This window comes from Primulina tabacum, chromosome 8 (genome assembly GCF_025594145.1).
Source record: "Primulina tabacum isolate GXHZ01 chromosome 8, ASM2559414v2, whole genome shotgun sequence".
NCBI classification, from domain to species: Eukaryota; Viridiplantae; Streptophyta; class Magnoliopsida; order Lamiales; family Gesneriaceae; genus Primulina; species Primulina tabacum.
Genome location: NC_134557.1, coordinates 37,218,498 through 37,290,586, shown reverse-complemented (window position 1 = coordinate 37,290,586; position 72,089 = coordinate 37,218,498). Strand labels below are relative to the sequence as shown.

The following is a 72,089-nucleotide window of genomic DNA, read 5'->3' as shown; positions in this document are numbered from 1 at the left end:
TCTTAAATTCTATCTCAAAACTCCAACTCCGGTCCGGCCTCACTGAAATAACTGAAATGCTAAAAATCAAACTACTGAACTGAAATAATAAAATAATTAACTTCAAAGAAATGCATTTAAAATAATCATGCAATGAAGTCAATTAAATTTAAAAATCTAGAATTATGCATGGTTTATACGTAAACTGATTTACGGGTTCTACAGTTTATAGATTGAAGGATAGTCGGAGTGAACTATGTAGATACTGGAGGATATCCAGGAACTGTGGTGCTGGATTTTTGCACTAGTGACCTGATGTCTTGTCACTTTATGAATTATGGTACCATAATAGCTATCAGATGAATATCGAAATAGCTTTAGTTGAGGTATTGTACAGTGAGAACTGCGAATTTTCTTCGTATGGAGATGATACTGCGGTGGTGCCTGAGATTGGATTTGATAGGATCAGAGATCTGATAAAGAAAATGAAACTGATTCAGAAGCAAATGAATATAGCTCGGAAATTGATATGAAATAAGCCAACGTCGGATGATGACTGTTGGTATGGAAGGCCGAAGATTGAATATATTCTTGAATAGGATTAACAGATGATGATATTGATTTGCTATCGAGTTGTTGATTGGTATATACGGATGTTGTATAGCCAATAGTTGTGATTGATTCTATCACAAGTTATTTTGAATAGAATTTTGATATTATACTTTTTAAATGACTCATTTAGTCGGGGATCAGAATCAGTAAAAGAAAGATAATTCAGAATGAAGACTATTCTGTTGTTGAAAGTGTAATAGAGTAGTTAGAATATCGAAGAAACTATTGGGAAGACAGAATCCGAGATGAGACAGAGATTTCAGAATTGTTTCATTGAGGTGAGCTTTCTGTTGGTTTCTGTACCTAAGATTTCGAGGATGAAATCGTATCTTAGGGGGGGAGAAATGTAATGCCCGAGAATTCGATTATGGTAATCTGATATGACTTATTGATGATGAATTAATATGATTATAGACGGACCACGCCGAGACCGGATTGGGCAAAGCATATGATTTAGGTGATATTCGGACAGAATGTCTGGCGTCCGAGGGGTAGAAAATGACCGCCCGAGCGCCAGTGTTTAACCTGATGAGCATTTGGGCAGAAAGTATGGCGCCCGAGCAGTAATCTTTAACCGCCCGAGCGCCAATGTTCAACAATTAGACTTCTTGGACAGAACACGCCGCGCCCGAGCGGTATTATGCGACCGCCCGAGCGCCGCTTGATAAACATGAAGAGCAGGCCACTTGTCTTGACCTCGCAAATTGATATATAAAAGTGATTCCTTCATTTCCTCCGGCAAGAAATCGAGGAGAAGCTTCAGAGAATTCTTAAGAAAAATCCTTACGTCTTTATATTTTGATCCGTCCGTCTGATTTTGAATCCGACTTCAGTACTGTGTTCCTATCGACGCAGGCTTCTACAGGACGTAAGTTTTGTTACGTTTAGATATGATTTGAAATTATGATATTGTCAGAATTGAATAGGAATCATATATGGTGTTTCTGATACAGTAGACATCGTATAATTGAAGTCAGATTAAAGAACAGACTATTTCTGTAATTGTTATGATTTTCGGAATCGATTTGACTGAGATTCGATATCAGATTTGTATTGTTATTGAAATTATGAGTTGCACCGATATTGATTATGAGTTCTGGTATTATATCTGTGGTGTTGGAATTGACGGGGTTATCGAGACTGTATTGTTATGCCGTCGAAACATCAGTTAATTGATATTGATCAGACTCGGTATTGGTTGAGATGGCATTGTGATATCATATATCGATTGGCATTGATCAGATTATGTTTTGATTTGAGTATTAATCGGAACAGGTTTTGAACTGAGTCATGTACTGATATTGTATCTATTCGATTATCATTATCAGATTTGGGTATGGATAGAGTTGAAATTGGGACTTCGTCTTCGTCAGACCGAGAAGATAAAGGTATAAATTAATGTTGAGTTGGGATTGCACAACTCGAGTGAGGTTTGGCTCGAGTTTCCCTAAATCACATACTTTACCTTATTGTATTGATTTGATTGATGTACTTGTTCTCTTGATTTATAGACAGCAGGTATTAGACGAGTAATCTTGTGACAGAAGGGCCTGATAGTGGTGGGATCGCCACGGGCACATTGCACGATGTCACAAGATCGTGTATTGGCGATAGTGCCAAAGTCTTTCACCGGATGATTGGCTATCGATGTGGATAGAAATGTGGCTTCTTCTATTACTGGTGATCGGTACTGTATCGATGTGGATAGAATCGTAACTCTTCTATTACTGATGATCGATATCATATCGATGTGGATAGAATCGGAGTTTCTTCTATTACTGGTGATCGATACTATATCGATGTGGATAGAATCAGAGCTTCTTCTATTACTGGTGATCGATACCCTATCGACGTGGATAGAGCTAGAGTCTTTTCTATTACTGTTGGTCGATATGGGAATGCCAACTTCTGGAAACCGGGATCCCTAGACTAGGATTGAGTCTAGTCTTAAATGTGAAGTCATGAGTCTAATTGACAGTTTATATCGAGTTATGTTGATTATGTTCCTGAATAGGGTACATGATGAATTATGTTCCTGATGATGGTACATGTTTAGAATAGGATTTAATCTTGATATGGATTTATATTCTGATTTGAATACATGTTAGACATATCTGTTATATGCTTTTATATTGTTTTTATGATTGCATGTATACATGATTTATACTGAGAATGTAATTCTCACCGGAGTTATCCGGCTGTTGTCTTGTTTGTATGTGTGCTTGGCAACAGGTGGGATAGGATCAGGGTCAAGGAAAGAACGAGGCTAGACTAGATAGCGTGGAGATCTGGGCTTCGAAGCAACTTAGGATTCAGCAATGATTTATAGTTGAACCTAGTTGAATTCTTGTAGATAATACAAGATTTGTATGTTTATGTTTAATACGTAATTTGAATTGAATTACATTACGTTTCCGCTTTGTATTTTTTTAAAAAAAAGTTAGACCCTGCTTATTATAATTGTTTGAATTATTCCTAAAGACGATTAAGGAATGAATTAGCGTCCGGGTCCCCACAACATAAATACACACATTTATATATTTATAATTTAACTTAAACATTTACATTTTTTTAAATACCCACATTTAAATATTGACAAAACTTATGTGAATGGTATCACAGATCGTATTTTGTGAGACATATATTTTATTTGGGTCATCCATGAAAAAATATTACTTTTTATGCTAAGAATATTACTTTTCATTGTGAATATCGGTAGGATTGATCCGTCTCACAGATAGAGGGGTGTGTTAATTGTCCCACATCGGTTTGATAAATGACATTGGAGTTGTATATATGGCATTGGACAATCCTCCCCCCTTGAGCTAACTTTTGGGATTGAGTTAGGTCCAAGTTTCAATCTTAACTATATATATATATATATATATATGTGTATGTATGTATGTATATCCAATCGGATAAACTCCTGCATCAGTCACGAATTTTTTAAATTTAGATACAATATATATTTTCACTATTACACATACCAACAAAAGTAATAAATATGCCGGCTGCCGACGAACTTTTAGTTTATGTATAAAAAATAATATTTATATATATATTATGGAAACCATTATAATTAATTAAATAAATATTATGATTAATCATTCTATTTTCCGAGATATTTCAAGAAATCATTATTATGTTATTATTTGAAACATCGAAGAAGCAGATTCATTTGCATTATTAGTTTCATAAATGAGTTACTAGTTAATAGTCATCTTCTTGACTTCTCACATGGTTTTCACTAATCGAGATATAGTTGTATTTCATCGATTCTCATAACTCAATACATCACTATAATTCTATTAATCAACACAAACACAAAGATTTATGTTATTCATTCAATATAGGCTACGTCAACGGAGCTATTGCAAATCTTTATTATATGAAGAAAATATTACAAGTGTATACAACACTCAATCTCTCACAATCACAACCACGAGTATAACCGAGAAAATATTTTCTCAAATTCACACAAGAATAACAATCAAATTTTTTTTTCTTCTCGCTTGAGTTGTTCTCTTGAACTTGGGATGCTTAGAAAGCTATCATTAGATATCTAGCAAATGAGCAATGAGCTGTATATAGTAAACTCTTCAAATGTGAAAGTCAGATATTAATTCAAACTTTGCTAGCACCATTTGGATGGTAGTGCGGACGTTCGCATTGGACGGCAATGTGAATATAGGCACAATTTTCTTGATTACAATTTTGGTCAAAAAACACATGTCCAAATCTTAACAATTCTGACATATTGGCATAGCTATTAATTCATATTTAGTCTTGACGAGCTGATGCTTCAAGATCTTTTTTGAATATATGATTTGGAAGGAAAATATAAAAGTGAAGATTCTTGTAGATACTATTAGGTTATGTTATATTAAATATTTATGTTGTTTCTCAGTTCTAATGGTTAAGGTTGAGGTCCTGAGACTTGTTGATCTTAGATTCGAGTCACGCTGATTGTGAATGGTTTTCCTAATTTATTTAGGTAGAGTTAGTTATTTCTTCGGATTTTTTCCCCAAGATAAGCAAGTCTCGAGTCCACACTAAAATCCCGTCAATAATACAGACAATTACATTATATCTTTGTAGTCGGAACAATATCATAATTATACTCTAAAACAAAGATTCAATAATTGTGATTTATCTTTCATGTTATATTTTTTTAGGATATGTTTCATAAAAGACAGTATCACATATATTTATCCGTGGGACATGTCAACTCAGTTCATACTTAAAATAAAAGAATAATATTTTTGACAAAAATAGTATCTTCCATTGGTCAGGGCGAATTGAATATTCATATCATAAAATTGAACCGTGAGACGGTCAAACGAGAACTTTTGTCATGATTTGAACGAATGACACACGAAATATCAAATCTTCTTCAAAATATGGTCAGAAAAATCTTCTTCTAAATAATATTATTTCATAGGGGTCTCTCATTAATCTGTAAGAAATATATAACTATGGAACATCACTATAATTAAAAATATTGCAACCAAATTACTGAATTATGAGCCCATTAGTCAAATACTTGATTACTCATGTTTCATCCTAGCATAATAGCATTTAAAATTTAAAATAGGATGGCATTAAATATGCATAATTTATATCAGACATTAAATATGATAACATATATACATAATATATTTTTTTAAATAAAAGACACTAATATATATGAGTAATCCCTTAGCCACAAATTAAAACATGTGACATGCATGATTGGTGACAAATTGTACGTCTGCTTGCTGTCAAGTAATTAATTTTATAAATGATATGAATTTAATTTAATTTGTTTTTTTATATATAAAATATGTTGAAGACCTAAGGAGGCAAATTTTTATGACAAAAATTTATGTGAGACGGTCTCACGAGTCGTATTTTGTGAGACATGTATCTTATTTGGGTCATCCATTAAAAATATTACTTTTTATGCTAAGAGTATTACTTTTTAATTTGAATATCAGTAGGATTGACCTGTCTCACAGATAAAGATTCGTGAGACCGTCTCACAAGAGACATACTCAACTTTTATTTACTACTACCCACCACCCCACATACGTCGCACGTGTGCAAAAAAGGAAACATTGTTCAATTATTTTTTCAAATTTTGGTTTTTTAACATTTAATGTTAATTTTTTATTATGACATCATATAAATTAGCAATTTTTGATCACGTTAGTATTTTCAATTTCGTTCAATATTTTCACGATTAAAACTTAGTATTATGATTGATAAGACGATTTACAAATTCAAAATCGTAAAGAGAAATTTAAAAAATATTTCATTGAGATATACTAGTTACAGATCAGACACAATACAATAAATTATATTTTAATGATTTTTTTATTACATGAAGATGTTGTATTTTTTTTATAATGGGAGAGATGCATTTTTTATAGATAAAAAATTAGAGCATAACACCAAAAATAATTACTCCGGCCTCTCGTGTTTTATATATAGATCATATATTTAAAATTCATTTGAATTTAGTTCATAAAAACAAGATAAGAAATTTGATTTCATATTTTAAAAAAAAAAAATCATATATTAAAACCCATTAATCCAATACATCCTAAGTGTTTAGGACATTGACAAATCCATAAATTTCATTTCAATTTTGATTTTAAGTTATTTTGTCACAACCGAAAAAATGTGTTTCAATTCAATATGGAAATATTTGATGTGTATATATATATATATATATTTATATGTATGTATATATATATATATATAGAGTTCAGTCTGGTGTGCCAAATAATCCTTGCTAATTTTCTATGGACTTAGCAGAACTTCTAAAGGGTGTGAGCCAAGTAGAATGGTAATACGAATATGCATGTACGAACAAAGTTAGAGGGTGTCCGAAGAATTTCCAACTTAGTCCTTCAAAACTTAAGAGTGTGAGATAAAACTAGTAATGGTGATAGCAGTGAGTCAATGTGTGAAATTATGAAAAATACATGATATTTATATAGTTGAAATGAGTTGAATAGCTTGCAGAAGAAGAACTTTTAGTGAGACAATATTGTGAAACACTAGATTCGTAACACAATTTGTACCTATTTATACTTATCTTTTTCGGCAAATAATGAATTTTGAATATCATGATATTGTTGGTGTTTATCTTTTATATAGGAGATTTGAAAAGAGAATTTGAATTAATGAGACTTTGTATTCCGCCACGTTTATTTGGTTGAGCTCCGCTCGGACGATCATGGTCCGAGCTCGGTTGCTACGGTACTTCCATCACGCTTGACCTTGGTCGGGTCGGATGATATCAGATATGGACTTATCAGCTTTGTAGATGAGCACGGATCATGATCGGTTCAGATCAGATCTTGGTCGGGTCGGATTGTATGAGATATCAGATTTTATGAATGAATTTGAAAGGATTCCGAAAAATTAGAATCCATGCAACTTCTAAAATAATGGATTCAAGTCTATGTTAGTTTGCAAGCATTAGTTGGGTGATCGAATCTGTCCAAACGAAAAACGGTAGATGTCGCCATTAATAATCAGAATCGTGTTGACGTTTTCGTATTAAAACGACAAGATGAGCATCCAAATAATTGAGGAGTTTGATTTTGAGAACTCAATTGGTCACCATACTTCGTCTTTTATGATTTAAAGTCTAAAAACTTGACCCTCTTAAAGTTGTTGCAGCTTGATACATTTGACTTTTTTCTTCCCAAAAAAAAAATAAAAAAATTTTCAACCTCACATATTTATTTATTTGTTATTTATTAAGAAATATTATTTTTTTAGTTCTATACATTTTTATTTTTGTGATTTTTTTGGTCAGTTCACAATTGCAATCTACTATTTAATATTTTTTGGTGTACCCTCAGTCATTTCAAGATTTTCGTTAACATTCGATGAAAAATGACTAAAATTGAAAAAAAATATAAATTTAAAAACTAAAATGATAAATTGTCAACATGACAAAAATAAAAAACATACAAGTTGTGTATGACCAAAAATGCTATTAATATTTTTGTTGTTATATACAAGTTTTCTATTAATAACAAGGCAAAAATTTATGTGAGACGGTCTCACGGGTCGTATTTTCTGAGACGTAGTCTCTATTTGGGTCATCCATGAAAAAATATTACTTTTTATGCTAAAAATATTACTTTTTATTGTGAATATCGGTAGGATTGACCCGTCTCATAGATAAAGATTCGTGAGACCGTCTCACAAGAAACCTACTCTAATAAAAAAGTGCGAGTGCGTGTGAGATATAAAAATGGAGGATAAATAAAGTTATTTATATATATAATTGGATTTGACAATTTTAATAGAATTTTTTTACAAAACTACCGCCTCAGATTAGGAGAAAGCATTGCATATTTTTGCAATTTTATTTTGTGTTTAGTTAATATTGATGTAAAAAAAAAATATTTGGTATTTATATAATTCAATATAGTAGTTTTTTGTGTTTTAATTTTTCAATTCGAATATATTTTGTTTATTTTATATTCTTTGTTTTTTAAGGTGAGAGATATATGTTAATTTGAGGATAGTTCGCTGGTTTCTAGATTTCTTATTAAAGTTTATAACATTATATTATATTTATTTTTGTACTTAATTGTTTTATTTTTATTTCCTTAAAAAATTATAAGTTTTTTTTATTTGATTAAAAAATTATAAGTTTTTTTTTATTTGAGGGATATTTTAGAATTTTTTTTTTTTGTGAAATCAAAATCCTACATTTTTTTTGGCAAAGGAAATCCTATATTTATATATAGATAGATATAGATACATATAACAAGTTTCAATTTAATTAGGAATTAATTCATAATAAAATTGGGACACCCACATTAAATGTAGCGATTGATTTTGTTGACCAAAATGAAAGGTCTAAATTTAAAAATGGCACAATAAATTATTAACACGTGTGACATAGACATGTTGTGTTAAAGATAAAATTTGAACTCAAAATTTTAATGATTATAAACTAAATTGATCCGACTTAAGCTAAATTAATAAATTCAGATAACTCAAAAAGTCTATTGAACTAAAGTGACTAGACTATCGCTTAAAGATCATCAATCTAAATCAAACACATGCTAATCAACTACGCTGTACAAGATGAGATAGACATACATACATGATGTCTAAGTAAAGTGATTTGACGACATTATCAGAATACAACTAATAGTTATTTATGTGAAAGATCTGGTTGTTATCAACAAGGACATAATAAAAGATAAGTTGGTTATGTCTTTTACCTAGTGTCCAAGAAGTTTAAATTGGACATTATTATTTTTGGAAACACGACAATGACACGTAGCGTTTTCTACATAATTGTCGTGCGTCCAGTACATATGTGAGTATTGCCTCTATTTATTAACGTTAGGGGCCAATACTTATAAAAGAGGATGCATCAGAATTGAATTAAAAAATGGTTATTTTGATTATCATCAAGCATTTTCAAAATACTCAGCATCTTCCAAACATATTTACTATAAGCTGACTTGCTCACGCAAAAAGTTCTATCAGATCTATTAAGGACCATCTCGTGCACATTTTATTCTTGCTTATCATTTGTAAACATAAACTTAACTCTTTAGTGATAATCATTGTAACTGTTAGAACCATGTTTCTGAACAGATTGAGTTAAGAGATATTTACTAGGAGTTTTAGCTCAATAGGATTTATGAACCGAACTGAAGTGAGTTTGTACAAGAGTTGTACCAAGAAAATCTTTTAGTAAAATCTTTCTAGAAACAAAAGAAATGGAGACATAAAAGCTTAGCCTACAAACTTTCATAAACAAATTTTTTCCCTATTTTATTATCAGTCAACTTACGCATTTTATCTGTTATTACTTACCCTACTCTTCTGTTTAACTAAACTGATCTGTTGTACTTGTGTATATCTTATTCACTTAGTGTTTTGAGACATTTCCGCACTTAGTATTTTAGTAGATCATTTTAATCAGTTTAATTGGAATATTAATTTAAGGTGTTAACATAGTTTATCAGAGATGTTTATTCTGATATCTGAATATTTGATGTACTTTGATGGCTTCATTCAACAAAATCCTTTGTTTTCAAAAGAATAATGACGAATGAAAAATCAAATTACAGACACATCTATCAGCTCAAGAAGATGACATGTGATATGTCATAAGAGATAAACCAATGCAGATCTTAAAAACTAATACTCTTTAAGCCATTTCAGATAGGGCTGCACAAATGGTTGAGAAACTCATAATGGAATGGGCTGCTGAAGTTAAGAAGAAAACTAATATAATGTAGCAAAATATATAATTTTTATAAAGCATTAGATAAAAATATATTTTGTAAAATTAAAACATGCCCAACTGCTAAAGAAATGTAGGAAAAACTAACCAAACTTTGTGAAGGAAATTACTAGAATAAGGAGAACAAGCTGATGGTGGCCATTCAAAAGTTCGAAAATATTAAAATGAAGGCTGGAGAGAAAATGAATGAGTTTGATGAAAGACTCAGCAACATAGCGATCAAGCTAACTGCTTTTGGAAAGGAGTACAACAATAGAAGATTGCACTTAAAGTGATGAAAGTTTACCAAGAATGGAACGTCAAGACTATAGTCATTCATGAATCCAAAGATCTGAGAAAAATTGGACTGCACGATTTGTTTACTGATCTAAAATTTTATGTGTTCGAACTACGAACAAGAAATGAGGAAGAACCATCGATCTCACAACCAACAAAAGCTCTTGTAACAAAAAAAGAGTCTCTATCAAAACCTGCTGAACAACTAAGCAACGATGTCATGTCCTTCTTCATGAAAAAGTTCGGGAAATTCTCGAGGAAGAATCATAGCATTTTTCAAAAATTTAATAAAAAATAACTATGAGAAAGACTCAAACTCTTCTGATCAAGCTTATTTTAATTGAGGCACAACATGTCGTTTCCTTGATGACTGCACCGGATCAAAGAAGGATGAGAAAAATTCATACGAAAAGACAAGATTCAGGGATGACAAGAAGTCCTTCAGAAACAAAGAGAACAGAAAGTGCTAATAGCACATGAGAGATATAGTAAGTGGGCTGAGTCAGACTCGTAGAGCACTAGCTCAGATGATGCTTCCAGTGAAAATGACAAAGAAAAAAGTCAAGAGCTTAATGGAAGATGATGATCAGGAATCCAACATTGATGACATATTTGATTTTACTTTTGATGAATTTACATGAGATGATTTAGTCACACACTCAATGAGACGATTAAGGAATACAAAAGATTTTTGCAGACATTTGAGGAGATCAAAGCAGAAAACAAAGGTCTGTAAAACAAGTTTGAAAGCTCAAGTTGTGGACAACTTGGTGAGCTAAATAGTCTTGAGAACAAAATTACGATGCTCATGACTGAAAATAAAAATATGTTATCTGAATTCCAAGTTATAATGATTGATAATCAAAGATATAACAATTTGGTCAACACATGGATAAAATCTTATGTTTAACTTGGAAAGATGCACAAAGGTAAAAAACAAGCTGGTGACATATTAGGCTCATGCTTTGACAATAATGACTTGCTTTTCTGAAAAAAATAATAAGTTGATCCAGCACAATATATGAACATTTAGAGCCAGAAATTCATAATAGCCAATATGTTTATTAGAAGAACAAATGGATACATCGTGGGCATGGATATGTAGAACTTGAGAGTTCCAAGTCATGATGGCTAAAAATAGAGTAAGTAAGAATGGTTATGGTTCCCATTCTAAATCGAGCGAGTCTGATACAAGTCATATAAAAAAATCTATGGGGGGTCAAACGTAACAATTACTAAAATTGCAAAATAGTTCAAAAGAAATATATGTTAACCGATCAGAAAGAAAGACCTAAACAAAGTTTTGATAAACACACTCCACACAACACTTGTAAGACATCATCTCAATCACACATCTTATTGGAGACACACAATATATAATATGTTTGGATAATTCATGTGTGGTTCCTAAAAAGACTAATTTTTTTTGGACCCAAATAAATGTGGTACCAAAGTCATTTTTAATCTGTGAATGCAGATAAAATAGCTCGAGCTATTAAAGAAATCGACATGGTATTTGGACAGTGAATGTTCAAGGCATATGACAAGAAATGTTAGACTATTATCTGAAATCATTAATGGTCAAGGTCCAAAGATCACTTTTAAAGATAATTCGAAAGGTAAAACTGTGGAAAAAATAAGATTATCCATGATAATATTGCTATAAATGATTTGCTTTTAGTTGAAAATTTATGTTATAATTTAATTAGAATAAGTGAGTTATGTGATAATGAGAATATTGTAGAATTTCGTAGACACTCTTGCATTGTTAAAAATCCAAATGGTAAAACTATGCTGATTGGAAATAAGACTTTTAATACATATAAAATAAATTGATCTTTTGAACAACCATCTGATCCAATATTTTTTATTGTTATTAATGCCGACAAAAATTGGTTGTAATATAAAAGATTAAATCATTTGAATTTCAAGACCATCACTAATTTGAGCAAGAACAGCTTAGCAGCTAGACTACCGAGATTGACTTTTCGAAGGACAAGATCTATTCAGCATGTCATATGGATGCAAATTAGATCGATTTTCAAGAACAAAGAATGTATTGCCTCAACCTGATGTCCAGAATTGCTCCATATGAGCTTGTTTGGTATTGTTCATGTTATGAGTTTAGCTGGAATGAAGTACACCTTAGTGATTATCGATGATTTCTCAAAATTTACGTGGGTTATATTTTTGAGTTCCAATGACCAGACCAATATTCAACTTATCAAGATCATAAAGAGTACATAATGAGAAAACCTTGGTAGTTGACATGATCAAAAGCGATTGAGGAACTGAGTTACCAACATGTCACTTGTAACTTACCTGGAAGATAATGTAATCAAGCATAAGTTCTCAGCTGTCAGATCATCTCAACATAATAGCGTTGCTGAGAGACGGGACATAACACTTAAGTAAGCAATTCGAACTATGTTAGCAGACTCTGGGATCTCACAAATTTTTTGGGCCAAAACTGTATATGCTTCCTGTTACACTCAAAATAGATCGATGATCAACAAAATGCATGAAGAAAACCTTATCAAATCTGGAATGAAAATCAACCTAAAATATCATACTTTCGGTTATTTGGTTATAAGTTCTTTATTCATGATAATAATAAAAATCAATTAACTCTTTTGGTGTAAAATCAGATACTGGAATATTTTTAGGATACTCATCTGTTAGTAAAGCCTATCGTGTGTTTAATACTAGAACTCTAGTTGTTGAAGAATCAGTTCATATAATATTTGATGAATCTCCTGTTGTTCCTAATGCACACGATTCACATTTAACGATCTTACATATGAAATGAAAAACACTAATCTTCAGTCTGAAAATGATGATGGGATTCAGATTAGAAGAATAGATAACTTGCATTATGAACCAGACATTTCTATCAACCAAGATGATGAGAACATTGAGTTGATACCATAAGATCGAGGTGAACGAAATCATATCATATCAAATTCAAATCCAAACTGTGCTTGTTTCAGACAAGCTTATTCGATCCGAGAACAAGATCATCCTACAGTAGATCCATATCCTCTTGGACCATGTTATCGGTGGAATAAGAATCATTAATCTGAGCTGGTCATAGGTAATCCTTCTACTCCATTAAAAAACAGATGGTCGACGAATTTTTGCATGATGCTTTCATTTCTCATATTGATCCTAAGAAAATTGAGGAAGCCTTGGCTGATTCTAATTGGATAAATGCAATGAAAGATGAATTAAATCAATCTGATAGAAACAAAGTTTGGCATTTAGTTATTAGACCATTAGATCAGTCTATTATAGGTACCAGACGAGTTTATAGAAATAAACTTGATGAAAATAGTAATGTCATCAGAAACAAGGCCAGGTTAGTAGCACAATGATTCTGAAAAGAAGAAGGAATAGATTTGATGAAACTTTTGCTCATGTAGCAAGATTAAAAGCTATCGGAATGTTTCTTGCCTTTGCTGCTTTTAAAGAATTTAAGGTATATAAGATGGATGTTAAATCTGCATTTCTAAATGTTCTACTTAATTAGGAAGTCTATATAGAACAACCTCCTGGAACTGTGAACAAAAATGTATTGCATATTGAACCACGAATATTCTTTGAATCAGTTGGCGCCACAAATCAACCTTACAAAACAACAAAATATCTCTCAAAATTGCAGTTATATCAATATAATTCGTCAATAATTTTCAAATATTCAGAATGAGATAGCTGGCTGTGAACGGATCAAATGTCCACTTCACTGGATCTCGAATTATTCAGACTAAGATGAATGTTCAGTTCACTAATGTTCTCCAAATTTTGAAAGAAAATATTAGTCAAGTATCTGAATTCAAAGCAATATATCGCAGATCCAATGTTGATTTACTATGCAGAATCGAGAACAAGAAGTTGTGCTGACATGTCACATTGAAACACTTGGCAAAACATTTTGAAGTTGTTGAGTACCTTAAAGTAGGGAAACATTATGTCAAAAAGGGAGAAAGACCCAAATAATCAGAAAAAACTAAGACCTACACAAGAAATCACATGGTTGAAGTTCTGGTGGTAGTAATCACAACGGCTCAAGTGGTAGATACAGACCTAGTCACTCATCTCATGATCCTTTCAACAGAAGATAAAATATAAAATTTTATTCTTATCTTTGTTTGTTCTGTTATTAATCATTACCGCACATTATCGTTTTTATATATAAAAAGTTCAGTTTCTGCTAAAGTTCAATTTTTATTAATGCTTGAATAACATCGTAATTTTGATATCACCAAGAAGAGAAAATGTTAAGATAAAATCTGAACATAAGTTTTAGTGATTATAAACTAAATTGATAAATGCGAATCACTAAAGATGCATATTGAAATAAACTACCAAAACTATCGCTGAAAGATCATCAAGCCAAATCAAACACGTGCTGATCAACTATGCCGACACAAGATGTGATGGACAGTCAGACTATATCGTCTAAGTAAACTGATTTGATGACTTTCTCTGGAAAAAAACTAATTGTTATATTTGTGAAAATTTGATTGTTATCAGCAAGGACAAAATAAATATACATTGGTTAACTTTTCAGCTAGTGTTCAAGAGATTTAAATTGGTTGTTACTATTTTCGAAAACACGATAAGAACACGTGGCGCCTTCTACATAATTGTTGGGCATCTAGTACTTCTGTGAGTAATGTTTCTATTTATTAATGTTGGAGACCAACACCTAAAAAATGAGGTGCATCAAAATTGAATAAGATCACTATTACATTGATCATCTTCAAGCATTCTCAAAATATTCAGTATCTCTCAAACAGATTTATTATAAGCTGACTTGTACACACAAAAATTTATATCAGATCGATTAAGGATCATTTTGTGCACATATTGTTCTCACTTATCATTTGTGTACACAAACTTAACTGTTTAGTGAGAATTATTGTAACTGTCTGAATTCTGTTTCTGAAAAGATTGAGTTAAGAGATACTTAATAGGAGTTTCAGCTCACTAAGGTTGCTGAACTGAGCTAAATTGAGTTTGTACAATAGTTGTACCAATCAAATCTTCCAGTGAAATCTTCTGGAAACAGAAGAATGGAAGATGTAGAAGTTTAGCATCCGAACTTCCATAAACAAATTCTTGCCTACTTTTATTTTCATTCAGCTTACATGCTTTATCTGTTATTACTTACACTACTATTCTATTTAACTAAACCAATATGTTGAACTTACATATATCTTATTCACTTACTATTTTGAGTTGATTTTGTACTTAGTATTTTAGTAGCTCATTTTACTCAGTTTGATTGTAATATTAACTTGAACTGTTAACACAATTTGAGTTTTGTATTAATTTTTCACATTTGTATAACAATTTATTCACCTTCTAGACTGTTATTTACGATCTTAACATGTCAGCTTTCTCATTATGATTTTTTTAAGGAACTTTATGATAGAGCACTCAGTGCCTTATGTGAGAACCTGAATTCCCAGCAGATGCTAATGTTTCAGAAGCTGGTATTTTTCCAGCAGACATGTATTTTTCCAGCAGACAGAATCCAGCAGCAGAAGAGTTCAGTAGCGATATTCCAGCAGATAGCTACTGATTCTGCTTATGACTTGTAACTGAAGCATTTATCATGTATTAAAGGCTGTAATGACACATAATGGCCGATTATGGCCATTTATTTGGGAGGCTAACAGTCAGAAATTTACCTATAAATAACACCATCAAATCTCTGAATTGGTGTTACACAAATCTTGAGTATCACTTGAAACTTCGAGTTAAGAGAGCACCTTTGTTCAAGCAGAAAAATCCAGTAGCAAGGGCAACCAAATTTCAGACTTCCACCTAAATTCCTAGAAAATTACTGTAAGTGGGCTTATGTATAAATATCTTGAATCCAGTTTGATGATTTATGTTTTAAAGCAAAGTTTCTGTATGTTCGATTTCTGATATCTGATTTTTGAAGCACTGAAACTTAACGAACTAATGGTAGAAATATATATTCTGAACATGACTGATTACTGATTACTGGCCTCACCCCTTAGAGGAGAGAACATATAGAGGACTGATATCAGTTTAGCAATGAAATTCACGAACGTGCTCAATGCTTACTTGTTAAATTTCTGATTACTGAATACTGATTACTGATTTCGGAATACTAAATACTGATTTCTGTTATGAAAATAAGAATTTTTGTATATTATTCATATTACTATTTCTGTATGAAAATGATTTCGAAAACAGGGAGTTATTCCCGCCCCCGCTTACTGAGTGAAAACCATATCACTCACCCACCAAATCCATCTCAGATAAGAGCGAGGAAGAACTGTTAGAAGAAGAACAACAACATCAGTTCTGGGGCTGGTGAAGAAGACTGTTATTTTTCTCAGTTCTGATTTTTGTAATTAGATTCCGCTACATCTGTTAAGACAGTATTATGTTCGGTTTTACATTTCCGCTGTAAAACATTTGAGTTTGTATCAGATATTGAGTTATTCAGTATTATGAATAAAAGACTGGTTTCTGAATTTTGTACTTCTTAGGCTTGTTGTTTTAGAATGTAAATTTGAGAGCAACGCCGGTGTCAACCAACCCCCGTCCGGGGGCGTGACATTGAAGTGGTATCAGAGCAGACCAGGTTTCATAATTTGGGGAGGAGAAACTATAAATAATAAGTTCTGATAGACTTCTGAAAATAATTTTTGAAAATTTCTGAGATAGACTACTGAAAATAAACTACTGTAATAGACTACTGAAAATATAGACTAACTACGTACAGTTGGGAAAAATCAATAAGGGAAACAAATCAGAATACAGTAGAGCTCTGAGTTTCAGCAGCATGTCTGAAATAAGCCGCATGTCCGAAATGAGTAGGAAAAAACTTTCGTTCTAGCACCGCTGACGAACCCCAAAATCCTTCGTTTAGATAGGGATATCATCATTTTCGTAAAATTTTCCAGATTTTTGAAACTTTGAGGAATTTTCATTTCCAAACGGCTCAGTATTTTTGCACCAAATTTGGTACACTTCATGTTCTTGATGTAAAGGATTTTTAGTAAATTTTTCACGCCATTCTGAGACCGAAAATTTTTTTAGCTATTTCTTCTATTAAAGGTATAGGCAGTACTGATTTTATTCATTCCAGTATTCGTCTATCTCGACCTGTATTCTTGAGATCAATTCTGAACCTTCACTCTCATGTTTTGGATGTAGGATATGGCTGACCAGAGTAGCAACATTAAGAGTTTAGAGAGGAAGCTAGAGAAACTAAAAGAACATAACTACTGCCTAGAGCTGGACAAAGATGAATTAGAGCGTCGAGCAGAACACTTAAGAGGTGATGTTCAACGTTATGCTCATTATCTGCATGAGGCAAAAGAGAAGAATAGGAGAATTCAAGAAGAGTTCGAAACCTCCCAAGAGACTGTTGCAAAATTCATCGAGTTACGTGATACATTAGTTGAGAAGATCCAAATACTTAAGGATCAAAATCACCAACTCGTACACCAGCATAATCAGTATAGAGAACATACTGATGCTCAGATTGAAGAGCTGCAGGACACTGTCGAAGTTCTTAGCGACCAGAATGCAGTTCTGCATGGTCATATTGAACATCTTGAAACAGTGATAGCCAACCATGAAGACGAATCTGAGGAGGATCCTGAAGAAGATGAAGAAGTCGAGGAGGATCCTATGGATTTGAAATTAGGAGAAGTGATAGATTAAGACATCAGTAGTGGTTTTCTTTGTAATATCACTTGTTCCATTTGCATTCCTGTTTTCAATTTCGATGTTTCGTTGTAATTGCATTTTCATGGGAAATCAATAAAGTTTATTTCTATCCATTGGTTTCATATTCAATTTCTGGAGCAATTACTCGATCATTGTGATTCCTTTGTTTAGTTTCTTTTTCCGCCATCAACCTTAGAACTTTCATAATTGTAGAAAATGGACGGACGACAAGTTAGAAACAATCGTAACCCTCGTTACAATAATCGCAACAACAACCACAACGATGAAGACGCACAAAAACAACCACCAACCGCAGTTGGCCTCACTCAGGCCGATTTGATGGTTATAGCCACGATTGTGGCAACCACTCTACAAGGGTTTGTGAACCCTAATGCTAATCAGCCAGCACCACCACCACCTCCAGCTCATAATGGGACTAAGCAACACTATGAGGCTCTCCGAAGAGCAAGAGTACCGAATTTCGACGGAAGCTCCGATCCTGAGGTCGGACAGAATCGGATGAAGGAGGTAGAGAACCATCTTCGACTACTTGAGGTTCCACAAGGGGTCAAGGTAGATGTGATTACACATTTTCTTGTGGATAAAGCAGCAAAATGGTAGGAAGGAGTCTCACCTGCTATGGTAAGGGCGGGACCTATCACTTAGCAAAGGTTCCGAGAGGCTTTTCTGAAGCAGTACTTTCCGACAGCAGTTCGAGTGCAGAAGCTGTCAGAATTTGAAAGCTTGGTTCAAGAACCAAACATGACAGTGGTGGAGTATTCATCCAAGTTCCACTCATTGGGAACTTACTCCCCAACCATTATGGGAGACGAGGCCTTGAAGATGCATCGCTTCAAGAAGGGATTGAACAGTCGTATTCAATCTGCCCTTGCCGTTATCGAGCCCAACATTTTTGATGAATTGATAGGAGCCGCCATCAGGGCTGAGAATGACATCAAGAGGCGTGAAGGCGAGAACAAACTCAAACGTCCTCAGTCAAGCCAATACCAACCAGGCCAACAATTCAAGAGGCCTAGGTTTCTAAGCAATCAATTCACCAGTGCTCCAGCTAAAGGAACCATTTCTTCTCAATCAAGCAAAGAGGGAGTCAAGTGCCAAACTTGTGGATTCGCTCACACTGGTGAAAGTCATAGGAATTCTGAAGCTTGTTTCCGTTGCGGAAAGATGGACCATCGCATTGCTCAATGCCCTCTTCCAGATCCAAGGAATGGTCCAGCAGGAGGAACACCTCCAAACAAGCCTAAGGAAAACAAGACAAATGCTCGAGTTTATGCTCTTACTCAAGAAGAGGCTGACAACTCAAATGATGTCGTAGCAGGTACAATTATAATCAATGATATGCATGCGTGTGTGTTATTTGATTGTGGTGCTACGCATTCATTCATGTATAAGAGATTTGCCAAGAAGTTAGGAGCTAAGCCTGATAACTTAGAAGAACCATATAGAGTAGCAACTCCTGCAAATCGAATTTTAGAAACTCGCACTCTATATCGAGATATTAGTGTTCTCATAGATAATCAGAATTTCAAGGCAAACCTGATTCAACTAAACATGGTGGAATTCGACGTAATTCTTGGAATGGATTGGTTAGCCAAGAATCATGCATTAGTAGACTGTAATGGAAAGACGGTAACCATCCAAGGTCCACACCAAGAGAAACTTTTATTTCATGGTAAGACAAAAGAACGAAAGACTTTTCTTTCTGCTTCTCAAACTTGGAAAGCCATGAAAAGTGGAGAAGAAGTTTACCTAGCTATGTTAAGCGAGGTAAAGAAAGAAACCACACTTACGCTAGAAGAGATTCCGGTAGTACAAGAATATCCGGATGTCTTTCCTGAAGAACTCCCTAGCGAACTTCCCGACCGCGAGGTGGAATTTGAGATTAATTTAGTGCCCAATGCTGCACCAATCTCAAAAGTACCATATCGAATGGCTCCGGCAGAGTTGAAAGAACTCAAAGAGCAACTTCAAGAATTGTGGGATAAAAAGCAAATCCGACCAAGCGCATCTCCGTGGGGAGCTTCTATCCTATTTGTAAAAAAGAATGACGTAAGCATGAGAATGTGTATTGATTACAGAGAACTGAATAAGATCACAATCAAGAATAAATACCCACTTCCAAGGATAGATGACTTGTTTGACCAACTCAAGGGAGCTACGGTCTTTTCCAAGCTCGACTTAAGGTCAGGCTACCACCAACTCAAGGTCAAGACAGACGATATTCCGAAGACAGCCTTCCGAACAAGGTATGGACATTATGAGTTCATGGTGATGCCGTTCGGATTAACAAATGCTCCGGCAGTATTCATGGACCTCATGAATAGAGTGTTTAAACCGTTTATTGACAAGTTTGTTGTGGTATTCATCGACGACATTATAGTATATTCATCAAGTGAAGAAGATCATAAAGAACATCTTCGTTTCACCCTCCAGACGCTGAGAGAAAAGGAACTGTACGCCAAGTTCAAGAAATGCGAATTTTGTCTATAGAGCGTCACATTCTTGGGACACATAATATCAGCAGCAGGAGTATCTGTGGACCCTAAGAAAGTAGAGGCAATCTCAGATTGGCCTAGACCAAAGAATGTGACAGAAATTCGAAGCTTCTTGGGACTAGTAGGCTATTACCGAAAATTTGTTGAATGATTCTCTTCAATAGCAATACCTCTCACCATACTCACACAGAAGAACTCCAAATTTCAATGGAGTGAAGATTGTGAGAAGAGCTTCGAGACTTTGAAGAAAAAGCTTACCTCCATGCCAGTGTTGGTATTGCAACCTGAAGGCAAAGACTTCACCATCTACAGTGATGCATCTAAAGAAGGTTTAGGATGTGTACTCATGCAAGAGGGAAGGGTGATAGTATACGCGTCAAGACAATTGAAGCCGAATGAACAGAATTACCCAACGCATGATCTCGAACTAGCCGCAGTGGTGTTCGCACTAAAAATTTGGAGACATTATATTTATGGAGCCAAATGTGAGATTTTCGCTGATCATCAAAGTCTCAAATATTTGTTCACTCAAAAAGAACTAAATATGAGACAAAGACGGTGGATTGAACTCATGAAGGATTACGACTTGACGATAAGTTACCATCCAGGCAAAGCCAACAAGGTAGCAGATGCTTTAAGTCGAAAGAATATGAGTAAGGTGATCCTGACATCACTTTCAGCAGAACCATGTCTTCGAGAGACAATCAAGATAAGTCAAGATAGAGATTTCGCTTTGGTGAAACTAAAAGAGCAAGCTAAAGAAGGGAAATCACCAGATTTCGAGATGGATAACAAAGGAATCTTGTGGATGAAAAGACGATTGTGCGTACCAGACATCGATAACCTTTGACAAGAAGTAATGCCTGAGGCACATAAGTCGAAATTTTCAGTCCATCCTGGCAGTACCAAGATGTACAGAGATTTGAAGAAAAATTTCTGGTGGAGTGGAATGAAGAAGGACGTGGCAATGTTTGTTTCTAAATGTCATGTATGCCAACAAGTCAAAGCAGAGTACCAGAGACCTGGTGGACTTCTTCAACCATTAGAAATCCCGGAATGGAAATGGGAACATATTTCCATGGATTTTGTAGTTGGTTTACCTAAGTCGAGACAAGGTCATGATGGAATATGGTTAATCGTAGATAGACTCACAAAGTCTACACATTTCTTACATGTCCGCATGAACTATAATTTGGACAAGCTAGCCACATTGTACATGAATGAGATCGTACGGTTACATGGAGTTCCAGCTAGCATACTATCCGACCGAGATCCTAGATTTACATCTCGATTTTGGAAGAGCTTTCAACAAGATATGGGGACAAAAATTACCCTTAGTACGGCATATCACCCTCAGACCGATGGCCAAACAGAGAGAACAATTCAGACTCTAGAAGATATGCTGAGAGCATGTGCTCTAGACTTCAGTGGTAATTGGAGCGAACATCTGCCCTTAATCGAGTTCGCTTACAATAATAGTTACTACAGCAGTATTGAAATGGCACCATACGAAGCTCTGTATAGACGAAAGTGTCGATCACCACTGTATTGGGATGAAGTAGGGGAAAAAGCCATAGTTGGACCCGAACTAATCAAAGAAACAGTGGATAAAGTTGCTGTGATTAAGGAGAGATTGAAAACTGCACAAGATCGACAGAAAAGCTGGGCTAACTTGAAAAGAAGACCTGTGGAATTTGAAGTTGGAGAAAAGTCATATGTGAAAGTATCACCCATGAAGGGTGTAACCCAAGTCAATAAGGCTGGGAAACTGAATCCCAGATACGTCGGACCATTTGAAATTCTTGAGAAAGTGGGAACACTTGCTTATAGATTTGCATTTTCACCCGACATATCAAGAATTCACAATGTATTCCACGTCTCGCAGCTGAGGAGATATATTTCTAATCCAAGTCACATTCTGGAAGCTGGACCATTTCTGGTCGAGGGAAATCTAAATGAAGAACTGAAGTATGAAGAAATTCCGATTCGAATTGTGGATAACAAAGACCAAGTACTGAGGCGACGAACTATCCCATATGTCAAAGTACAATGGTCCAACTACACCGAAAGATAAGCTACTTGGGAGTTGGAAGAAAGGATGCGAGCACAATACCCTTATCTCTTTGAGGACCATGTATAACCAAGTTTCGAGGACGGAACTTTTCATAAGGAGGGAGGGATGTGAGAACCTGAATTCCCAGCAGATGCTAATATTTCAGAAGCTGGTATTTTTCCAGCAGACATGAATTGTTCCAGCAGACAGGTATTTTTCAGCATACAGAATCCAGCAGCAGAAGAGTTCAGTAGCGAGATTCCAGCAGATAGCTACTGATTCTGCTTATGACTTGTAACTGAAGCATTTATCATGTATTAAAGGCTGTAATGACACATAATGGCAGATTATGGCCATTTATTTGGGAGGCTAATAGTCAGAAATTTACCTATAAATAACACCCTCAAATTTTTGAATTGGTGTTACACAAATCTTGAGTATCACTTGAAAATTCGAGTTAAGAGAGCACCTTTGTTCAAGCAGAAAAATCCAGTAGCAAGAGCAACCAGATTTCAGACTTCCACCGAAATTCCTAGCAAATTACTGTAAGTGAGCTTATGTATAAATATCTTGAATCCAGTTTGATGATTTATGTTTTAAAGCAAAGTTTCTGTATGTTCGATTTCTGATATCTGATTTTTGAAGCACTGAAACTTAGTGAACTAATGGTAGGAATATATATTCTGAACATTACTAATTACTGAATACTGATTACTGGCCTCACCCCTTAGAGGAGAGAACATATATGGGACTGATATCAGTTTAGCAATGAAATTCACGAACGTGCTCAGTGCTTACTTGTTAAATTTCTGATTACTGATTACCGAATACTGATTACTGATTTCGGAATACTGAATACTGATTTCGGAATACTGAATACTGATTTCTGTTATGAAAATAAGAATTTCTGTATATTATTCATATTACTGTTTCTGTATGAAAATGATTTCGAAAACTGGGAGTTATTTCCGCCCCCGCTTACTGAGTGACAACCATATCACTCACCCACAAAATCCATCTCAGATAAGAGCGAGGAAGAACTGTTAGAAGAAGAAGAACATCATCAGTTCTGGGGCTGGTAAAGAAGACTGTTATTTTTCTCAGTTCTGATTTATGTAATTAGATTCCGCTGCATCAGTTAAGACAGTATTATGTTCGGTTTTACATTTCCGCTGTAAAACATTTGAGTTTGTATCATACATTGAGTTATTCAGTATTATGAATAAAAGACTGGTTTCTGAATTTTGTACTTTTGAGGCTTGTTGTTTTCGAATGTAAATTTGAGAGCAACGCCGGTATCAATCAACCCCCGTCCCGGGGCGTGACACCTTAATTCATGAATATTTTTGGTCATTGGCCGACGTACTCCATCTGCCTACAAAAATTATACACAACATTTTTTAGAAAAATAACTGATTTTTTTAATTTTTAATTTGTTTTATTTTTAATATTTTTGTTTAAGATATAATCGTTTTTTTATTTAATAGGGGGAATTTGTAAAATTTATTGTTATTAAGATATTATTATGTGTTTTTATAATTTAATTTATGTATTTTTAAAATCTAATTGGTATAATACTATAATCATATCATACTTTTAAAATTCTCTCATATTAACAACTTACAAATCTTTCCACCAAATGAGTGTTCATAAATTAAATTTTAATGTAAATTCTTAATATAAAATACACTTTTACATGTAAATTTTTATGTGAAATGTATTGATGTTAAATTAATTTCTTTTTAAAGTCAGTGTTTGAATTTATATTTCATTATGTTATATCATCTTTTAAAAATAGCAGTATTATGTGAAAAAGTTATTTGGGAAAGAAAATTTGGTACAATGTTGGAGACTAAGATTATTTATTATAGGAATCTCAACCTCTGTAAATATACATATTATAGATATATAAATAATCTTGAGCTCGGTTTGGGACTTCATAAAAAGTGTTTCATGGTTGATTTACTAACATATGAAATTGTCTTGATCTAAACTGAGCAATCAAGTAATTTTACATGACAAAAACTTGTGTGAGACGGTCTCACGGGTCGTATTTTGTGAGACAGATATCTTATTTGGGTCATCAATGAAAAATATTACTTTTTATGCTAAGAATATTACTTTTTATTGTGAATATCGGTTTGGTTGATCCGTCTCACAGATAAAGATTCGTGAGACTGTCTCACAAGAGACCTACTCATTTACATTCAAGCATAGAAATAACTCGAACTAATACAACGAATAGTATATGCAATCCTTACATCTTTGTCTCATATTTAATTTGATTTAGTGGTAAAATTATAAGTACTATGATTGCTTGTTGTAAATGAACCATATTAATCCCTTTCTTAATTGTGACTGAAAAGTAATTAGATGCCTTGTATTTTTTCTCTAGGTTGATGGATCAAGAAATGACGCAGGGGTTGACCATTGGTTACCCATTCTTTTCGCAAATCCAATTATTAAAATGATTTATAGTATGATCTCCATAAATTACTAATATGAAACTTATTAGAGCAACCGTATAACACCCATCACCTCATAAAAAATCTTAGGGTTCACATGGCACATACACATTACATTAACACATCTATTCTTCCACATTCATTTTATCATTCACACTCATTATTTGTAGGTCCCGCTGTCCACTCATTCATCTTATTCTTACTTTAAATTAAATAAATTCAATTTCAAATTTTTTAAGAAATTTAAATTATTATTATTTTATATTAATAATAATATGTTTTTATATATTTAGTAAGTAAAATAATTTAATTTTATGAGTGTCACTTATTTAAAATTAAAAATTTATTATAAACCTAAAATAAAACGGTACAACATATAATAATAAATAACACTTGCATAAAAATAAAAGAAAATAAATTAAACTTAAGAGAATATGCAAAATATTAATTCAAGGATTGTTGTTGTATTGTGACCAAATATGTTCAACTAAGTCGGCACGAAGTTGGTGATGCACATGAATGTCACGTATTTCGGAATTTGTTCGGAGATATTTATGAAATCCTCGCAGCATCGTCCCTTTGCTCAAAATACGGTGAACGATCCTCAAGTACATTCACTATTCGAAAGAATAACTCTCTTCGCATGCGAAATCGTCTTCGAAATATTTGATATGGATACACCGGGTTTGTGGAAATCCGTCGCAAATAGCGACGGTTGTCCAATTTTATTAAAAAAATAACCGGACAGAGTGGCATTCATAAAATATAAAATATAATTAAAATAATTCAAAACACGTGGGGTCCGCGTGTCAGCAAATCAGCGACGATTGTCCAATTTTTTTTAAAAAATAAACTGACACAGGGGCGTTCAATTTCTTTGAACGCCCCATACCCTCTCTCCTGTGAGTGGGCGTTATAACTCCCACTCATAAACACCCCATTGTGGGTGCCCTTAGTAGTGTAAACAAACTAATCGAGATGAAGAAAATTTTAAGGTTGAATTAGGTGTATTCGAGCTCGAGTTCGATTCGAAACTCGGAAATTTTTATATTTCGGCTAGAATTCGGTTCGAATCAAGATTTCAGTTCGATTTCGACTTAAATATTTTGACCTATTCACTAGCTACATGAAAATAAAGAATCGAAATATATTTATTTAATAGTTAATAATTTTATTATATTAATAAAATATTAAAGCTTTCGAACGAATTTTGAACTATAAAAAAAATAATAATTTGAGTTCGAAGTTGGCTGAACATGGAAATATATTGAAAAATTGAAGTAGATTCACTACTATATATATTTGTTGATTCGTTCTCAACCATTAACTACAAAAGACTTGACATTCTCAAGCTATCATAAGATCAAATCACATTCTTTCACGTTTTTCGGTCGAACATGTTGTACGTAGTTTATCAAGTATAATTTATCAAGTTGACATGATTTACAAGATATTACGTTAAGCCCAATAATTTACCCAGTGCGTATCCAAAAAATAAGAGTTACGAGTTCCTTCGTTGCACAAAAAAAATCACCATTTATAAAAATTCATGTTTTACTCTATACGCTTTACTTTATTCTTTATATACGCTTTTAAATTGCTTTTTCCACACTCTAAATTAATAATAGACAAAATTTGAGCAAATGTAATTTATTTTTCCAGCGACGCTTCAATATGAAGCTCGCAGTTTTACAATTTTAAACACTTTCTTTTACCGTCTCCTATAAGTTAATAATATTATAAGATAATAATTTAAAAAAGTATATCTTTGTAATTTGAAATATATTAAATTAATAAAATAATATCTCGTATTTACTAAAATATTTAATCATTTTGTTATTTTATATATCGATTATTTTGAAAATATTTAAGTGCCTTAAATCATATTCAAATGATTTATTAACAAAACACACATGATTATAAATTGATAAACATATACATACTCGTTAATCGCGAATTCGCTCTATACTATAACAAATTATAAATTTATCTTACATTACAATTCATCCTAACAATATAAATTTATATATATATATATATATATATATATATATAAATCAATAAAGTGACACTTATCTACTGAATGTGATGAAGTATATTCAAATTGTACATCTAAATAGTGAGTGTCAGTTTATTGATTAACGCAGAAAAAAAAAACAATAAATATACATCATATCAAAACTATATATATAAAACTTCTTATTGTCAACTGACCAGAATAACTTTCTAGATTCCTCACTGAATAATTATGATTTAATGACTTGATCATGCATGCATGCATCTAAGGCCACTCCATTTCTTAATTAAATTAGTTGGTTTAACTACACTTATTAAAATGATAATAATAATATTATTATTATCGGATATAATAAATTAGATATGTTTGGAAAATAAAAAATAACTTTATATCCACTATAAATTATTTTGATCTATAATAATTTTATGGGTTTACGTCCTAATTAATGCTGGATATAACAGCAAGAAATAGACAGCATACCTACACAAGGTATTTGTCTGCACTATATATCTAAATACTATATTAAATAAACATTTTCACCTAACGACTTGTGTATTGTCATATCAAAATATCTTCTAGTATAACAAATATAAAATTGCAACGAAAATAAATCTAAATTATAACTTACATTAGGCTCAATTTCTTACAAGTGTGTGTAAGGTTACAAGAAGATAGAGATTTATAATAAATATAGGATCAAACGTTTACCATTTTACTAAAAGTTAATGGATGATAATAGTGCAACTCAAATATTTTAAACCGTACGTACAATACAAGCACAACGTTTCGATAGTTCTACCCAACATGAACAATTATTGCACCTAACAATCTTTCTTCTAATAATTGTACTCTTTGCGATCAGTAGGAATTGAACTCGTGACGTTGACTCTGATACAAATTATAAGACCGAACGCTTACCGCTTTACGAAAAGTTATAGCTGGTGGTAATGGTGCAACTCAAATATTTAAACCGTACAATATCACAAGCACCACATTTCAATTGTTCTAGGAACAAAGATAATTATGACATCCAACAATAAAAAATTTTTAAAAAAGAGAACCAGACTAAGACCGTCGAAAAAACATCAATATAGACGAGAACGAACATAACTAAACAAACTTAATGCTCCAAGTTTTACTAGAACACGAATATGCTTATCTAATTTGGACTCTAAAGTCTAAATCTTTATTCTTAAATTTACTAGCTGTCATCTAAATTACGAAAAAAGATATATAAGATAGTTCCTGACATCTTCCTAACCTTTTGTATTTGATATTGCGGAAGATGATCATGAAAATTATTTTAGGTCGTGGTTCGGAGGGAATGATTTTAAATTTATAGATTTAAATATATTTTTATTGTTTAGATAACTTACACAAAAGATATTTAAATTTATTTTCCTTCTTATTTATACTAAATTATACTAATAACAATAAATTTCAGATCTTTAGAATATTGGAGTCATTTGGAATCTATTGTGATACTGATATGTATAAATATACTAGGCAAAAATTTGTGTCAAACGGTCTCACGGGTCGTATTTTGTGAGACAGATATCTTATTTGGGTTATCAATGAAAAATTATTACTATTTATGCTAAGAGTATTACTTTTTATTGTGAATATCGGTAGGGTTGACCCGTCTCGTAGATAAAGATTCGTGAGACTGTCTCATAAGATACCTTCTCAATATACTATAAATAATAGAAGATTGATTTGAGTTTCTTCTATTTAACTAAATTAACAATGCAAATAAATTTGAAATTATGGATTTCGAATGGCTCAATCAAAATGCAACCTTGAGAGACTTCGAATATAGACTTCTAAAACAACATCAATCTTAATCGATGATAGAAATTAATGGTGATTTGATAAGTACTACATAACAAATCTTATCAGTTCGTCTCGGAAATTTTTCAACATTCCTATAAAAATTGTTTTCCCACCATAAATAAATTTATATGTGCAAATGTTGTGCAAAACCCGACATGGCGACACGTCCTTTAATCCAGAAGATTTCATGTGAGATCGACGACAAAATCCTTGTACCCCAATGTAATAGAAAAAATTCTTTAATGGAGCTATTGCCAATTTTAGAATGTAGGTGCGATGAGTTGAATTATGTCCTAAAATATGACCCATTGGCCTGTGAGGCCCCTCTCGAAAAACAATCGTTCTCCAACTCCCTATGATCCGTGGGCATTGTGGCCTAGCTTTGGGCTTTTATTTCAAAACAATTCCTTTAATTTATTTGAGACGGTATTATTTTTAAAAAGTAAAAAAATAAATTGGTTATTTGTCCAAATATCAACGGAAGCTATTGAATTCACGTCCTGGCAATGACAAAAACTAGCGTGAGACGGTCTCACGGATCGTATTTTGTGAGACAGATCTCTTATTTGGGTCATCCATGAAAAAATATTATTTTTTATGCTAAGAGTATTTCTTTTTTTTGTGAATATCGGTAGGGTTGACCCGTCTCACAGATAAAGATTCGTGAGACCGTTTAACAAGAGACTTACTCGAAGGTAAAATAAAATGATTTAATTTGATTTGTTTTCTTATATGAAAAATTAATACTTTATTATAATATTAGTTAATTAGATTAGATCAAAACTAACAAGAAGCTTTTGGCAATATTATGTCCGAAATGGGTTTTGTATATTTAAGTTTGTTCATCATCGAATGAATGAGAAATTAACATCTAAAAGAGTGATAGTACTAAAAATGATTAAAATGGATGTTTTAAACTGTAAAATCGTCGTCGATGTAAGGTTCACTTGAAGTCGATTGAAGATTTCAAAAATTAAATTTAAGAACGAAATCGATTCAAGAGAATTGCAGTGTTTGATTTACTGAGAGGACTCTGATGAATATCTTGATCTTGGAATTTACTTTGTTATTACCTTAAAACAATGGTCGTTGTATCTTTGCAAACGAATTTCCGAGAACAACAGACAACATAGGAGACAATTAATATCCTTTTAAGGGCATATATCCAATTTGACACCATTCCTTGCATTTAAGGATGACAATGAGACGTGTTTGAGTAGGTTCGATATAATTCATCCACATCTTAATTTATTATTTTCATACTAATTTTCATCGAGTATTCACTTTCATCTCCATCTGTATCAGATGATTAAATATCCACACCTTTCCCAAATATCCTATTAACACATGTAGTTGCGTTTTATCAAATTTAAATTATTTCGAGTAAGCTATTGATATTATAAAATTGTTGAGAACAATAAGAAAAGAAATTATAAAAAGTAGCAAATCAAAAATTATTAAAAAATAACAAAATATTATAAATAATTTATCATAACATCATTATACAACAAAATAACATCAACTCTATATAATTTTCTTTATTCATCCATACGCGATTACCCATTTATTTAATTGAGTAAAAAAAAATATCCTTCATACCTTCCTCCATTGGGTCGGGTATTGGATTTTCTGTCGGATTCGAAGAAAATTGTCATCTATATTTGCATGCATGCATATCCACAATTCATATGTTGACCAGGAAAAAATGGCTAGCTTAACATCAGCACAGCATCACACACGATTTTAGCTATAGAGTTCCATCCACAATGCGTCAAGAATCCTCCAACTGCGACATAGGCGAGCACCTTTTCTCGCGGGAAGCCTCAATCTTCCCCCGCCTCTGAAAATTCAAGCGGGAGGGTCGTGTTTCTATAAGATTTTTTATAAAATAAATATATAATATGATATATATTTTTCGATATAATTAATTAAAACAATTATATAAAGAAGAATAACATTTTATTATTTTTTAAAATCAGGGTTTTTGTGTAATTATTTTGTAAATATAGATAATACTTACTCAACAATCTTTTATTTACCTAAAAAGGTGTTTATTTTGTTTCAGTTTTGGACATTGCTGTTGGCTTCTTATTCTATCCAATTTCTTTCAACCCAAAGTGTGGCCGCTGTTCATAGAAGCTACTTTTTAAAAAAAGATATCAGATACTGTACACAATTATACATGGTTAAGATAAAATCTAAGTAATTTCCTACAACATTTTAACTCCTCACAATTCATTAGTTGCTAATTTATTTGAATATCATTTTGTTTATAAAAAAACGAACCTTATTCGAATGTTCATGTAGAAAGGGGGAAAAAAAAAACTTTTAGACATTTTAGAGTAAGTAAGGCTTGTGTTTTAAAAAAAACAAGAATAGGTTCTTCAGGCTATTGACGAATGTCTCTTGATTTGTGTGCATCCGAGTCACAGCGCACATTTAACTAAGAGGTTCTTTTCATTTTAAACTCTGTCCATTTTTGTGTGTGTGAGTGGAGACTGGATTCCACAATTAATTTCCAGATACCAAATTATAATTTGGTGATACTCACCGAAGTGCCCGGTTATCTTAGAGACAAATCAGCTCACCATGTGCCCAGGTGAGCTCGGACCCTCAATCGAGTCCAGTTAATGTAAGCCCTGGTAGTATAATGAGAATCAGAGAACAGGGCTTCACACCGTGATCAACAACTACCCGAATGCCTTGGTACATGTGTCATTTCTGGGTTCATATGTGTGGGATGCCATGATTCGATATCATTGTCACGTCTTTCAGTATACGTAGGGATGATGTGACTAGCAGTGTTAGGGAGCAGAGCATAAGCAACCATCTTGCCATGAGTAGCAATCAAACACTGAAAATAAGGCCATTATTGACTTTTCTTTTATAAATGTTAGTTTTACTTGATATTAATGCATTCAGATATTTTTACTGAGAAACCATACTCTCTTTATATATTTTCCTTTGAACATTTGACTGATTAGAACGTCGGAGTGATCACGCCGGAAAATCATTCGGTGCTCCACTAATGTTCTTTGCTTTCTTAAGTGTGCAGATTTTTTTTGTCCGTGTATTCTCCGCTTCATCTCCAGTGTGCCAAGAATAAATCCATTCGACACAGTATAATCGTCCACTAAGCTCAACCCGATTACCCGGTCGTTATCATTTGCTCCGTCTATGGAAAACTAGATCTAAAAGCATAGATATGGTTTCTACACGAAAATCAACCCAGACGGATGGTTCCAAAAGAGACTCCGCGGATCAGAGGTTCCCAAGGAAATCCATCACCTCAGCAAACTTTTATGATCAACCAAGAACAATTAACCTAGTGGATAGCAACAGCTGTCCAAAAATCCATGATGGATAAGTTACACCCTAGCAACAGTTGTGTTCACCACAAAGAGGGGTCCGAGGATGAGTCCTCTTCTCGAGACAAGACCAATAAGGAAGAAAGTTACTAGGAGTGCTCCAAGGCCCTTACCATGGCCGAGAAACTAGAAAACATAAGAAAGAAAGTGAAGAATCTGGAAGGACATGCCAGGTCCTCAAAGGCCCTCCAAGTCCAGCCAAAAGTGTGCATTTTTTCCACCCATATAGTGAATGAGCCCCTTCCTGCCGATTACAAATATTCAAAAATTAGGAAGTAATATGGAAACATATCCCAAGGAAAACTTGGCCCGGTTAAAAAATATATCAATGTTACACTGTTATGATGACAAGATAAAGTGTAATGCTTTCCTGACACGTTGGTTGATTTAGCCCAATGTTGGTTTGACAAACTCAAGCATCAAAGCATACGATCTTTTGACTACTTCAAGAGATTTTTCTTGTATCAATTCAGTAGCAGCAAGATATATGAGAAGACTGTTTTCAGTCTGTTTAAAGTAAAACAGGGTAGGGAGGAATTATTACGAGCATAATCCGTAAATTCAACAAAGTGTCTTTGGAAGTACCTTCATGCGCCCCCGAAACCAAGATTACCGCCTTCACGCAGAGACTCCAGGAAGAGGACTTCTTCCGATCCTTGATAAAAAAACATGTCGCGAGAATTTGAAGATATATTGTCTCGGGCAGATAAATATATCAACATGAAAGAGGCCTAGAGGCAGAAGAGGGAGGCCATGATGAAAGAAAGGGCTGATCGACCGAGTAGAATCAAAGAACGAGCATAAAAAGAAACCCCTTAGGGCAATTTTCCCACTATATCCCTGAAAATACCTAAAGATCAGGCGGTGCATTTTTGTGAGGGGGAGAAAATATTGTAAAGGTCGGGGAAAGTGCCCTATTTTGGGAGTAATCAAGATGATCTCGGGAGGATCGACGGATGGTGATTCCAACCAGGCTCGTAAGGCACGGAGTTGGCAAGAAAGCTAGGGGTGGACAACTTGAGGAGGGAAGATGAACCAACCATCATTTTTGACCATCTGGATTTGCAAGACGTGAGTCTGCCTTATAATGATGTCTTGGTCATCCAATCCAAAATTACTAATTATGATATCAGGTGGGTGTTCTTGGATTCAGAAGGATAATGTGATATTCCAAGAAGTCCTGGACCAGATGGACTTGAAGGGTTATACTTTGGAACCAGTAAAGATCGCTCTTTTTGATTTCGCTGGTCATACGATATGTCCAAAGGGAGAGATTGTGCTTCATTTAATGGTCGAGGCTGGGGATTTAAGAAAATACACTACAACAAAAAATCAAATCAACAACGCACATACGACAATTGTTTTTACTAAAACCGTTGTCGTATGCTATTTAATAAAATACACTACAACAAAAAATCAAATCAACAACGCACATACGACAATAGTTTTTTTTAAAACCGTTGTCGTATGCTTTTTAACAACGGTATTAGTGATTTTTAACAACGGTTTTAGTGAAAACTGTTATCGTATATGCGTTTTTTAAGCAAACGACAACGGTTTTTACAAAACCGTTGTCTTTCGGTGGAAAAAGACAACAGTTTTATAAAACCCATTGTCTTTTGGGGGTCAAAGATAATGATTTTTAGGGTCAATGACAATGGTTCTATAAAACCGTTGTCTTTGAGCGTTTTTTAGTATGAACCGTTATCTTTGAGCGTGTTTTTTTGGATAATCGAACCGTTGTCGATTAGTGCGTTTTTTTGGACAAATAACAACGGTTTGGAAAACTGTTGCCATATTTAGCGACGATTTTGCTGGAATCGTCGCTAAAATTAGGGACTGTTTTAGCAAAATCGTCGCTAATTTAAAAATAGCGACGATTTTGCTTAAAACCATCGCTGAATTTAGCGACAGTCTGTAATCTGTCGCTATATATAGCGACAGTTTTACTTAAAACTGTCGCATGTTATAAATTAGCAACGATTTTTCTGAAACCGTCGCTAATTTAAAACATGCGACGGTTTTGCAATTACCGTCGCTTTAAGCAAAAACCGTCGCAAATTGACTATAAATATCCGCACCTTCGGTCCATTTTTTTCCACACCACTTCACAACATTTAAAATTTTTCTCTCTTACATGATTTTATCACTTCACAACACTTAAATTTTTTTCTCTTTTTAGTTTCGATTTAGGGTAAATTTATTCGTTTTAATTTTTGGTAAATTTTTAAGTGTTAGTTAAGTTCATGAATAGTGTTAGCATAGTCAAATTGTAAGTTTTTTTAGATTTATTAAATTATTAAAAGTAATTTTTTTTATTTTACTGAAAATATTAGCGACGAAAATCATGAAAAAACCGTCGCTAATATTTTATGGAAAACTGTCGCTAAAATTAGCGACGGTTACCGTCGCTAATTTTTGCGACAGATTAATAAACTGTCGCTAATTAGCGACGTTTTTCCATAAATCCGTCGTTAATTTTATTTGCGACGGTTTTTTCTAACTACAACAACAGTGAAAGTTGTCGTATGCCTTTTTTTTTTGTAGTGATAAGTCATGTCCACCTTCACTGTGGTCAGTGCGCCCTCTTCGTACAACATTATCTTGGGAAGGCCGGATATGAACACCCTCAAGGCCATCGCCTCCACTTATTATAAGAATATTAAGTTCTCAGCAAGAGGCGAGGTCGGAGGGGTCCGGGGAGATCAACCCTTATCCTGCAAATGATATGATGAAACTATCCGGGTGGAAAAGAAGAGAGCAAGAAAGGAAGGGTATGAAAAAAGAGTATGAGGAGAAAGGGAAGCGCAATTGCTTGAGGAAGTGTAAGCGGTAATGGAAGAGGGACATGAAGAAGTGATCTTAGTTCCCGGTCAACCCGAGAAAGTCACCATAGTGGCCTGGGACCTTGAGCCTTTTATCCAGGCCTGATTATTGGTTTGTCTACAGTAGAATGCTAATATCTTTGTGTGATCCCCTTTTGAGTTAATCAGGATCCCAACCCATGTAGCTGAGCATAAATTGAATACCCTTCCGGGATCCCGACCTATGATACAAAAGAAACGACACTTTGGCCCTGAAAAAGACAGGGTGATAGCGGAGCAGGTGCTGGAGCTGTTAAAAGCCGGGCATGGGAAGTTAAATTCCCCACTTGGTTGTCAAATGTTGTCCTGATCCAAAAGGCTACAGTACAATGGTGAATATGTGTGGATTTCAGGGATTTAAATAAAGCATGTCCTAAGGACTGTTATCCCTTGCCTTGAATTGATCAGTTGGTGGATTCTACCTCGAGGTATGAATTACTTGAGTTTTATGGATGCATATCAGAGATAATATCAAATCCCCTTGGCCCAGGACAATCAAAATAAGGTCAGCTTCACAACCTCAGGTGGTATTGTTATGATGGCATGCTATTTTGTTTAAATAAAGTAGGGGAAACTTATCAGCGTTTGATGGATAAGATTTTTGAGAAACATGCTGAGAGGAACGTTGAAGTATATGTGGATGATATCCTTGTTAATTCTAAGGAGTAGTTTTATTTTATCTCACATCTTGAAGAAACTTTCTCAACTCTCAGATAGTATGGGGTCAGATTAAACCCACTCAAGTGCGTATTTGGGGTCAAGAGTGGCAAATTTATCAGATTCATGCTCACAGGCAGGATCGCTGCCATGTCCTGCTTTATATCGAGATCGACACCTCGGAGTTATCATTTTTTTCAAATATTGAGAAAAGCCCGAGACTTGGATGAAATGACAAAATTTAACAAGTCTTCAAGGACCTGCAAAATCATCTGGCCGGGTTGCCCATCTTGGTGAAGCCCGAGCTGGGAGAAAAGTTGTGGATCTACTTGTCTGCCACCGAGCACGCTGTCAGCTCGGTCCTTACTGTGAGACGAAGGAACATACCAGAACCCGTATGTTATGTAAGCCACGCACTCAAAAGACATGAGCTAAGATATACCAAGCTTGAAAATATAGCTTTAGCTCTGGTCATTACTACGAGGAAGTTGAGACCCTACTTTCTGTCTCATCCTATTATCGTCTTCTCGAATAGTCATAATTTTTTTTAATGCATTAACGAGGGGTGGAGGTGGTAGCCACCAGCCCCTCAATTGTTTTTAGCACAATTAAGAAATTTAAATTTGAAAGAAAAAAGAATATAGTTATTTTAACGTGGTTCGGTCTAATCGACTTATATTCACAGAGTCACGCCCAGATATCAAACAAATACACTAAATATAAACAGTTACAACCACACAAGAACTTATTCAAATAAAACACTCCCTATTTTCTAATGATGCATATATGATAAACATATTCAGTAAACTTCAGTTGACGAGTAATCCGTCTTGATCGAACTCCCTACGATAATATGGGGATATAAATATTACTCGCACTATGTTTTAACTTCTAATATAACATATTAAATTGATCCTCTCGTGGATCACACACATATTTTTATTTTTAATTTAATTGATCAACTGAATGTGTTTTATTAATTAAAACATAAAAAATTGTTATTTCAGATGTACCATATGCTGATCCACCTGCATAACCCGCTTGTCATTTTTTTTTCCCCATTAACTTTGACATAGAGTAAATCTATATTGACAGCTTCTACAAGTGGCCGAGCATGCGTTTTGATTTGCCCACTCTAACAAGTACTTGAAATAGTTAAAGAACGTATTTCAAGTATTACAAGCACATAATCTTGCCGTGTCTTGTATTGTGAATTCCATTTAGAGCACACCTAACAAGAAATTGTACCATGGTGTGATAAAATTAGGCTACATGATATAAAAATATATTATTTGTTATTTATAGAAACTATCAATATATTATTATTTTTATTTAAAAATATGGACGGAATATTAAACTCTCGCTATTTTGTAAACTATTTTATATAAAAAATAATTAACTTAGGGACGACTTTTGATTAAAACGTCGTCATTTGCGACGGAATTTGAAAAAAAAAACTAACGCCATTTAGCAACAGTTATTTCCAAAAATAAACGTTCAAAAGTCGTCGCAAATCAGTCATACATTAAGTAAACATAAATCGGTTTGATGATGGTGTTCTTCTTAAAACCGTCTCTAATTTTCAATGACGACTGTTTTAAGCGACAGAACAGAAAACCGTCTGTAATTTAAATAGCAGTGATTTAAGCGACAAATGTTTTTTTTTATAGTGTTTAATAAGTTCGATATTTTGACGAATCACAAGCTTCGACTTAAATAAGCTAAGTTAATATATGTATATATTTATTTTTGTGCTAGTAGGTTTATATATTTTTGTTGTATATGTTAGCACTTTTCATTTTAAATATTTTACCAGACTAAAAATTTTTAGTTATGCCGTTGCTTTGTTATCTACACTCCTTGCTTCCATGGGAATAGTAACCCACTCGACAATTTTCCACCAACTTTATGGAGTATTTTTATACTCACACCTTTTCACGAACTTTACTCTAGCACTAGAACTTTTGCTTTTCCAGGAAATTCATATAATACTTTACAGATTTTTCTGCTCTTGAAATTGCAGGAACTTAGGGGGTTTCATACGAATAATTTTATTTGCAGAAAGTGTTTGGGAAAAGCGAGGATTTACGAGTAAATATCAATGGTGGATCTCGTCTTCGTGCTTGCTTGCGCTTTGGCTTCATTTGCTTCGTCTTCTTCATTTGCTTCTGCAGCTTTGGTTGAACATTCTTTTCATGTAAAGTTTCTTGCTTACTGGGATACACTCTTGTCTTACTTTTGACATATTATTATTAAATTTGCTGATCATTAGTTTGTTACTCAAGTTCAGAAATAACTTAATTTGGTTCGAACATAGTGATGATTTATATCAAATTAGATTTGAAAATTTTTGGTTGCTTGGATGGATGATCTTGATTTAAGAAATGATCTCAAGTAATATTCGGTGCGCGCTTTTGAAATTCTTGAAATTGAAATTTTTGAGATGAATTTAGATCGACTTACTTGAAATTCAAAATATATAGAAAATAAGTAAAAAAAAAAAGTCCAGTTTATACAATATTACGTGACCTCTATACTACTTAATTTTAAAAAATACAGATTAATCTTTAAAAAATGTACAAAAGTTATCTCGGTGATTATAGGTACAAAATTCAACCATCAGTCGACTGTGCAGAAGCCAAACAATTACCGCAGTAAATGGAAGTCTCCCAGGGCCAACTCTTCGGGTGAAAGAGGGTGACACTCTAGTGGTCCAAGTCTTCAATAAGTCACCCTATAATCTCACTATTCACTGGTATGAAATAATCAATTAGTAAACCACAAATATTAGAGTCACTATTTTAATATTCAAAAAAATCATGTGAGACCGTCGGATCTCCAATTCGAGTGAAATGCTAAAAATATTATTATTTCACTTTAAAATAGATCGAGTTGATCTGTCTCATGAAAATAGATATGTGACATGTCTCATTATTCTGTTCAATGTTCAAAATCACATCCACCCTGATTTAATTTGAACTTTTAAAATATTTAAATTTCAATTATATTTCAGATTATTTAGTATTCATTTGATGTGCAGGCATGGGATATTCCAATTACTGAGCGGTTGGGCAGACGGAACTGAATATGCAACTCAGTGCCCGATACGGCCTGGCCACAGTTACACCTACCGGTTCACCATCACCGGTCAAGAGGGTACTCTATGGTGGCATGCGCACATTAAATGGCTTCGAGCCACGGTTCATGGAGCCCTTATCATCAGGCCTAGAGCTGGTCGATCGTATCCATTCCCTAAGCCACATAGGGAAGTCCCAATAATTATAGGTTAGTGTATATCTGTCGCATCAATCGACTCCTGTGTTAAAAGAAAAATGTATTTCAATTTACTTTTATCGGGAAAAAATTTAGTCTTCTTAATATAATTAAGTAATATCATCTAATTGTGTACATTATTTTGTTGTGTGATTTTCAAAATGTAACGTCCCATATTTGACGACTGTCCTATCGTGTTTTTCCAGCATACTTATGCCCTCACTCACATGTACCATAAGAAACTTTCCAGAGTCACCCATCCCAAAATTGCCCTAAGTCAAGTACGCTTTACCTTGGAGTTCTTATATAATTAGTTATCGAAACACGTTGAAAAGACTTGTCTTTGTACAGTAGAGACAGTCGTCGAATCCGGGGCGTCGGAAAAAAGAGTTTATTTTGTTTAGTAAAGTTAAGGTTAGTGTAATTAAAATTGTAGGAGAGTGGTGGAATGCTAATGTGCTGGACGTGGAAAAGGAAGCGCTAGCCACTGGAGCCGAGCCGAACATGTCCGATGCCTATACGATGAATGGCCGGCCCGGGGATCTGTATCCATGCTCCTCGCGCCGTAAGTGTTACACATCATGAAATTGCTAGCATAATATTTGCATTTTACTTTTCATATTTTTTACACAAATTTCTTGTGTGCTGTGTTATTATCGTAATGTTAATGTAGGCACATTTAAGTTGGAAGTAGAGCAAGGAAAAAGATACCTTCTCCGAATCATCAACGCTGCACTCAACAACATATTGTTCTTCAAGATAGCCCATCATAAGATGGAAGTCGTAGCGGTAGACGCGTCCTACACGAACCCTTACGTAACTGACGTGGTCGTGCTAGCACAAGGTCAGACCGCGGATGTAATACTAACCGCTGATCAGACTCCTGGACGATACTATATCGCCGCAAGCCCTTACCAGAGTGCGACAGACATGATGTTCTCGGACACAATTACAACGGGTATCATAGAGTATAAAGGATCTAAAATATCCAAACCTCTTATGCCAATTCTTCCTGCATCCAATGACACACCCATAGCCCATAGATTTTTCACCAGCCTAACTGGACTAGTTACAGGGCCCTTTTGGAGCCGAGTCCCCGACAAAATCGACGAACACATGTTCATAACGGTTGGCATGGGTCTAACCCCTTGCGGAGCCCCTGGTAGCGCGTTGTGCCTTGGCCCGTTGGGCCAAAAATCTGCCACAAGCATGAACAATGCATCCTTCCAGTTCCCTACCAAATTGTCAATGCTTGAGGCCTTCTACAGAAATGTTAGGGGGATATACACCACAGATTTTCCCGACAATCCGCCAATGCAGTTCGACTACACCAACTCAAATAACAGCCTCAATCAAGCTCTAGTAACAACCACAAAATCCACCAAAGTCAAGAAAGTGAAGTTCAATGCAACAGTAGAGATTGTGCTGCAAGATACTGCCTTGATCGGGACAGAGAATCACCCTATGCACCTCCATGGACTCAACTTCTTTGTGTTGGCTCAAGGATTCGGCAACTTCAACCGAGCAAAAGATAGCGAAAGGTTCAATCTTGTCAACCCGCAAGAGCTCAACACAATAGCGGTTCCAGTTGGAGGTTGGGCTGTGATTAGGTTCCAAGCCAATAATCCAGGAGTTTGGTTGATGCATTGTCATCTGGATGCGCACATGTCGTGGGGCTTAGCCATGGCTTTCGTGGTCGAAAACGGGCCCACTTCTTCGAGTAGGCTGCCTCCACCTCCTCCAGATTTTCCCAAATGTTAATTTTCATTCGAGAATATGGTTTACATTATTGTTGTTGCTATGATTTGCAATTAAATCATATGAATAATTGAAATATTATCGCTGTTTTTGAATTCGCAAACTTTTTTTTCGGAATCTTTTGTCTCTGTTCCAATTATATATGCTGGGACGTAACTAGGAAATTTTCATCCTATGGACAAAATTTATTGCAATGCTTAAATACACAGACAATAAGAGGGAAATGAAATTTTTTTTTTAATAAATATACAATAAAAAATTTGAATCTTATTTAAGTTGCTGCCATGCAAATTTCAATTAATTACTATGAATAAAAAAAATTAATTGTACTGGGAAATTGATTATCCTCTCCAAAAATTCAAATCTAAATTTGCAACTTTGCAATTGAAATCTGCTTCTAAGTGTCTTTTTTAAGGTCAAATTTCTAATCTGCTTTGAAAGTTTATAAATTACATATTATAATTAATTTAAATAAATAAATATAGAATTTTCTATGCCTCAACATAGATACATCTGTGTATATATATGATAGAAAGTTATTAAAATGGTTTCAAACATATTTATTTTAATTATTTAATAATTGATTTTTTTTATTGGTGACCAGCTTGTTGGGAAATTACCCCGAAGCGATGCCGACCACGAAGATAATATAGTACCCAAATTGCGGAATAAAATAATCAATCAACAAGAACACAACGATTTACGTGGTTCACCCAAAATAGGCTACGTTTTTTCCTTTTCTGCTGGCCACCAATAGAGTTTTCAAATTTGACACGTTTAGTAATAAATACATTGGCCCCACTCACCTAACATTTCTCTCACTTGAAGACTTGATTTCAATCATGTCTTCACATCACGAGTGCAGCAGCTCATATCTTCTTTTTCATACTTGCAGTCCGACTGAAGTTGAACACAACTTCAGTTTGTCAATGGTTACCGTCTTTGTAAGCATATCAGCTGGATTTTTACTTCCAGGAATCTTCTCCAGCATAAAGACTCCATCTTCCAGCACTGATCTGATGAAATGGTACCTAACCCGTATATGCTTTGTCCTAGCATGATAAACAGGATTTTTTGCTAAATGAATAGCACTCTGACTGTCACAGTGTAACGTGCTATTTTCAAGCTTCTGACCCAATTCTTCCAGAAAGGATCTCAACCATATCATCTCCTTGCTAGCTTCTGTAACTGCAACATACTCAGCCTCAGTAGTCGAAAGTGCAACAATCTTTTGCAGCTTAGACACCCAGCTTACAACTGTACCACCTAATGTGAACACATATCCAGTAGTACTTTTCCTGCCATCCAGGTCACCACCCATATCGGCATCGACAAAACCCTGTAAGCCCAATTTTGACCTCCTGAAGCATAAAGAACAACTAGCAGTACCTTTCAAATACCTGAGAATCCACTTAACTGCTTCCCAGTGTTGCTTTCCTGGATTACTCATAAACCTGCTCACGACTCCCACTGCATGTGCTATGTCTGGTCTTGTACACACCATTGCATACATGAGGCTTCCGACAGCAGAAGCATAAGGAACTTTATTCATATAAGCCTGCTCCTGCTCCGTCGATGGTGATTGTGCTTTGGTTAGTTTGAAATGACTAGCCAAAGGAGTACTCACATGTTTAGCATCATCCATGTTAAATCTGCTAACCACATTTTTCACGTACTCTTCTTGAGACAACTTCAAGAATCCATTCACCCGGTCTCTTAAGATCCTCATTCCAAGGATTTGCTTTGCAGCACCCAAATCCTTCATGGCAAATTCCTTTGATAAATCTTTTTTCAGTTTATCAATTTCTTCCAGACAAGCTCCAGCTATCAGCATATCATCTACATATAGAAGTAGTATGATATAAGAACCGTCAAAATTTTTCACATAACAGCAGTGATCAGCTTGACACCTTAGGAAACCATTTTCACTCATGAATCCATCAAACTTCTTGTACCACTATCTTGGAGCTTGTTTGAGACCGTACAAGCTCTTCTGAAGTTTGCACACCATTCTCTCTTTTCCCCGTACTTCAAAGCCCTGTGGCTGCTTCATATAAATTTCTTCATCTAGGTCACCGTGAAGAAACGCAGTCTTTACATCCAACTGCTCCAAATGTAAGTCTTCCTTCGCCACTAGTCCAAGTACTGTCCTGATAGTGGTTAATTTAACCACCGGAGAGAAAATTTCGGTGTAATCAATTCCTTCCCGTTGTTGGAAGCCTTTTACAACAAGTCTTGCCTTGTACCGCTTGCTACCATCATGCTCTTCTTTTAACAGGTACACCCACTTGTTATGTAACGTCTTTTTGCCTTGTGGAAGTTCTGTCAACTCCCACGTCTGATTGGATGACAGTGAATCCATCTCATCCTCCATGGCCAACTCCCACTTGGTTGAATCATCATATTGCATTGCCTCTTCATAGGTCTCCGGTTCACCTTTGTCTGTCAGCAAAATATAGTGAAGTGCAGGGGAGTATCTTTCAGGTGGTCTGATGGTTCTCAAAGATCTCCTGAGTTCAATCACCGGAGTTTGTGGGTCATCGTCTTGTGCAGTTTCTTCTTCATCTTCCTGATTACTGGTTTTCAATTCATTCACAGGAATATATGTCAATGGCACTTCATCAGTCTTCTTGATTTCAGGACATTCATCTCCAGCTCCAATGTCTGACTTGTCCTTGTACAGAAGTTGCTCATTAAATATTACATCCCTGCTCCGAATGATCTTCCGATTTTGGTCATCCCAGAAACGATAACCAAACTCATTATCTCCATAAACAATAAAGAAGCACTTCTTTGATTTCGGATCAAGTTTTGTTCTGCTTGCTGAATCAATATGAATATAGGATAGACATCCAAACACTTTCAAGAAAGAAAGGTTTACTTCTTTGCCGCTCCATACCTCTTCTGGTATTCTGCAGTCAAGCAGTATCGAAGGTCCTCTGTTGATCAGATATGCTGCAGTGTTAACATCATCAGCCCAGAATGATTTTGGCAATCAAGAATGCAATCTCATGCTCCTTGCTCGTTCATTCAGGGTCCTGTTCATTCTTTCAGCTAAACCATTCTGTTGAGGTGTACCAGGAATGGTTTTCTCCATCTTGATCCCGTTCTGTGCACAATATTTTTTAAACTCATCATCTTCATATTCTCCACCATTGTCAGACCGTAAGCACTTCACCTTCAAGTTGGTCTCATTTTCCACCATGGCTTTCCACCTTTTAAAGGTCTCGTAAACATCAGATTTATTTTTCAGAAAATAAACCCAAACTTTTCTACTCGAATCGTCAATGAATGTGACATAGTATCTCGAGCCTCCAAGGGATGTCACAGGAGATGGTCCCCATACATCAGTATGAACCAGCTCCAACTTTGCTGCTTTTGGTTCTCTACCGCCTTTTGAAAAGCTCACCTTCTTTTGCTTTCCAAGGATACAGCTTTCACATAGTTGGTGTTCAACAGTCTTTAATTCTGGTAGCTTTCCTTTTGACACCAACATCTTCATTCCCTTCTCACTCATATGTCCAAGTCTATAATGCCATAGACTTGAATTGGCTCTAGCATCCACAGCTGCTAGTGTGTCTCTGCAACTGGAAGTCATATACAGTGTTCCAGTTTTCTTTCCTCGAGCAACAATCATGGCTCCTTTGTTCACTTTCCAGGAACCATCACCGAAAGTCACATTGTGGCCTTCATCATCGAGCTGTCCCACCGAGATCAGATTGCGTGTCAATTTTGGTACATGTCTGACTTTGTTGATTTTCCAGATAGATCCATTTGACATCTTCATTCGAACATCACCCATACCAACAATTTCCAAGGGTTTTCCATCAGCCAGGAAAACTTTTCCGTAATCTCCAGCGATGTAATTATCAAATACATCGCGATCACCAGTGGTATGAAACGAAGCTCCCGAGTCCATAATCCAAGAATCAACAGGGCTTTCCATGGATAATAGAAGAGCATCATGTACTTCCTCAGTGACAGCATTTGCATTATTCTTCGTTGATCTGCAGTTCTTTTTCAGGTGACCAGTCTCACCACAGCTCCAGCACTTCATATTCTTTTCAAAGATATTTTTGTCTTTTCCATTTCTTGATTTAGATCTACCGCGCCATCGGTTGGAACTCCTTTCACCACTCTTGCCTCTTCCTCTGTTATCAAGATTTAGAGCAGATCTCGATGATGTTGCTTCACTCGAGTCTTTCCTGCGAACTTCTTCAGCAAGGATTTGATCTCTAACATCATTGAGTTGTAGTTTCCCTTTTCCAACAGAGTTGCTAACCGCTGCCCGCATCGGTTCCCAATTGTCTGGTAAAGACGCCAGAAGAATAAGTGCCCGAATCTCATCATCAAATTTGATGTCCACTGATGTCAGCTGGGAGACAATCGTGTTGAATTCATTTATGTGTTTTGCCACCGAAGCACCTTCTCCCATCTTCAAGTTGAATAACTTTTTCATGAGATGTACTTTATTATTTGCCGATGGCTTTTCGTACATGTCCGACAAAATGGACATCATCTCCTCCGTGGTTTTGGCCTCCGCCACGTTATGCGCCACGTTATTTGTTAGGGTCAATCGTATGACACCTAAAACCTGTCGGTCAAGGAGCTCCCAGTCATCATCCTCCATCTTTTCCAGTTTCTTTCCTGATAGAGGTTGATACAGCTTCTTACTGTACAGATAATCTCTTATATGTAACTGCCAGAACGAAAAATCTGTTCCATCGAACTTGTTGATACCCGGTCCCGATCCATCATCTCCGGCCATCACTTCTCTAGCCTTAGCAAAAAATCTAAAAAAATCTTTTCTGATGTGGAAGATCAGACAAAGCTGCAACCACAGAGCATACTCAGAATTTTTAAGAATTTTTACAACAAGGCTCTGATACCAGTTGTTGGAAAATTACCCCGAAGCGATGCCGACCACGAAGATAATATAGTACCCAAATTGCGGAATAAAATAATCAATCAACAAGAACACAACGATTTACGTGGTTCACCCAAAATAGGCTACGTCCACGGAGCTACTGCAGATATTTTATAATAGGAGAAATATTACAACAAGTGTATACAACAATACACTAAATATCTCACACTCCCAACTCGAGTATAACCGAGAAAAAATATTTTCTCTAACTCACACAAGAGATACTCACAACTCTTTGTTTTCTAAAGCTTAAAAGCTTATGAATGGGATGATTAAACAATACGGATGACGCACTTATTTATAGGTGCAATCCTCCGTATGAACAAAAGAAAATTTTTTCCTTTTCTGCTGGCCACCAATAGAGTTTTCAAATTTGACACGTTTAGTAATAAATACATTGGCCCCACTCACCTAACACAGCTCTCCAATGAAATGATGTTGCGCACATCTATAATTGGTTCTACCATGAGTAGTTCTAAGCCACAAGGCTTGTCATGCTGCTGAATTTGCTGCTTTATATTCTGCTTCATATGATGTATGATGACACTTGAAGTGTTCTTTTGATCACCAAACCAGTGTTTTCAAAATCGGATCGGTCGGTTCTCGGAGGAGATTGGAAGAAAACTATTTTCTTGATTGCCATTAATTTATGTGAATTTAGATATACCAAATATTTAAAGTCAAGCACTCTAAAAAAAGTATATTTTAATATAAATTAAAGAGAAATGATTATATACATGAGTATTTATTAGTCAGTACTTTCGATAATTGTGATGTCTCATCCCAGAATAAACAAGTTGGAAAACCTTTGTTATGGGAATTACAGACCCTTTATTCGGTGGGTGAATCGATGTTCAAACTTTATGACTAAGAGGGCTAATTCTGAAGGACTGATATCAGTAACCATCGAGAAATTTGAGGATTTTCGGCACTTAAATTTTTATTTTGTTTCAGAATTATTCTGCAAGAAATAAGATTAATTATATGTTTGAGTTATGGTATTTTTATGTTTTCAAAAATTATATAAGTGATATATGTTATATCATGTTTTATCGGCTTTGTTGAGTGTTTTTCCAAGCACATTACTTCTTAACTCTATTTCTTCTTATGTAAGAGCGAAGAAGAAATCATAGAGGATGAAGAAACAAAAATTTTGCGACGGGTAGAAGTTGATCGAATATTTTGTAGTTTCAAGAAGTTTAGTTTTTATTTTAATTAGCTTATTTTGATTTAATATTTTGAGTCCGCTGCATTGTATTCACTTTTGATTTATAAAAACTTGTATTCATAATAAAATAGATGGTTTTTGAATATTTATGTACCTTACCTCGGAGGTTTAAACATTTTTCGAAATTTTAGTCATGACCTTTTGAGGATGGTTCCGATGTTACGTTCTTGGTTTGGGCATGAAAACTTACCCCCAAAAAAAAAATATGAAACGATATATTTTTTTAGTAAGATGAAACAAAATGAAAAGTAATCATTCATTGGTGTTCACGGGCGGAGTCATGTGTTGCTCTACCCCGGGTGGCTCAGTTTTTTCTCTATTTTTTATACATAAAATTTTATCTGATTTTCAGTAGCCCGAGGACTATATTTGCCAATACTAGCTTACTAGCTCAACTTGACTTAGAAAATTCTAGCCTGAGTAAAAAAGGGTTTTTTTAATAAATAATTTAAAAATAAAAATTAATTTCAAAAATAGTTTAAAAAAAATATTTGCAGAAATACTGTAATCCATGCTTACGAAGCACGGTTGCTCGGTCCACGTGAGCACTATCCGCGCTTCGTAAGCACGGATAATCCACGTGGTGGAGATCCTGCTTGGTAGGGACGAATCCTCCACCGTGGAGCAATATCCGTGCTTCGTAAGCACATATGCTCCACCAGTGTTTTTTGAAAAAGTTTTACTGTATCTCACTTCAAAACTTTCACGTGACTTTTGATATCTTATTTTTACAAAACTTTCACGTGACTTCTGATTTCTGAAACATGTCGGTTAAATTATTGATAAGATTACGTATTTTTTTGATTTTTTTATACTCCTTTTGTAATCTATATAATGCTTTGAAGTTCGAAATATATTGTATAAATTCTCTCGTCGTTTTAAATTTTTTTCAGTATCCTTCTATATGTTATTCGAGCATTCATATTAAATTGTTCTCTCAAATTTCCTCGTCAAAATGTCTAATATCGATGTACTCGTATATTTTGGTGGTCATGTAGTTATCGATAAAGAATCGATTGAATATAATATTTCATTTGTTAGACCGATACGAGTATCACGATCTATTAATTTGTTGGAGTTGATTGAAGTTGTGCATAAAATGTTAGGAATCGATTCAATGAAGTTTTCTCTGAAGTTTTCAATCAAATATTCATTCATGGAGAATCATCTTGGAATTAAATTCAATTCAATCTCGTTGATGATGATGCTCTATAGTTTATAATGCAATGTGACAATATGCATATGTTGCATTTATACGTGGAAGCAAATTCAATTGAGCATCATGTTGGATTTGATGATCCTGAATCCTACGTTCGACATGCATCCGATTCATGGTTCAATAACCAACCAGGTACTTCTATATATGGTGGTTTCCAGGATCTAGAATCTTATGTTCCACATGTTACTGAAGGACTCGGTAATATAAATTTCGATAATGTAAGTGGGTCTTAGGATCAATATATCAATATCTCTTCGGAACAAAATCCTACTCCATATTGTCCGAATCCAACATTAGATACGAGTGCTCGTTGTCCGGATCTGACCACCAATGATGATTTTTGGAGGAATGATTCTGAACCCGATATGTCATATAACGAATCTGAAGAAGAAGAAGTGAATGATGATGATTAAGTGAATACATTTTCAAATCCTGATGAGGGTACATCATCTCGGCAACCACCTCGTGACACTTTACAGAGGCAGACTGTACCATTTCTTTCAAACACTTCTGAAATGCCATCATTTTTCAATAATTTTTTTGGGGAAGATATGTGAAACTTTGTATGTTCGACCAAGATGAAGTTTGATTATGATGCTGACCAAACAAACGTAAGTCAGCAATCCCTGAATCACTAAAAAAACCAGGTTGAGAAGTAAAGGGCCCTGCAGTATTCAGCTGAGTTGACAGAATATTAGTGTCATACCCACTTGGTTGTCTAACCATGTCACTTCCCCACCCGAATGCTGACTGTGGGAGAAGGGAGAAGGCGTACTGAAATTTTGCTGGACATTAAAGTGTCCAGCAAAAATATTGTACGGATATGGTTGAAAACCAACGACATTAACTGTAGATGATATGATGCGTACAATTATTCAATTATACCATTCAAAGTAGTCTTCGTCAGTTTGTATCGAACGCCCGTGTCGTACCCTTTTAGCAACATATCTCAACCTACTATTCCACTACTCAAATGAATTTTTATGATAATCTCCCAAATTGGTGTTTCGATGACTTGTTCTCGTGATATTATGCAGATCATCGTTGTCGACGGCAGACACTGGAATTGATTGTCGTCTTCTGAATTGTCGCATCACCCGATTAGTACGATGCATCTCCACGATGTCAAAGCAAATAAGGGGACAAACACATCGCCAAATTTTGTTCTCGTATGAATCAATAATCGTCTTCACGTCTATGTCATTCTTCCGATAAACGATCCAATTAAACTGTGAAAAATATAGATGTTAAAAATTTACATACATTTAATCATAAATATATTTAATATCATTAAATCAAAATAAAATATTAAACATTCGATAATACCTCATTATTATTCATACGATCTAGAAAATCCCTTATAATTCTTACAGAATGTGTGGGCGAATGTGTGTAACTAAATTCAATTTTTCACATATAATTTAACAAATACAATTATATATCAAAACATTATAAGAGATATACATGATATTATCACAATAAATTTAAAATATTACCGTGCACCATATGGAGAAACTAGAATAATAGCATCTGGATCAATTAGAGGTACAACTAATGTTAACCCATCTCGATCGGGGTTAAGACATTTAATTCTGCTCCATGCCCATATTTGCTTATAATAATAAAAATAGTTAAACACAAATAATAAAAAATTGATTTAAATAATCAAATTACTTTATTTATACCTGCAGGATATATAAGGGTCCAGCCATTGTAGTTTTCTCTATTCGTGTTGCGTTACACAACTCACGATATAAAAATGCTAAAACAGCACTATCCCAATTGTAAGACTTTACGTTATCAATATCCCGTAGCAGTTGCAAAAAAATGAGTCTAGCAGACCCTCCTTGATAGTCAGGGAATGTTATTCCTCCAATAATCATTAACGCAACACAACGGGTATATTTCATAACATCTACTTCTGAAGTATCATCACTAACAAGGTTAGACATGCAATGGTCGTGTAGTGCAGTCATAGACAAATGACCACCTTTCAAATGTTTTGATGATGGTACAAATCCCAACAAATCCAAACATATATATTGCCATTCCTCAACTGTATGTGAGACATGTATTCTAGTGACTACTTGACCATCAATTCTTAGACCCCAAATGATTGAAACATCGTGTAACGTGACAGTTGCTTCACCACATGTAAAATGAAACGTGTGTGTCTCGCGTCGCCAACGTTCAACAAGAGCAGTAATCAAATGATTATCAAAAACTTGTGACCCACATTTTAAAACTCCATAAAAACCAATATCATCCAAGTATGCAAGTACACGATTGTGTATGTAATTATCGGTGTATAACTTCCAAATCAAATTGTCTGACCTCTTCACTTTGACAATATCATCAACAGTTTCGGAAGAAACTTTAGACGACATATGTGTCTTTTGTAAATAGAGGACACTGGGATCTTCTGGAGCTCGATTATCTGCCATTCTTATATAAATTGTTGATTTTTTAAACTTCGTTATAAGGTAAGAAAGGAGACTGGAAGATTCACGAGAGAAATAATCTGAGAGAGTCTGAACGAGTAAGGGATGGAGGAAGAAGAAGAGGAGAACGAAAGATAAGGTGGAGAAGCATGATAAGGTGGGAGTGGAGACGGAGGCTCCACGTGGAGCAACATCCGTGCTTACGAAGCACGGATCTTGCTCACGTGGAGCGTCCGTGCTTCGTAAGCACGGGTGCTCCAACGTGGAACATGATCCGTGCCCGTCTTTACGAAGCACGAATTACAGTATATTTGAATTTTTTTAAAGCTATTTTTGAAATTAAATTTAAAATTTAAATTATTTATAAAAAAACCTTATATAAAAATGAACACCTTACTCCACCACTGATGACGTTGACTCCAAGTTAGGTAGTTCATTATATATATTTTGTTATCTACACTCATATCTTGCAAGGTCCTACCTTTGACATTTTCTACACGAATTTTACTAGTCTAATATGGCGATTATATATATATATATATATATATATATATATATATATATATATATATTGTACATTTGTGAAGACACGTTCTGCAAGAAATAGAAAAGTCCCATAAAATCACTTTTACTTTTCCCTGGAAAATTCCTCCGACACTGCTTCGTATGTTTCTCTTATTCAGATTATTCTTTTACTGCAACCGCAGGAATTTATGTATGAACTTTATTAGCAGAAAATTGCGTGGGAAGTCGAGGATTTACAAGTAAATATCAATGATGAATCTTGTGTTCGTGCTTGCTTGCGCTTTGGCTTCACTGGCTTCGTCCTCTTCATTTGCTTCAGCAGCTTTGGTTGAGCATTCTTTTCACGTAAGGTTTCTTGCCTTACTTTGAGCATTAAACTTTTTTTAAAAAAGAAAACATTGATTTGCTGCTCATTAACCTGCTTCTTAAGTTCAGATAATTTAATTTGGAAAGTTAATGTATGATTAAACGTTTGTCGTTTTACTAAAAACTATATATGATTGTAATTGTAAAATGAACTGAAAGTTCCGTTTCCACAGAGTGAATGTGACGAGGGTGAGTGTTGTGTGTATCATAATGTAGGTGTTGTGCGTAGGTGTTGTAACACCCACGACAACATGCAGCGGAAATTATAGTTTGACACACTAACACGCAACTTGAATGATAACAATACGAGATACGAGAGATAAATTATGCACAAGTATAAAATACTTGTGCGGTGCCTCAGGGCAAAATAATTCACTAGAAAAACTTGTAAGTTTACAAAAACCAATACTAGTGAAAGAATAAAACAACTCCCTTTTTAAGGCGAGTAACAAATTGCATCCTAAACCTCTAACAAACCGTATAACCAAAATACATAGGATGCATCAACTGAGAAGTGAAAAAAGTCTTCAAAAATCAGCGCACTAATCAAAACAGTGATTAGGTGTTGTCTTCAGATGTTGTCAGCACTTCACAGCAACACTTTATCAACGACGCGAGATTGCTTCAATCAGAAAATATTTTCTTCGTACAAATGCATCTCTGTCTCTCCGAAAGTTTTTTGCTCTATATCGTCCCTCTCTCTCGTTTCTTCTTCTTTGAGTCCTATTTAACATAGAAACACAATTTCATTAGGAAACAAACTCTTTTTAAAACAAGGATAATATCTTAAAGATATTGTGATGTCATATCTTAAAGATATTATGATATCATATCTTAAAAATATTATAAGTCATAACAAATATAGTCTTATATCACATATTGAATTTATACGAGATCATATCATCAGTTTCGAGATTATTCTCATGTCTAGAAAGGCAAAATATTAAAGATAAAAAAGGAAAATATATCAAGGAATAAAATTCCTTTCAATCTCCCTCTTTTTGCCTTTCTGGACAAAACAACCCAAAAATGGTTGTACGGCTCAGCTCCCCTGAGTTAGCAAATCAGTGACTCAGCCAACTTTAGTTGACTCCCCCTGAATTCTACCGTTAAGCCTTCCCCTGATGAAAAATACAGTTCACACAGGTGTTGTATGTTAGATGTTGCAACATTCAGATCATAACACCGAAATAGTTCATTAATCAGGAGGGACAAAGTTCAGAGAGAATAAAAGGACAACTAAAATACTAAAACCATCAAGAGAGACCAAAACCATCAAGAGAGAAAAAAAAACTCAAAATCTCATTATCCTTCATTACTGCCATCATCATCAGCCATTTTTGCTCCACTGGTTCCAGCTATATCTGTATCTACTCCCCTTTTTTGTCCAGAATGGACACTTTCACCCAGCAGAAGCTCATAGTCAGCCACTTGATTTTCATAATGTTCAATGGTTTTCTTGGCATTTTCAATCTGTTGTTGACCACAGGCAATCTGAGCTTGAATGGAGGAGATAGACAGTGTGACATAACCAGTAGAAGGAACATCTGTAGGTGGCTGTTCAGCTGTCTCAGGCACATGTTCAGATGTTGTATTATCAGTGTTGCCAACATCCGGAGCAACATTTGAATGCAGCCAAGGCAGATCGATCTTTCTGTTGCCTTTGAAACAAGCAGGAGAAATCTTCAGAGGATCTCTGACAGGGCAATGATCTTCATCAATATCCCTAATGAAACCTTGAGATTCCAAGATTCCATAAATCAGTGAAGGGTAGGGCAGCTTTGTTTTCTTGAAGTCTCCTTCAGCATATTGCAATTCTGTCCTGAACACCAGATTTCCAAAGTTAAAGACCCTTCCAGTACCAATAGCAAACAACACCAGGGCCTGAGATCTAGTCACAGTAGTAGAATTGGTTGACGATGTCCAATTCCAGATTGATGTCTTGTGCAGCACGGAGAAAAAAGAAGTGAGATTAGCAGCACTCAACTTCTTGGGATAATCAGGGAATACTTTGATCAGGCCTCCAGTGAGTACAGAGGTTACAGCATTTATGTCCAGATCCTCTTCAACTTCCTCAATATCCGGAGTGTTGTAGAATGCATTGATCACAGAAGGTGAGAACTTGTAGATACGATCACGAACAAACACTCTCCCATACTTCACCGATTCCTCATCTCCAACACTGCCCAGGAGATTGCAGTAGAATTCTAACACTACACGGCGACAGTAGGGCATAACAGTAGTGACTGTGGATAGCAACCTTCGGTTCTTGAGAAACTCAATCAAATTGTATTTTTCATATGCATTATCATCAATATTTTTCTCCTCAATCAGCTCTCTTTGAACAAACAGCGGCCATAATGCCAAGGCATCCTCAGAATAAAATTTGAGGGAAAAAGACTTACTTAAATCATAGTCAGCCGAGTCAATGTGGTGCTCGGTGTTGTCAACATCCACCTCAACACGGGCAGCAGTAGCAGCAACATCATCAGAAGACGCACTAGCTTCAGAGCCAATATCCTCAGATTCAGCATCACCCTGTTCCTCAGATTCAAAGTCAGATACAGACGATGAAGAGGAAGAAGCTCCAGGTCGGTTTTGCTCAAACTCCTTCATCATTTCTGAATCAGGTTTATCATCCTTAGAAATTTGTTTCTTGGCAGCCTTTTCTTCCTTAAGGTGAGCAAGAAACTCGGCCAGAGATTGTTCATCTTCTACAGGCTCATCAGGAACTCTTTCTTCTGCAACATGTTGAGTTGGGGCGAGCCACCAACTCAAAATCATCATCATTGGAGTCGTCTTCAGATGAGAAATCAGGGTCCAGAAGATTTGAGGAGGTAGATGCCCGTGGTTTCTTGGTTGGAACAAAGTCAGGATCGAACCCTGCTTGTCTCTTTGACCTTCGGCGCATAGGAGCAGGGGGAAAAGCTTTATTCAGGGCTTCAAAATCCGGTGGATTCTCAACGTTTATCTCATTCCCAGGTTCACCAGGGGCGATTACTTCCAGCGGAGTTGGTTCTCCTGGCACACCCACAATTTCCAGGCCCCCAACATTGGCTTCGGCGGTGGGTGTTGAGTCAGGTGACTCTGTATGCATGCTTGCAGCCATTTCACTCCTAATGTCATGAGGATCAAAGCCAGCCATCTGCGAAATCAAGAATAAAGAAAGTAGAGTAGTTCGAAGAATACAGAAAATTGCGAAGAACAGAGTTAATTCGCGCAGAAACTGAATAGTGAGAGCAGGAGAAATCTTAAAATGTGAGGAAGATTAATAAACGGTAAAGTTAATCCTAATTCAATCCTAATCATGTAAATATACCCCTCCAACGGTAACATTCTGGTGAGCCGCAACTGCAGCATCTTTCCAAATCAATTTTTACTCTTCACCCAACGGTAACTTTCTGAAACAGTGCCATCATTATTTCAAGAAATCAGGCAGGATAAAACACCACGTCGAATTAACCCCACAAACAGTTAGAAATCAAGAAATTTCAAAATTAAGTCGGTTAGGGTTTTCTTCGTATTTCATGAATTAAAAACTGATAGCCCACTGGTCATGATGAATTCACATAACAGCAGTATGAATAACTTAAAATTTATGCCTAAAATATGATCAAAAATGAAATGCACACGCATGTGATCAAACTGTGATAAGTCTGTACTTAGGTGTTGGCAACACCTCTTGGCAACACTCACAAGTTGGACTCAAACTTTCTTAAACATTTTCAATTCAGACATGGTAGCTCCCACTCTAGAAGAACGGTCTTCATAGGACTTCTTTAGGTAGCTTTTTCCATCTGTATTTTGAATTAGAAGTGGTAGCTCCCACACTAGAAGAACGGTCTTCATTGGACTCCTCTAGGTAGCTTTTTTCATTTTCTTCTAAACAACAATTTTTTTTTCCACCTTATTGCTCAAGAATTTTCTAAGTCATTTTCTACATTGGACAAGATCATGTGGTACACGAACATCCTCACAGCTTAATGACTTAGATTGAGCACACTCCATACTTTAGAAAATTTTGATAGAAAGTTTGATTCACAACTGAGAGCACACCATTCAGTATCCTTCACTTGTACAGGCTTCACACAAAACAGGATGTATGCAATATGTCTAGCATCCTAAAAATAAAATGCACATGCATGCTGAGTGTTGTCCACAGGTGTTGTAACACCGAGGACAACATCCGTGAGCGATCATTGTGCACACAAGCTGAGAGACTTCCTAAGATTGGAAAATCTCTCAAAATCCAATGGTTTTGTAAAAATATCAGCCAGTTGGTTCTCAGTTCTAACAAATTCCATTCGAATTGTACCCTTATCAACCAAATCTTGAATAAAATGATGTCTAATGTCTATGTGTTTCGTTCGAGAGTGTTGTACTGGATTTTTTGAATTATCAATTGCACTTGAATTGTCACAGTATACAATTAAGGTGTCACTGTTGAAACCATAGTCTTTAATCATTTGATTCATCCACAAAAGTTGTGAACAACAGCTAGCAGCTGCAACATATTCAGATTCAGCAGTGGACAGAGATACACAATTTTGCTTTTTACTATACCATGACACCAAATTGTTACCTAAATAAAAACATCCTCCAGTGGTACTCTTCCTATCATCTAGATTTCCAGCTCAGTCAGCATCACTAAACCCCACTAGATTTGTGTTTTTTCTTTGGTGTACCACAAACCTAAGTTAACTGTCCCGGCTATATATCTCAAAATTCTTTTGACGGCTTTTAAATGAGTGACTTTAGGATCACAAACATACACTAAACATGATGTCGGGACGACTTGCACTTAAATAAAGAAGACTGCCTATGATTCTGCGATACTGGGTGTTGTCAACACCTGCAGCAACATCGTCTTTGGACAATTTTTCAGTCGACCCCAATGGTGTTTTCATGTGTTTAGTGTTCTCGGTAGAAAATTTCTTCACCAAATTCTTGGCATACTTGGATTGACACAGAAAGATACCATCATGCATTTGTTTAATTTGCACTCCAAGAAAGAAACTTAATTCTCCTACCATGCTCATTTCAAATGTGGTAGACATGCATTTAACAAATTCATCAACATGCTTTTGAGAAGAAGCACCAAAAATGATGTCATCCACATAAATTTGACACACAAGAATATCATGCTTCGTTTTTTGAATAAAAAGGGTTTTATCAACCTCACCTCGTTTGAAGCCTAAGTCAAACAGATATTCAGTAAGCCTACCATACCATGCTCGTGGAGCTTGTTTAAGTCCATAAAGTGCTTTCTTCAACTTGTAGACATGGTTCGGGTGGTTTGGATCTTCGAACCCTTTAGGTTGGCTTACATAAGCTTCTTCATTCAAAATGCCGTTCAAAAAGGCACTTTTCACATCCATTTGATATAGTTTTATGTCCATGTGACAAGCGATAGCAAGTAAAAGTCGGACTGACTCAATCCGGGCAACAGGGGCAAATGTCTCATCAAAATCAATTCCTTCAATTTGAGTATACCCTTGAGCAACTAACCTAGCTTTATTTCTCACAACAATCCCAGATTCATCAGTTTTGTTTTTAAAAATCCATTTGGTTCCAATAACATTCACATTATCAGGTCTGGGAATCAAATCCCACACATCATTCCTAACAAATTGTTCAAGTTCCTCATGCATCGCATCAACCCAAAATTCATCTTTTAAGGCTTCATTTATATTTTTGGGTTCAATGAGTGAAACAAAACAAGAATGACTTACTTGAGAGTATACGGAAGTCATGCATACTAAACCCATCATTTTCCGATAATCTACCTTCTCCTTTCTTCTAGTTTGCATTCCTCCAAATGCTTCTCCAATGATCTGAGATGATGGATGATTTTTCTGAATCTTACTGGGAATATCAATCCCTTCATTGGTTACAACATCATCATTTTCAGTATACTCTCCTGGTTCATCATTTGATTCTGCCAGTGCAGGTGTTGTCTCAGGTGTTACAACACCGGGTGCAACATCTGTGTTAGGCAGTGTCTCACTTATGTTCAGTAGCCCATCAATATCATCCTCGATTGTTTTTCCCGTTAGATCTGCAAGATCGTCAAAAACAACGTTAATAGATTCCATAGTCGTTTTTGTTCTGAGATTATACACGCGATATGCACGACTATTGGATGAATAACCAAGAAATAAACACTTGTCACTTTTAGAGTCAAACTTTGCAAGATGGTCTCGGTCATTCAAAACATAACATACACACCCAAAAACATGAAAGTACTTCAGGTTTGGCCTCTTTCCCATGATGATTTTATAGGATGTCATAGTAGAACCACTCCTTAAGTACACACGATTTGAAATATGACATGCTGTGTTTAAGACCTCGGCCCAAAATCGTTTTGAAATATTCTTTGAACTCAACATGACCCTAGCCATTTCTTGCAGTGTCCTATTCTTCCTTTCGGCTATTCCATTTTGTTGAGGAGTCTTAGGGGCCGAAAATTCATGAGTTATCCCTCTCTTTTCACAAAATGATATAAAGTGTGAGTTTTCAAATTCTTTACCATGGTCGGTCCTTATCTTACCAACCCTCAAATCATGTAGATTAGTAATCTTAGCATGTAATTTCTTAAAAACAGCAAATGTGTCGGATTTTTCTCTAAGAAAACTTATCCATGTAAAGCGAGAGAAATCATCCACACACACACATGAATACTTCTTACCTCCAAGGCTTGCCACTTCCATTGGACCCATAAGATCCATGTGCAAGAGTTCAAGACACCGAGTTGTCCCAAAGTGTTGCAACACTTGATGGGAAACACGTGTTTGCTTACCCTTTTGACATGCACCACAAACATAAGGAATTCCAGAGGATAAATTAGGCATACCTCTCACAGCATCGTACTTACCAAGGTTCTTTAATGTCTTGAAGTTTGCATGACCCAATTTTTGATGCCACAAGTTTAGTTCACTCACTTTTGAATGATTGCACACAAGGTCCTCTCCAAGTTGATAACAATTGTCAGCCGACCTTGTACCTGTCAAAATACATGTATCAGTATTATCAAAAACTTCACAATTGTCTTTATCAAACTTAACATATAAACCATCATCACAAAGTTGACTTATGCTTATTAAGTTTGAGTTAAGTCCTTCGACATAAAGCACATTGTGTAGACTAGGTAGTCCATCAACATTCAAGGTCCCTTTGCCAGCTATTCTTCCTTTAGCACCTCCACCATACGTCACATGACCATTCCTTAGTTCAACATAGTCAGTCAAATAGTCTTTAGAACCTGTCATGTGGCGTGAACAGCCACTGTCAAAGTACCATATTCCTGCAATGTTAGTTTTTAACGAAGTATAAATAACAGAACATTGAATATTAGCCTTTGGCACCCAAACCCTTTTTACCGATGGTTTCCTATTGGCAGTGTTACGCCGGGTGTTGTATAACACCTGTGGCAACACCTGTTCAGATTCCCATCTTTTGTAGTCATCTCTTAGTTTAAAACAGTAGGGTTTGATATAACCAGGTCTAAAGCAATAGTGGCAGATAAAGTGGCGTTTTCTGGACTTGGACTTCTTTGTAGATATTTGCCTCTTTGATGAAACACCTTTTTCAGTGTATGTAGCATTCGAGATTTCAGCACTTCCTTTGACAAAGACAGTTGGTTTTCTTTCAGTGTTGGAAGACTCTCATATTTCAAACTGGTGATTCGTATAACCAAGTCCAGCTTTGTCATTCTTTCCAATCATCAAGAGTGAATCAAGTTTGGATGAACTTGAATTAAGCTTCGCAAGAATTTGAGTTGCTTCTCCAAGCTCTTCCTTGACTTTGCATAATTTCAGATCTTTCTTGCTCAAGATTACTTCAAGTCGTGATACTTGTGACTTCAGCTCAGTGTTCTCTTTGGAGAGAATTGCATTCACTTTATTTCTTTTGATCCAGTCTTCATACAATTCTTCATACATTGTCTGCACACTTTCCAGAGTGACTTCATCATCATCTACTTCTTGGTTTTCAGACTGACTTGATTCACCAAGGGTTGTAGAATTAAGACACACTGAATTTGAAGATGTGTTGCGACCAGGTATTGCAACACCTGTGGCAACACCTAAAGGATTGATTTGCATTGAACGCTTCTCCTTGATCACAGCAGACAACGATGTGTGATTTTCAGATTCATTTGATCCTTGATCATCATCAGACTCTTCATCACTCAAAGTGACAGCCACGCCTTTGTTTCTCCGAAGTCGATTGGCACACTCATTGGCATAGTGTCCAAATCCAGAACACTCTCTGCATTGTAATGAGTCCAAATTTCTGACATTTGATTGGATTTGCAATTCAGTTTTTGGTCGAAATTGTCTTTTCATAGGAGTAAACTTTTGAGCTTTTGCAGAAGTGGTGATATTGGGCAACACATATTTTTGTCCAATTTTCTTCTTCTCTCTCATTTTCTTCAAGTAATCACCGAATTTCTTAGTAATTAGAGAGATAGAATCTTCACCTAAATCAGATTCATTCACTTCTTTATATATTTGAAGGATTTCATCATAAGAGTCAGTTGAAACTTCAAGGTCTATTGTCTTCCCTTTATCCTTCTTTTGTAAATCAAGATTCATCTCAAAAGTTTCGAGGGAACTCATTAATTCATCCAGGTTGATTGTTGAAGTGTCTTTAGATTCTTTAATTGCACAAACTTTGACATTAAATTTCTCATGTAGAGATCTTAAAACTTTGTTCACCAATCTTTCATTGGACATGGGATCTCCAAGACTGTGAGCTTCATTAGAAAGTTGTCTCAACCGGCTATCATACTCAAGAATAGACTCCTTGTCCTCCATTCTCAGGCTTTCAAATTTTGATGCCACCATCCTTAGCCTAGTTTTACGCACACTCTCGGATCCTTCACAATGTTTCTGAAGTATATCCCAAGCTTCTTTGGCACAGACACAATTGGTGATTAAATTAAACATCCTTGTGTCAACAGACGAGAATATAGCATTGAGAGCCTTGGAATTAAAATTTGACGTTTGCACTTCATCGATTGTCCATGTACTTTCAGGTTTGAGCCGAGTGTCTCCATCAGCATCCTCAATCTTTGGTGGACTCCAACCATCAAGTACACGCTGCCAAGCTCTTTCTTCAATTGATTTAATAAAAACCCTCATCTTTACTTTCCATAATGCATAGTTTGAACCATCCAATATGGGAGGTCTAAAAACACTGTTTGTTGATGCTTCCATGATCCTTTTCCACCTGGAAAACAAAACAAAACAGGATCTCACTTAGTAGCGTCAAGTGGAGGCTCTGATACCAATTGAAAGTTCCGTTTCCACAGAGTGAATGTGACGAGGGTGAGTGTTGTGTGTATCATAATGTAGGTGTTGTGCGTAGGTGTTGTAACACCCACGACAACATGCAGCGAAAATTATAGTTTGACACACTAACACGCAACTTGAATGATAACAATACGAGATACGAGAGATAAATTATGCACAAGTATAAAATACTTGTGCGGTGCCTCAGGGCAAAATAATTCACTAGAAAAACTTGTAAGTTTACAAAAACCAATACTAGTGAAAGAATAAAACAACTCCCTTATTAAGGCGAGTAACAAATTGCATCCTAAACCTCTAACAAACCGTATAACCAAAATACATAGGATGCATCAACTGAGAAGTGAAAAGTCTTCAAAAATCAGCGCACTAATCAAAACAGTGATTAGGTGTTGTCTTCAGATGTTGTCAGCACTTCACAGCAACACTTTATCAACGACGCGAGATTGCTTCAATCAGAAAATATTTTCTTCGTACAAATGCATCTCTGTCTCTCCGAAAGTTTTTTGCTCTATATCGTCCCTCTCTCTCGTTTTTTCTTCTTTGAGTCCTATTTAACATAGAAACACAATTTCATTAGGAAACAAACTCTTTTTAAAACAAGATAATATCTTAAAGATATTGTGATATCATATCTTAAAGATATTATGATATCATATCTTAAAAATATTATAAGTCATAACAAATATAGTCTTATATCACATATTGAATTTATACGAGATCATATCATCAGTTTCGAGATTATTCTCATGTCTAGAAAGGCAAAATATTAAAGATAAAAAAGAAAAATATATCAAGAAATAAAATTTCTTTCATGAACTTTTTAAAATGTACGAAAACTCAATCATCATGTGTAAAACGCTTTCCTAACGGAAGAAATTGTACCACAACTATCTCACCTCCGATATGTTCAGCTTTGAACGAATGTCGATTTGCTAATATTTATTGATATTGGTACTGATTACAACAATACAACAACTCAAATGTAATCCAAAAGCTAATTATCCGAAATAAGTGTGATGATTTAAATCTTATATTTCGAAATTATTTCGACATTTGGATAGAATTATTTTGAAATTTCTACGGTATATGTAATGGAATTCTATCGAAGACTTTAAATTTATTAGTATATTTATTTTGACCATTTGGAATAAGACTGCAGCTTAGTTTTGACTTGACTGATTAAAAATACAAATTAGTTTTAACAAATTTTGATGTTAATTTTAATTTTCTAAGTTTATTTCTTCAATTATAGGTACAAAATTTAACCATCAATCGACTGTGCAAAAATCAAGTAATTACTGCGGTAAATGGCAGTCTTCCAGGCCCAACTCTTCACGTAAAAGAGGGTGACAGTCTAGTGGTCCACGTCTTCAATAAATCACCTTATAATCTTACCATTCATTGGTACGTTAGGGAATTAAATAATTATTATAAATATTTTGTTTGAAGATTTTTTTTTATTGTTTTCAAATACGTATTAAAAAAAGAATCGTTTTTTTTTAAATATTTGATCAAAATTATTTTGCTGATTATCGGAAAAAATCTAAATTTAATACATTTTCTCTATATCTGTTTTTGACTATTGATATTTTTTTGAGTAGATCTTTTGTGAGACGGTCTCACGAATTTTTATCTGTGAGACAGGTCAATCATATCAATATTCACAATAAAAAGTAATATTTTTAGCATAAAATGTAATACTTTTTCATGGATGACCCAAATAAGAGATCTGTCTCACAAAATACGACCCGTAAGACCGTCTCACACAAATTTTTGCCTATTTTTTTTACATAGAAAAATGTTCTCCGGTTGTTCTAATTAGTCATGATTCTAAGTTTGATTATGTACTTCTAATCAAATGGAAGCTAATTTTTTTAAAAAAGATGTGGAAGGAAGAATACATTTGTGGGACGGTCTCACGAATCTTTATCTGTGAGACGGGTCAACTCTACCGATATTCACAATAAAAAGTAATAATCTTAGCATAAAAAGTAATACTTTTTCATAGATGACCCAAATAAGATATATATCTCACAAAATACGATCCGTGAGACCGTCTCACACAAGTTTTTATCATATATTTATTGGTGCATGCATTAAAAGGCGCACCCCAAAAAGTTTTGAACTACATGGTTAACTATGTGAAAGCCCGACAGCGATAGCATAAACAATTTGAATGTAGTTTCCTTAAAATGTCAGGTCAACAAATTTGAACTAATTGGCATTCGATGATTGGTCAATTACTCTAACGACCACATATTTAATTTATTTTTGAACCTTCCATATTTGAATTAATACAATTGATGTTTACTGTTTCTTGAATAAACAATAAAATATTTTGATTTTTTAATCTTTTGCAGGAGTTGAATTATATTTGGTGAATACAAGAAAGACTACTACTAATTGGTATATATTTGATGCGCAGGCATGGGGTTTTCCAGCTGCTGACCGGTTGGTATGATGGACCTGAATATACAACCCAGTGCCCAATTCGGCCCGGCCGTAGTTTCAGCTACCGCTTCACCATCACTGGTCAAGAGGGTACTCTATGGTGGCACGCACACATTAAATGGCTTCGAGCCACGGTTCATGGTGCCCTGATCGTCAAACCAAGAGCCGGTCGATCATATCCATTCCCTAAGCCACACAGGGAGGTCCCAATTATTCTTGGTAAGTGTAGAGTTGTAGCATGTACCGACTCCTATATCTATACTATATATTAAATCACAATCTCTAGTTGTGGCATGCAACTGACTGATTATATCTGTCTTACGTGCTTAAGTTCAGGTTGTTTATATGTGCTTTTTTCTGAGTTGAAGTCAAATATTTACTTAAAGTACTGATTGTAGGAGAACTGTGGAACGAAAATGTGCTAGACGTGGAAGATGAAGCATTAGCCACCGGGGGTGGGCCGAAGATATCCGATGCATATATGATAAATGGCCGACCCGGTGATCGTTACCCGTGCTCCGCGGACAGTAAGTGTTACACATGAAATTGCTAGCTATAGTATTTGCGTTTTAATTTTAATATTTCTGGTATAAATATAGTTTCTTGCGTACGTTGTGATTATATATTACTGTAATGTTAAATGTTGTAGACACATTGAAGTTAAAGGTAGAGAAAGGGAAAACATACGAATCATCAATGCCGCACTCAATAGCATACTGTTCTTCAAGATAGCCAATCATAAGATGAAGGTGGTGGCTGTTGATGCGTCGTACACGAACCCCTACGTAACTGATGTGGTCGTGCTACCACAAGGTCAGACCGCGGACGTACTAGTAATCGCAGATCAGACTCCCGGACGATACTATATGGCCGCAAGTCCTTATGTGAGTGCGACCGGCGTGAAGTTTTTCAACACGTTCACAACAGGTATCATTGAGTACAAAAGGTCCAAACAATCTAAGCCTATCATGCCAATTCTTCCTGTGTACAATGATACACCCACAGCACATAGGTTTTTCACCAACTTAACTGGGCTTGTCACGGGACCCTTTTGGAGCGGGGTCCCCGACAAGATCGACGAACGGATGTTCGTAACGGTTGGATTGGGCCTGGTCCCTTGCGATGCCCACGGTGGCACGTCGTGCTTGGGCCCGCTGGGCCAAAGAGTTGCTTCAAGCATGAACAACGTATCCCTCCAATTCCCTACCAAATTGTCATTGCTCGAGGCCTTCTACAGAAATGTTGGGGGGATATACACCACAGATTTTCCCGACAATCCTCCATTGCGATTTGACTACACCAACCCGAATAACAGGCTCAATCAAGCGCTCATAATGACCTCAAAATCTACCAAAGTCAAGAAAGTGAAGTTCAATGCAACAGTAGAGATTGTGCTGCAAAATACTGCTCTGATCGGGACAGAGAATCACCCCATGCACCTCCATGGGCTCAGCTTCTTTGTGTTGGCTCAAGGATTTGGCAACTTCGACCCTGCTAGAGATAGCAAAAAGTTCAATCTTGTCAATCCCCAAGAGATTAACAATATACCGGTTCCGGTTGGAGGGTGGTCAGTGATTAGGTTCCGAGCCAATAATCCAGGAGTTTGGTTGATGCATTGTCATCTGGATTTGCACGTGTCGTGGGGTTTAGCCATGATATTCGTGGTCGAAAACGGGCCGACGCCTTCGAGTAGGCTGCCTCCGCCCCCTCCTGATTTCCCAAAATGCTAATTTTCATTCTAGAATATGATTCACATTGTTGCTGTTGTTACGATTATATTGTAACAAAGCCATGTATTAAAATTGGGACCGGTATATGCTAGGCGTGAGTGACAACACAGATGTAGTCGTGATGTTTGAAATATATTTACCATTATTCTGATTATTGATTCTACATAAGCAAGAAAAAAATTATAAGAAACAAATCTGAAGATAGGTTTGGACATGGTTTTAACTTGCGAAGTTTGCTTCAAGTTTTATAAAAAGTAGAATCGGAACCAACTGCTTGATATGTCTACAATTGTATTTGTAGTCGTCGTGTTGGCTCTCTCTAATTCAGTTTTAGATAATGAGATTTGTAGTGCTAGTTTCTCAAAATAGTAAACATATTGTTTATTTGTTTTTGATGGATGAATCTCTAACCGTTATATTTAGGTGTACACTAAGTAAAACCTTCAAGCTAACACAATAGCTTGCAAACTACACTAGCTAGATAAACTGTACTGTGCAAACCCAGTACGACATACTTACTTGAGAAAATGTTGATAGGGTTCACCATTAGTAAGCCCTAGTCTATTCCACCAACTTGGATATTAGATGATTGGTTAAAAGTCTCGAGTTCATGTATGAAAGAATTTTGTTTAACATAATAGTAAGGATTGTGTGTATCAAATATAACTGTTGTTTCGGACGTTGTAACATCTCGTGACAACACGCATTATCATAATATAACACATAAATAAATATCTTAATTAAAAATAATATAGATATAATTATGCACAATTGAACACACTTGTGCGATGCCTGATGACAAAATAATCATTAGAAAATAATCGAGTTTACAAAACCAATACTATTGAAAAATTGAAAAAATATCATTCTTAACAAGTCAAGAAAGCAAGTTAGATTCTAAAATATCAATAACAAAAATAACCAAACCAATAGAATGCAAATCTGTGTAGCTGAAATTTGGAGTAACAAAACAATTCTTCAATCAACACCTTTTATGGGTGTTGTCTTCAAGTGTATTCAATACGTCACAACAATATAGTCAAACAACGATGCTTCATCTTTGCAAGTTTTCGGAAAATTTTCCAAGCTTTATATATTCTCTCTTTGTTCTCTCGTATCTCACTTGTGTATCAACTATTCTTCAATATATAGAGTATGACGAATCGTGTCTTAAAATAGTATTAATTTGATATTTGCGGAAAATTTGAAATTTTCTTATTAATTAATTAATTTATTAAAAGTATAATTCTTAAAATAAAATAACGTCACCACACATACTAAAAATAAAAATATTATTAAAATTCCATCATTTTAAATGTCACAACCATAAAATCCAATTTAAAAACATCCACCATAATTTGAAAAATTCTATAAAAAGTCTCAACTTACTAGTCACCAAAACCATTGCAATAAAATAAAAGTAAATAGTTTTAAACATGCATAATAAAATCTTGTAAGCTATAAGGTCTTCGGGTTTGCACTGCCACTAGCCCGAGCCTGCTCACTGGTCATCACCTCTAGCCTCCTCATCTACACCATCTGCATCGATCATGTCTAATGAGTCTAATGACTCAGCATGCATAAACAGTGAATAGCAAGTGATACGTAAAATAAAATTCATGCATTTTTAACCTAGCTCGTACATAGCATAATATAAGCATAAATATGTAGCACACGACTTTCCTGTATAACCATTTTCATAAAAATCATATTTTCGTGCTTGTCATAGTAATCGTACTCGTAAATCATTTTGCGTAGAGTTTTATTCAATGCAAGTTGCCCATAACATAAATTGTTTGATCAAACTAATCACAATAGTGGGTTGACAGGGATCACCACAATCTTTGGAATGGATGTCCACTCCTTAACATAAAATAATTCCTCCGAAGAGGTTGGAGAGGTCCCTGGACACGTTTTCAGGCTTCCCAACCTGTAACATAATTTGACCACAAGACAAATCGCATACTTCAAAAATAATTATTTTGCACGTCATACATACTTACAAACATCGTTAATCTCGTGAGATCTTGGACAAGCTGCCATAACACTAAAATTTATACCCAAAACAGCCATTAAAGTTTATTTAGACACATGACTTCTGAATTAAATAAAACAACTTAGGAGGTACCAATCGACTCGGGACTCGATCCATACATAAAACACATCCTAACCTACTGTCCAAGGCTCTAAACCAGCCCCGAACCATGCCCAAACCCTGTACCATGAATAGTGAACCATAATAACACAAGCTTCCCAAAGAGTGCCGCTATGTCACCTTTGTGTCTTGTACGACTTCCTATCGATTCCAACTCGAAAAGAATCTTTTCCAAAATTTTTTGTATTCGTTTTACTGAGTTGTGTAACTAAGAGTTTCGGTAGGCTAAGGGTAAACCCTGCTGAAGTGGGTGTGTACAAGTGTTATACTGTAATATCCAAAGTCTTTTAGTGATACCTTCTGGAAACAGAAGAAGGGGAGACGTAGAAGATTTTATCTTCGAACTTCTAGAAACAACCACTGTTCAACTGCCTACTGTTCTATTATTTCTCAGTGTACTCCATTGGATCGTTTCCGCACTTATTAATGTGATCTACTGGACTTACACTCGAATAAGATCATCTACAATCTCTAATATGATTCTAGCACCATTTGCAAAAATCATCCAACAAAGGAAAAAATTTATTCACCCCCCTCTAAACACCTTATCGATCCCCAATATATATATATATATATATGATATTTCCTAAACTATGGGGGGGGTGTGAAGGACTCGAACTCGAGCTACTTATAGAGGGAAATAAGGTGAGACCACCTGGGCCAAAGCCCGGTCTCACTTAATATATATTTTAACACTCAAATACTCTTGAAATTTATCCATATTTTCTTCTGTCTATGCAAATGCTTTTTTCAAAACTAAGTATATATAAACATTACAATACCTATTATCAAAGCAAAGTCATACAAGGAACTAATCATTACCTATACTACTTGTACTAGCTAGCCAACAACTTGAATCTTGGATTTTTTCATGTGATTTTGGCTCTCGGTTCTTTCATTTTGTGAAGAAATATCAAACCTCACATGTTTCTTGCACCAAATAATGTTTAGACGAATTTCGGAATATGATTTGAGATTGTCTTTGAATGCTTCTCATCTTTTGACACCGACTTAACAATCATCTCTACTGCCGTCCAAGGTGAATGATGAGATTCCATAGGATTGCAAATTTTTTTTAACATATAAATATGTTTTTTCCCCATTTAAACTTCTTTTAAAATATCATAACTCACTTGGGTGATGTAGAATAATTAGGGCTGGGAAAAAATACCGATCGTTCTGGTATACCATACTTACCGTACCGCAAAATAACGCACATATCGAATTTAACGGTATATCGAATATTTCAGTACAGTATGATACCACACTGAACTTTTCGGTATCGGTATGCCATTAAAAAAAACTGAATTTTTTTGAATATATTTTAAATATTATAATATAATATTGTTGTGCTCACTTACTATTTCAATTGTTACTTTTTGTGTTGGGATTTTTGGCTTTTCGTAATGAGAATAACACAATTTTTTTAAAATTTTCGGTATAAACGGTATTATATCGATACCGTACCGAAATTTCGATATACCGAAGTTTTTTTGGTAAGAATGTTATAAAATTTATGCCATAACGAAATTTCTCTACGGTATCGGTATTCATTTTTCGGTACCGAAATTTTTCGATACGTTATACGATATTATTTGAAAAATCGATATATCGTACCTAACCAGGCCTAAGAATAATAGCTGTTACATCCATAAAATCATATTTTATATAATTCCAATTGTTGATCGAGTGTCTCCCAAAGCAAGGCTCCTGAACATAGCAAATACTTGGTGTTATAAGAGTGGAAGCAGCTGATGATCCTGGATCAAGAAGTCAGTGGCAGTTACAACAGGTTAACCAACAAGGATGGTTAGTTCGAAGGAAAAGAAGGCTTGCAATCGGATGAGGAGGGAAATATGAAAGGCTCCAGGAGGAGGAGGGAATATATACTTCTTTGACATACAAGAAGAGGACTCGACATATCCGGACGAGAATGAGAAGAGAAGAAAAAACAGAGCGTGAACAAGGAGAATAGAAACTTGAGAAAAGAGAGTGTGTGTGTGTTCATTCTTCTGTGCAATTCTCATCTTGTACAAAACTTGTGATCAATAAAGAGATTAAGCTGTTCTCCCGTGGATGTAAGCCACCTGAAGGCTGAACCACGTAATCTCCTGAGTTTCTTTCTCTCTTGCTTTATTGCGTGCTGTCAATTCCGATTTCTATATACATGCAAATGCACGTTCACGTTTTCACATACCGACCGCAAGAGAGCTGGAGGAGTCTGGTTCAAATTGATTGTAGTGATTAATTCTTTAACACCAACAATATACACTGTTAGATATTTTGGCATCAATTAGTTTATAGATATTAGATAATAGATTTAAAAATGAAAAAGGGTATGTAGCTCGTCAAATTTGCATGTGGACTAGAAATTATTCTCGGCACCTGATACATGCACGTAGCTTAAATTTTAAGATATAAATTCATATTTCGTATATAGTAAACATACTTGTGAAATACAGGGAGTTCATCCTATTTGAATTTGAGTACATTAGTAAAAGAAGTTCCACGTTTTTTATTTAATTGATTAAAAATATTTTTTCCTTTTTATATTAGATTATATATTAAGAGCTTAATAGGCCTAAGCTTAACTAAGGATTTTATTAATATATAATATGTAAATCATCCACAAACCACACACAACCTACACGCCTCAAAATCAGAATTTTTCCCTCACCAAACTCCTCATCATACACGACACACACACATAAAAAACTCAAGGAGAAAGTTCAAAAGTTTGCTAGGAAAATTCAAGCCGTCGTCTCCTCGTCGTCGTTCTTCAATCGTCAACGGTTTTTCGTGCGTTAAATACGCAAAATCACGCCATATTCTCCTTTTATTCATCATCACACCATAGTATTTGTTTATGCATGATTTTTTTGGGAAAACATAGCACACAAGATAAATTTTCGTAACAACATGCTTATGGATTCTAAATTAGTGTTTTTAATTTCCAAATTCATGTTTTATATGTGTTAAAGGGGCTGCCATGATCAGGACATGTTTAGACATTGTTTTACATGAATATAGAGTCTTAGAAACAGCACCTAAACACCACACACGAACCACAAAACACAAGCTGGTGCACAAGTTACTGTCATGGAGTACAGGGTTCGGTTTTATTGTCTTCACGGCCTGGGCTTGGTTCGGTTGGTTCTAGGGGTTAGCCAAGGTCACGAGGGAGTCAAGGGTAGAGTCCTAGCCATGCTAGGACTCGAGCTTATGGGCGTGGGAGGAGTCCTTGACAGCGAGGACTCTTACCCGAGAATCTGCCTTGGGGTTGCGCAGGGTTCAGAGCTTGCTCGGGGCATGGGGGCTTGGCCTGGAGTTCGAAGGCTGGGTCTCAGTGGGTCCTTAGGGTCCTAAGTAAGTGTTTAACAGGTTGGTTCAGGGGTTGGGTTCATTGGTAGGGGCCTGGAAGCTAGAACAAGAGTCCTTGTCAAGGTGCAATTCTCGGCCAGTGCATGTACCAATGGTTAGGGTTCGGTTTTGAGGTTTGGGCTGGTTTCTGTGGGATACTTGGGTCCAGTATGGTACTCTAGTGTGTTGGTCAGGGTTTGGATCAACATGGCTTGGGGGTGACTCGATAAAATCAAGAGATGGCTCGGGGTCGAAGAATTGATGTCATATTAGGGTTTCCTAAGCTTAAAAACTTGAAAAACGGCTCACGGGGGTCGACTCGTAGTACATGGGGACTAAAATAATATAAAAAGACTAAATTTAAAATTTAGGAATTTTATATTAAAGTTTGGGATTTTTCAGAATTAAAACGCCTTCAAAAATATCCAATTACGAATTTATTTAAAAGCCTAGTTTTTAAGCTAAATAAAATTATGAGAATTTTAATTTAGGCTTAAATAATTATTTGGGACATTTTAGAGTCAATGAAATTAAGAAAAAGTCAAAAACGTGAAATTTTACGTCCAGGGGTAAAACGGTCTTTTTACACCTAAAAATTAGTAAACGTCATGGCAGTGCCCTATTTGCTGTTTTATATGCTAATATGATTATTTCACATGTTTATGAATTTTTATATGTTGAAATATGATTTTTAAAATGTTCATGGATGTTTATGATTTTTAATATGATAAGTTATGATTTTTAAATGTCTATGATTTTTTTTATGATTTAAATTGAACATTTAAAATATATGTTACATGCTTGGTTTCAAAATAAAAATGATATTATATGCATGTTTTTATTAAGTGATGATAACATGTTGAAGGACGTGGAGGGATTGTGACTACTACATGTTGAAAATATCGTGAGGGTTATGATCCCAGTGGGAGCCCGACGATCGTGTTTCCTTGGATACGGATACGAATATGAATACGTGATACAAATACGAATATGTTAATACGTTGGCCAAGGCCCAGTTGACAGGTGAGAGTGTCGCTGGTGTCCCCGCCGCCCAGTACTGTGGTTTTCTTTAGATGGATCCATCGCCCAATACGATCAAGAATACGAGTCACAATCACGATCTGAATTCAACAAACACGAACATGAACATGAATACGAATATGAATATGGATACGAATATGGATATGCATATGAATATGAATACGAATATGAATACGAGTATGTTTATGTTTTTATGAAAATGTTTTTATGCATCATGAAAATGTTTACGAAAATGTTTAAGTTTAGGTTTATGCATCTTCATGAAAATGATATTTTAAGTACAAGTATTTTTCAATGTTATATGTTAAATGTATTACGTATTACTCGTTATCAAGGATATGACGTGTTGAGTCTTTAGACTCACTAGATGTGATTGATGCAGGTTATTATGATAATAATGTGAATGGAGGTCTTGATGGTTGACTTTGCTGGACTGAAGGTGCACATAACCCGAGGACCGACGCTAGTTTTCCGCACTAGTTATGATTTATGATTTTGAGTTATGTTAAAGATATTTTTACGACGTTTTATTTATGAGTGGTTTTTGAGAGGTTATAGTATGGACTATACTTTTCAAATGTTAGTTGGTTGATTTATTTAAAATGATGTCAAAAATATTTTATGCCTATGTAAGCAATTCGGCCGATGCTATGTGAGGTTTAAAA

The 72,089-nt window shown here is 35.2% G+C and overlaps 2 protein-coding genes and 1 pseudogene across 2 annotated transcripts; 2 read left to right on the top strand and 1 right to left on the bottom strand.

Moving 5' to 3' along the window:
* The first annotated feature begins 37,539 nt into the window (after positions 1–37,539).
* On the top strand, positions 37,540–40,789 carry LOC142554037 (laccase-7-like). Its single transcript, XM_075664646.1, has 5 exons — positions 37,540–37,833; positions 38,240–38,391; positions 38,677–38,921; positions 39,346–39,474; positions 39,583–40,789. Exons 1-5 carry the CDS (start codon positions 37,738–37,740, stop codon positions 40,668–40,670), a joined length of 1,710 nt encoding a protein of 569 aa, XP_075520761.1. The 5' UTR covers positions 37,540–37,737; the 3' UTR covers positions 40,671–40,789.
* Positions 40,790–49,533: 8,744 nt separating this feature from the next.
* LOC142554737 (serine/threonine-protein phosphatase 7 long form homolog) lies at positions 49,534–50,485 on the bottom strand. Its single transcript, XM_075665412.1, has 2 exons — positions 49,727–50,485; positions 49,534–49,653 (listed from the first exon to the last, which is right to left on the bottom strand). The coding sequence occupies exons 1-2, from the start codon at positions 50,483–50,485 to the stop codon at positions 49,534–49,536; spliced, it is 879 nt and encodes a 292-aa protein (XP_075521527.1).
* A 609-nt stretch (positions 50,486–51,094) lies between these two features.
* Positions 51,095–65,000, top strand: LOC142552516 (laccase-7-like; annotated as a pseudogene).
* The last annotated feature ends 7,089 nt before the right edge of the window (positions 65,001–72,089 follow it).

Excerpts from the sequence above, each read along its gene's own strand:
- LOC142554037 (XM_075664646.1), top strand. The coding sequence starts at position 37,738 with ATGGTGGATCTCGTCTTCGTGCTTGCTTGCGCTTTGGCTTCATTTGCT. Across the intron at positions 37,834-38,239 it reads TGGTTGAACATTCTTTTCAT|GTACAAAATTCAACCATCAG; the intron begins GTAAAGTTTCTT and ends CGGTGATTATAG. Across the intron at positions 39,475-39,582 it reads GTATCCATGCTCCTCGCGCC|GCACATTTAAGTTGGAAGTA; the intron begins GTAAGTGTTACA and ends ATGTTAATGTAG.
- LOC142554737 (XM_075665412.1), bottom strand. The coding sequence starts at position 50,485 with ATGGCAGATAATCGAGCTCCAGAAGATCCCAGTGTCCTCTATTTACAA. Across the intron at positions 49,654-49,726 it reads GACCCTTATATATCCTGCAG|CAAATATGGGCATGGAGCAG; the intron begins GTATAAATAAAG and ends TATTATTATAAG.